Source organism: Chelon labrosus (genome assembly GCF_963514085.1).
Source record: "Chelon labrosus genome assembly, chromosome: 21".
In the NCBI taxonomy this organism is placed as follows: Eukaryota; Metazoa; Chordata; class Actinopteri; order Mugiliformes; family Mugilidae; genus Chelon; species Chelon labrosus.
This window is the reverse complement of record NC_140354.1, coordinates 8,378,318-8,450,406: the sequence shown is the minus strand read 5'-3', so window position 1 is coordinate 8,450,406 and position 72,089 is coordinate 8,378,318. Positions and strand designations below refer to the sequence as shown.

General features: G+C 41.7%; 3 protein-coding genes across 3 annotated transcripts in view; 1 reads left to right on the top strand and 2 right to left on the bottom strand.

Annotated features, from left to right (window-relative positions):
* Positions 1-143, top strand: part of nog1 (noggin 1) — a 1,401-nt gene extending 1,258 nt beyond the window's left edge. Inside the window, exon 1 of the mRNA XM_084569974.1 lies at positions 1-143. This exon is cut by the window's left edge and continues 1,258 nt beyond it. The gene's annotated coding sequence lies outside the window, so the exon portion shown is untranslated.
* A 15,828-nt stretch (positions 144-15,971) lies between these two features.
* On the bottom strand, positions 15,972-21,698 carry cbx2 (chromobox homolog 2 (Drosophila Pc class)). Its single transcript, XM_084571432.1, has 5 exons — positions 21,431-21,698; positions 21,292-21,335; positions 19,719-19,784; positions 19,327-19,396; positions 15,972-19,250 (listed from the first exon to the last, which is right to left on the bottom strand). The coding sequence occupies exons 1-5, from the start codon at positions 21,500-21,502 to the stop codon at positions 17,898-17,900; spliced, it is 1,605 nt and encodes a 534-aa protein (XP_084427558.1). The 5' UTR covers positions 21,503-21,698; the 3' UTR covers positions 15,972-17,897.
* A 1,302-nt stretch (positions 21,699-23,000) lies between these two features.
* Positions 23,001-28,459, bottom strand: LOC311506995 (ectonucleotide pyrophosphatase/phosphodiesterase family member 7-like). The gene is made up of 6 exons (XM_084571182.1): positions 27,161-28,459; positions 26,589-26,734; positions 25,602-26,231; positions 24,261-24,495; positions 23,346-23,469; positions 23,001-23,062 (listed from the first exon to the last, which is right to left on the bottom strand). The coding sequence occupies exons 1-6, from the start codon at positions 27,393-27,395 to the stop codon at positions 23,008-23,010; spliced, it is 1,425 nt and encodes a 474-aa protein (XP_084427308.1). The 5' UTR covers positions 27,396-28,459; the 3' UTR covers positions 23,001-23,007.
* Positions 28,460-72,089: the final 43,630 nt, after the last annotated feature.

The window sequence follows — 72,089 nt, the reverse complement described above, 5'->3', positions numbered from 1 at the left end:
TCCACATGTGGATGAAGCAGATCGACCTCAGTTCAACGTGGACTATTGATACAGCCCTGTATCAGTGACTTGTTTTATCCTGTAAATTAAGGAAATGTGCTATTTATTCTTTATATTCGTACAATAAACCGACACTGAAACGATTTGAAATGCTTTTCCTTTCCTTTTTCTGATCGCTTATTCTCAGTCTGAGCGTTGGATACCCTTAAAGTCACCTGCCACAGTGCACACAGAGTGTAGTTCTCACGCTAACACTATTTTTACACATCACATCCTTTTTTTTACAGTCCTGAGCTCATATATTGCATTATTTAAGATTTAATATTGTAATGCATGGTTAAGTACAGATGTCTGCATATAAGTATTTGGGTTTTTTTTTTTTTTCCCAACAGTGTCATTTTACAGAATATGCGTGGTCTCTGCTGGTCTCCAGTTAACCCGAATTTATCTTATCACCATGAGGCTGTCAGTCATACATCAGACCCATTACAAGCTGATAAAAGAAGGAGCAGAGATTCAGTGAGTGAAGGAATCAGCATCTGCTCACAGCTCTTCCTCTTTCATCTGCACAAACCCTCCTCCCCATTTGCGGCCCAGCAGGAGCTGAGCTGAGCATCAAAGTAAAGGGAGAAAGCGATGGTGATTATGTGAAACCATTCAAATCTGTTAGTTTTCTAATTAAAATGAATCATTCAACACATAGCCTGTTCATCAAAGGTAAAATCCTAGATGGCTGGCCTCTCCATGGTGAGATTATAAGCAAAAAAGAGACCATAACTGAAAGAAATTATTTAAAAATGAATTATAAGAATCATTGTTTTTAAGATTCTTTGAAAAGAAATCACAGCCCATGAGGTGATAATGGACAAATACGCATTTGTGGATTACAATATCATCGATTGAACACAACAAGCAAAAATATCATCTTAACGTGATAAACTTTAGTAATATTTTCATGCACTTCATGTACTTTACTTCTAATACTACTGTGTTCTTCTACTTGACTACATTTCACTTTCTAATATTGCATATTCAAGACAATATAAATGCCATCTGATAAAATATGTTAAATTATTATATATGATTGAAATCGGCACAGGAGAAATGATACTTAATGAAAAGTAGCAAAACCACAGGATAAAAACATTCCTTTACAAACAGAAGTCCACTACGTCAAATACATTATATCGTTGTCAAAATTAACTATATCAAATGATAAATCAAAGGGGTGAATGTCCACTGACGGTAATACTATTGAGTTATTATACTGTTACGTTAATATGTAAGTAACATTTTAATTAAGTGGTGAAGGTTGCAGCTAATTAAACTACAATATGGTGTTAGGGAGTATGTGGGTGTACATATAGTATGTAGCACAACTTGAGTATTCTTCTAAGATGTAGTGAAATGTAGACGTACATATGGAGAGGTTGCGCTTATCTGTAACCTGAACCTAAATATACGTTCCAATTAATATATTTACTTATTAATTCTGATACATAAAAGATTACTGTTAGTACTTCTATCGTTTAAGTACTCAAGAAGTGATCGTAGGTTGTCATTCTTAAACTCATGAACCCTTTCCGTCAACATCACATGGACTCTTAGTTAGAGTTCTTTATTAAGGCTACACGATACGGCATTTTCAATAGCATCACATCAAAAAAGAAATATTGTCAGTGTCTTTTCTTTTCCCCCAAAATTCCAACTGACATTTTTGTATTTTTGGAAACTTTTTGGATCCGTATCCGACGGAGCCACCTCCATAAGTTGTGAATTTTCAACTTAAATTTGTGCCCAGTTGCCTGTGTTTTGTGTAGTTGCTTTTCTCTCAACTGAGACAACCCCCCCTCAGTTGTTCTTGAGCCTCAGTTGGGTAGACTGTGGGGCACCAGAAAGCCTGTGTTTTGTTTTAGTTGTGTTTAGTCCGTAATGATGCTCCTTAGCCTCAGAGGCAGCTCTGCACGTATGCAAGCTGCAGACAAATCCCTGTACTTGTCACTGGATAGCAACGTAAGGCCGAAGAGCCGTACAATACCGCTAACAAAAACAGAGTGAGCAGCCTTTGATGTATGCGTGTGTTGAATCCTCAGTGTTTGACACTGATCTTCTCGTCTTTTCTTGTTTGTCCTGTTGCATGAAGCCTGCGATGGTCTGGATTCACTGTTGACAAGCTGTGTGGAGACCCACCTATTTCAGGTTTTGTGTGTCATAGTCAGGCGTTAAAGCTCTCAGAAGGATTAGAAGCTTCTTCTCAGTTAGCAAGTGCTCCAGAAATAAGATGATAGTTACTTATTGTATATTTCAGCCTGATTGTGTCTATTGTTTCAAAAATTAGGTGTCCTGAACTTTTATAATCTTATACTCAGAACTTTCTCTCATGTTTCTGTCTACCTTTCTTTTGCTGAGGTCTTTCTGCTGTAGCTCAGGGAAGGCGCTGACGCCGGTCAAATGATTTGTGTGCGCACTAATACGTGTTGACAGAGCGCTCGGTGCCTGCTAATACCAGCTGCAGACTGGAGGATGCAGGGCTGCTAACGCCCTTCGTCACTTCTGAGCTGGCCCTCAGCTCTCAGCGTCGTCGCTCAGCGTGGCGCTTCCCAGCCTCGCCTGTCCGCAGATCTCTGAAGTCTCAGATACCCAACAATGTAATGCTTTTAGCCACCAGCAATCCATTAACTTAATGATCTCTTTGGGTATGGGCTTGTTTTACTGCTTTTCTACTCCCTTCCCACCCCCTTTAACCTAATCAACCTTTTTTTTTTTTTTTTCTATGCAGATATTCTCAAGCCAAAACCTTGCTGCTGATTAAATTCTCCTACAGGGTTCAGATATTTTCCTGATCAAAGCAAACTTCTCCTTGTTACTTTTGCCAACAATATCAAACACGAGTCATTCATTTTTCCTTTCAAATGATAAAATTAGTTTGAATAACTTTGACTGGCTCATTAATAGGCCAAAGGTAGCCTTTGTGGCACCTTGATGACGAATACAAAAACAAGCAGAGTGTGCCAACTTAGTTGGTAGAAGTCAGACTGTTGAGAGATGTTTATTCAGGGGAAATGACAAATTTCAGATAATTCTGTTAAACAGTGCGGTACATGAAAGGATGGGCTGTAATGATCAGGTCGGAGAGCTCCAAGTACACTTGGACCAGAGCTCTATAATAAAATGATACTCACCATTTATGCAGTGATGAAAGGCAGAAAATAGCTTTTGATCTTAATAATGCTGGTAGCTCAGAGAAAGTTGGTACCGTCATGAGACACATTTAGTAAAAAAATTATCCTTTCAGCTTAAAGAGGCTTGACTCTGTGAAAACTCAACTGAGATGTGTTTTATTTTGAAAAGCCTAATATGGAAAACATGACGGTAAACTGCAGCTATCATTAATCTACTCGTAGCCCTGAGTCATATTGTGTACATACGGCACATTTTTGTAAAATGATTCATTATTATTAATTAAACTCTACCGTGTCTCAGTTTTTACAGTTATAGTTTAAACCTTATAGGTTTGTTCAAGCTTCTCAACATTTACAAGACATGGGAAAGGTTTCTTATTAAAAAAATAAATAAAAAAAAAGGTCCATTTATAGGTTTCCCCTAGAGGTTTTATCTGCATCGTACGATCTTCCTGAGCAGATGGGAGTTTGCTCAGTTGTCATGGAAGCAACTCTGTAGAGATACAGCTCTGTTGGACAAAAAAAATCAAAATACAAAACAGTAATTATATGGTGAAAAATGTCTAAATTTAAAACAGGAAAATGGGTGAAATAACCAGCCTGAAATGTTAAGTAATTTTAACGTGTAGTTTTATATTTATATTTATATTCTCTCTAAGGCAGTTCTATTAAAATGCCTTAGAAGCATAGTGTATTTAGACTTAATACTTTACTGTTTCCAATGAAGCATACCTTTGAAACTCAATTAATTGACATTGTTAAAGAAGTTTATAAAATGTAAACTAAGCATGAAGAGATTGAGAATAAATTTTGTACATAATTTTTTAGGTTTTAATCAGTGAATTCAAATCTGTCATAAACCACCTGATAGAATTCAGTAGTACTCTAGAGCGTGTCTGTGAAGACAAGCCCTGCTTTAAATGATGTTAGGGACAGTATGATCAAATCTAAGAAGTTTCTTTCATTCACTGTCCAGATGTCCAGCGGTGGTCTCTGTGAAATGTCCCTGAACGGAGGCAGGTGTTACCTCCCAGGGGAACAGCTGTGTCTGCTGAGTTTTACCTGTCATTCGGTGAAAGAGTCTTTTATTTAGGGTCAACTATTTTTTATGATTGTATTGTAATGTTTGTCAGGCTGCTAATACCACATTCTATATTTTTTCATATTTTATATCAAGTGCTTCCAGTGAAGTCCAAGTATGACTTTAACCTTTTCCAGAAGTGTGTTTGTCTGTACGTTTAACTTTGAAGTGGAAAAAGCAGTTAAAGGGCTCTGAAACGCAAAGTCTTGAGACTCTTAAAAAGGAATTGTCAATGGTTTGGATCATAAATAAATAGATGTAAACCGTGGGCCAGAAACAAAACATTTGAAGACGTCACCTTGGACATTTTTTCTCTCTTCTTTGGATAATAATATATGCCCTACTTATTTGTCATTTACCTTCACTTAAGCTACAGAATCCTTTTTATTATTACACAATTTAGCAGAGGGTCTGATCATGATAGTCACAGTGATCAAAAGCTGCAGTCATTTGAGTAATACATAAAAAGTTACCATGCTCTTTTGAAGAGCATCTAAAACCTTCTCCTCCTACACCCTTCTGATGTTTGAACTGGGCGTAGTGCATCAGAATTTCCATATCTCACGCCTAAATTCTTTTAATTTCAGGATCTGCAACGCAAACTAATGTCTTCCTTCGTGCCCAGACTTCGTTTTGATTTCTTTAGGCTAACGTTCATGATGTAGATTAAATGACGTTATATAAATCAGTGAGCAGTGAATATGAGAAGCGTCTGTCACTGCGCTGCATGAGCAGTTCGTTGGTGTGCAGTCCTCTAACAGGCGGACATGTCCTGTCAAAAGTTTTATTTGTTTGGTAAAGGATGCTGTTTGGCGAGCTGCCCTGTTCATTGTGCTCTCCCACACATCAGATAATTGGAGGCTTTTGAAATATCCTCTCTGCTGCTTACTGCTCCCTGTCCTGGTCACGATGTTCAAACCGAGATGCGTGGCAAGGTTGATGTTGATTTTTCCAGCATTTTTGTCCGCTGTAAATTTTGGGTTTGATGACTTGAGGGGGGCGATCCTGCTGTTTGATGTCCAGAGCTCGTTAATCCAAACCTCATCTGGTATGCAAGGTCAGACCTTACTTTGATGTGCGCGGGGCAGCTCTGCCAAGTCGAAAGAGTCGAGAGGGCACCGTTCGTTTGCGAAAAATCAGGAACCGTAGCAACCCTGACACTTTTTGGCTGATGTCCATCAACTACTGTGAAGATGAGGTCTGGTTTGTTAAAGGGGCCTCTTAGCCCTCCTGCAGCTGACACACATGAACATTTCCTGAGAAGCTGAATCGAATACAAATCATTTCCCAAACACGCAGGGTAATTGGAGGAATGTGTGAAGCTTTCATGTTTTCCTCAGGGAGCCACCAATGCAAGGCGAAAGCGCCATGATAATGCAGGATACATAAACAAAATATATGCATGTTTTGCCCACCGTATATTCCTTTGTGTTCAAAACTTAACACGTGGATAAAAACAAGCATTGATTTGGGGAGTTTTGATTTGCGAGGGCTCAAATGCTTTTTGCATTCTTGTTTCAAGCACCTTTGAAACATAGAAGGAGTGGAAACAGTATGTTTGTTATGTAAAATAACGCAACAACAGCCCCTACTTTGCACCCAGTGCAGGAATTCACTGCAATTAACTCTTAAGCGTCGCATGTAAATATGAAGGTTTGGGGCTCCGCAGGCAGGCCGGCGCTCACTCACACACTGGGATCCTGGGCCTTTGTTCTCCCGGGGCTTTGGCTTGCCGCCACACTGCCTCAGTTGGCAGCATCTAGCTATAATTTTCTCACAATGACTGGCGTGTGAGCCGTCCATCATTCCTCTCCTGTGTCTCCGTGTTTCTCCCAAAGCAACCCCCCGCCCTCACCTCACTGGCAGCTCTCAAGCCTCAAAGCATGCTCAGGTTTACCCGCTCCTGAGTTCCCGCCAAGCCTTTTCTATCATCCTGTCATCTTGCACAAATAAACAAGCTGCCTAGGGATATTTATTAATTCACTCTCGTCACACTTGGCTGTGCTTTGATCAGATGCTAAGTATCTAAAGAGATCATTCCTGGAGGTTTGTGAGGTTTGAGTCTCGCCTGTACTGCAGATCTCTACAAATTGTTTCCAGGTCCCCCTCTGTTTGATTTCAGCTCTCACCCACAATAACTTGAGAAAGTAATATCCATTTATATGTTTTCTCGCTCTTAAAATACCATTCGGTTTTCACTCAATACTCACAAGAAGACATGGCAACAAAAGTGCCCACAGGTTGGTTACACAGTGATAAGAAAAATCACAGATGCTATAGTTTGATTGCATTTGTTACTGCTTTTGTAGTTTTGTCATGTTATATAATTATATTCAACAAATTACTTTTAAAAATGCACATTCAGGTCCACTCTGTAACTACATGCGGCAAAATTCTGCCCTGTTGGCTTAGTTTTCTTACCAAAATGTGTTCATCTTTGGTAAAAGATTTTTTTCCTTCTCAGTTCTTTGTGCTCTCTGCAGCCATGTGAGGACAGCAAGCATGAATCTTCATTTGGGCAATAGAAGTGGAGAAATGCACAATGTCATCTGGACATTGTACATTTCTCGGTTTCCAAAGGGTGTTGCACGTGGCTTGGAACCAATAGGTTGCTCAACTCAGTTCTACAAGAATTTGAGCGGCACCACTACAGGAATACTGTGCATCTTTGCATCATGTGCAGATCTGCTGGGAGTGTTGCTGGCGTAGGATGGATGATGTGTGAAGGACTCAAGCGGTTTGTGAAAACTGAGGTGACAGAGCTTTGTTTGCTTGGCAGCATTAACATTTGCTACCTCGCATTTTATCTTGTAGTCCTAAGATCAAGGCCACGTCCACACGTATGAAAACGATCTTTTCCCTCTCCGTTTTCCCTGGCATCGTTTCAAGAATATCTGCGTCCACACAGATCCGTTTCAACACGACTGAAAACGCTACTTCATATTCCAGGCCTATAGGTGGCGCTGTTTCAGTTTCAGAAATTCACCAAAAACGGAGAGGAAGAGGCGGAGCATGCGCATAAAGCTTGAGCGCTGTTTACAAATCGGCTTTAGAAGAAACCAAACTCAAGGAGAAATGATATTTTGCCCTGGTAACCCTAATAGGCTCAATATCTTCTCCAGCAGGAACACGAGCATGTAGTCCGCCATTGTTGTTGATGTTGTTATGAGATGTCTCGCGGGATATAAGAGGTGGAAGGCTGCTCGAGGGGTGTGGCGATGACATCATCGAAACGCCCGTATGCATTTTTCTCCGTTTTCGCCGTTTTCGCCGTCCACACCAAAACGCAAGAGGTGCGTTTGCGATTTTTTCCACCCTGGCACCTGGTTTCAGAAAAGTGCGTTTTAGGGCAATGCGTTTACAGGATTCGTATGGACGATCGGCCAAAACGATGCAAAACATCTGCGTTTAGACCAAAAAGCGTTTCCGTGTGGACAGGCCCCAAGTCTGTCTCACTTTGTTGGCATAACTCAGTCATAATACTAGTCTAGACCCGGCCACACCAAAACACCACCAAAGATCTACCTGCAATGAAGGCGTTGCCTCAAGTCACTTGAGTTTGGATTAAAAATTTGAACTTGAGTAACTACTGAAGAGCTCCTATTAGCTAGGAACCTAGGAAGAGCTACAAACTCTTACTGAGCTGCCTTCCTCTCCTGAATCATGCATTTGATCTACAGTCTAACTATTCTAGATGATCATATGTTTGAGAAAGTATTTATGTAGTTGAATGATCTCATTCAAACTTCATCGGTTCTCCAAGATGATCGGCCAATTAAAATGATCTCTTTGACCAAGTTTTTCTGCCATCACTTCAACAAAATCTGAATTGACTGAAAAACCATCGGGAAGAGTCCAACTATTTGCAACAATGTTTCATGCACTGGAAAAGCTTGGACCAGAACCACCCACCGAACCCAACACTGGCATCTTGTGTCAACTATGTACTCCTTTCTCTAGGTGAGGAGGAACAGCTGCAACAAGTAGAGAGAAAAGTCAAAGCAGGACTGCTTTAAGTTGACCGTAAACTTACATAGGACCAAGACTGATGCTTCTGTTCAGATCATTACATAGTCAGTATTACCAGAAGTTCAGCATGAGAGGTTATCAGGAGCCAAAGCCCTCAAGCACTAGAGACAAAACCAGCACACCGTCTCCATCCTGATGAGCAGAGCACCGTCATTAACACGCCTGTGGGTTGCTCATATAATTGCATTCCGTCAAGGTGCTGTACAAACATGTCATATAAATATCATATGTTTCACAGGTAAGACTACTTAATCCCAGATATTTCAGCAGTGAGTTAAATTTCTTTATTTTGTCCGTCTCGCTTATGCAAACGAAAACCTGACTGACAAGTATCTCACATTAGGGTTTTTAACATACTGTAGATTTAAAGGTATTTCCAGTTATTGTTCGCTGAAACTGTTCCAGCACGCAACGCCTCCTAAAACCACAAATTACCGTTTTTACATTTGTGTTTGTGTTCGAATTAACAAACAAGATGCAGCATGTTAATTTGTGAGAATTAGGTGTTGGTAAGCTTTTTTTTTATTTTTTTTACTTACTGGGTACTTACTTTTTTACTCACTTACTGGAGAAAGCCAGCTTCCAGTCTTAATGATAAACCGTGGGGATCACACAACCTTTGATTAAGGCGGCTCTACCCCAAACAAAAGAAATGGACATGTAGATATGTCACCGGAACTGTAACTTGCATTTTCTTGACGCCTACCAGCCTACAAGCGTGTTCTCCTTTGTATTTTGTGAGCAAACTCCTGCTGACCACAGAGAGAGAGAAGAAGGCTTAAAAAAAAAAAAAAAAAAAACAGAGCAACAGGGGAAGCAGGCAGCAGAGACTGGAAGACTCAAGATTTATCACCCTGCCATGGAGTGGAAAGAAGTGCTGCAAGTCTGGAGAGTGGGTTTCCACTTCAGCTTAATTCAGTGTGAAGTGTTTAAGGCACACGAGTTTGGGTTTTGGGAGATAAATGGGAAACCCAGGCTTTTTCCACAGAGACTGACACCTCTCTGTATTCTGATCTGTAATTAACTCCTTCGCTAGTTATTTTCCACAGTTAACTGCAGCTTGTTGATTCAGTATTTGCAGTATGCCTTGTTTTGGGTTTGAACTCCAGATAACAGAATATTAATGACAGCTGCTGCTGCATCCTGAACAGCATAAAACTAGAGGGAAAAATATTTCAGGGGATATGTGCCATCTAGTGGTACAGATGTGTGCAGATGTTTCCCAATCCATTCTTGCTTTGCTTCTCTCAGATATGATGGACACTCGAGGCAAACTGCAGCTCTGCCGGCGTCCGTGGTTGAAAGCACTCAGCACATGAACTTAGGCAAATATTAGCGCCTGATGAGCTCAACAATATTAACACTGAGGAATCTGTATGTGGACTGTATTTGAGACTTCTTGCATTCTTGAAATACTATGCATGTCAGTGTGTGTGGAGAATTCCTTTGTGTTGGTTCTGTGCTAAATGTCTGAGAGCTGAATGACTTGGCCCTCATATTCTGAGGTCATTGGCACTTTAATGGCTGTTTTATTACCTTAGCGTGTTAACCTGAAACGCTGCTTGCCGTCTCAGAAGAAACCGAGGAGCTGCATGAAAATGATTACACCGCAATTATATCAGCCACTTTGTGCGACTCCTCACCGGCCAGCTGTCTGCCGCCTGCTGCCAAGAAATGGATTAGTTTCACTGCTCCTCTAATAAGACTGTTAGACCAACAGCATGAGCCCAAATAAATGAATGAAAGCTGCAGATAGGGGGACAGAAATAGATTAATATTGTCAGACTGCAGCATGTCTCTTCAGCCGGTCATAGCTGGAAAAGTGGCAGAAGCGTGTGGAGATTCTCATTATCTCCGAGGAGCAGCGAACACCCAGCTGACTTTTACTACGATCAAAACCTGTCAAATGTTCTCACACAGGACACGACAGCGTCAAACAGAGAGTGTTTTGTATACCCGCAGGGCAGAGGTACAATCCAGGCGGTAATAAAACTCAGGCAGACCATGTTGGTCCTGTAAACGTAATCTGCAAAGTGTTAATTACAACCTGGCGCCTCTGTGAAGCTGTGTGTGCTGGAAGTCAGCTGAGTCGTCAGCGGCGTCCTGATCTCCTTCCTAAACAACACAGCTCGAGCCATGGCGACAGCCTTGGAAACGAGATTTTCTCTCTGTTGGGGATCCTGTTTGAATGGGCTGCTTTAAACAAATTAAGAGCCAGTAGATGGTGTGTTTGTGTGACCCCTTTCTCCTCAGGGGAGGGGGCAGGGGGGCACAGCCAGAGATCCTGTGTTGTTTACTGTCATTCATGTGGAGGGCCGAGAGTTTGTGTGTTTACCACACACAAATTCTCACAGATGACACTCAATGAAAATGCTCCTCAGGCTGCATTATAGCCCACACAGAAATAAGCTGTAGAGCTGCAGTTACTAATTAATTGATCAATTCAATCAAGTCCGTCTGCTGAACATTTGTTGTAAACGTTTTTGCTCTGCTGTTCCATCATTTTTTTTCAATTAAAAAAAAACTAAAGTGCTGTGGTTTCAGCTTTTCCAGCATGACAATGTGCTGCTTTACTTGGTCATATATAACGTTAATACAGTTTTTGCATTTAGTGCATTAAAACAAGATCTCCCTGTGCATTTTAAATTCTAATGGGCATTTTATTGAGCAAAGGGTAAATGTATTAATCACAGGTTTTTGTGCTCACTCTGGTTCCAATGAAATTCAACCTTCCTCTTGTTAAGACTTAATTCAGAAACCTCTTCCTCAGTCTGCCTCTCTCTCAGTAGCCCCAGAGGACAGGGTTCAGTCAATGAGCCCCTCTCTCAGATTTTGTTATTTTGTTATTGTGTAATGGTTTCCAAAGGTTGATGGATGGCTCCTCTACAGGTCTCCCTGAGGAGCAAACCCTCTATCTAGACATTAATCTACTGCTGTGAGACAGACACGCTTGTTTAGCTAGCACAAAGCCCAGTAAGCTGTTGTCTCTGAGAAAAAGCTGGCCGTCTCCAGAGCCACTGGAGGCAGCAATGGCTGGAGCCAGAGTAATGACCTGTGAAATTCACCGATAGAGTTGTCCTGTTGCACACAGGTCCGCCGGCACCGGGCCTTGTTTGCAGCCCGCTGCTGATTTATCAGAGCGCCTCTCTTGGTGCCATTCGAGTTTTATGTGGGTTAACCAAACGACCCCAGATTGGAAAACAATAATGCAGCTTTTGTGAAAGTGAAAGCTCAGAGAGAGCAGCATGAGTATGAATTCCAAACTTTCTTTCTGAAATGCATTTAAAAAGCCACAAATGACTTGATTAAACTATCAGTGTTTGTGTCCCATTTCCACTGCTCCTCTGTGCTGGTTCATAGCAGTGGTTTCAAATATTTACACTGCTTTGTTCTGTGAAATAGTCAATATTTTCTCTCCTCCTCAATCAGATAAGGATGTGAGGCTGAAAGTTAAGGAGAGGAGCCTTTGACGGTGGTAAGGAAAGTAGCTGTGTCTTCCCCAGAGCAGATTATAAAAAGATCAGAAGGGCAAACTTCCCGCTGGCCCCTTATGTCTGGTAGATACAGTTTGACTTTGTTACCTCAGTTTCACAGCAGAGAGATATTCCTTCTTATTCCTGCCCTGTGGGTGTTAAAAGAAACTGCTCTCTGGGAGAGAAAACTGGTTTCATATACAATACCTCCTCAGACTCTTTTTCATAGTGCTTTCTTTCTTGGTGCTTTATGAGGTCTTGTTCTTATTTTGTAACAGTGGTTTTCCTGATTGTGTTAATACACAATTGTTGCTGTTGTTGTAAGTGAAATAAAAAACAACTTAAAGCTTCATACACAGAAATGTGTTCATAGAGCCTGCAGCTTTTCTGCTGGCTATCAAAAGAAAATGCTAATCACCACATGCTAACTTGCTGACGTTTAGTAGGTATACTAATGTTTAACATTTTCACCATCTTAGTTTATTGTCTTGGCATGATAACATTTGCAAATTTGTACTCAATACAAAGTACAGTTGAAATCTAGTCTAGTCCAGCCATCCACCTGATGCTTGGCATTTTACACATGGATTGATCAGTGTTATCATCAGAAGTTAGTCCGTAGTTGTGGGTTAGATATAAGTAAGAACCGCACAATCTATCTGTGTATGTCAGTATTTTTATTAAAATTTGCAATTTTCTGCTTTGTCACCAGATTTAAACACTGTTGCCGTCTGACATGTTTAATGTGACCTATGTTCCTCCCCAAATTCCTATTAATGATCCTAACTTAAGCTTCTTCCTGGCAGCGACATCATCAGTACAACAGTATTGAAATAGCTTCAGAGTTTTCATTTTTCACAGAGATTTTTTTGATTTTTTTGATTCATCTCAACTTGTCTAAGGAGCATGACATTACACTTGGTGTGCCTCAAGGTTCAGATTTGGGTCCTCTTTATCTTTACAAACTCCTGATGTCAGTCAGACATGCAGCTATACTACTGTCTATGTTAGAAACAGTATAGTTTCTAACATCAAATATGTCTAAGAAGATTTTGGACAATTAATGGAATATGTTCCGTTTTTCACTGCAGATCTTATTTTTAACTTGGATTAACATCAAAACTTTATTTGCAGAACTGACTTAGATTTAATAAATGTAACCTTTTGCATAATTTTATTTTTGTCCATACCTTGACATGTTATGTGTCCAAGTTTAAAACTTTTCAGCGCTGACATTCCTTTCTCACGTTTCTCCAGGTAGTGTCAATTGAAAACGTGTTTGTGGAGCCAGGATGGCATCAGATACCACGACTAATCAATAGGACTTCTCTCTGCCTGCTTGCCCTTCAGGTGTCCGTGAATTTGAAGTGAAGGAGGCGGAGTTCATCTTGTGTAATAAAAGTAAGCCGGGAGGAAAATGTGACAGATGTGGAGGCCTGTGCCAACGAGAAAAGCGAGAGTGGGACTGTCAGACATGTCGACTCCGGCGCAGTGATGGATGGAGAGTGAGGTAAGACAGATGACATCGTCTGTCTGAGGCCGTGTTGTCATAGTGGAGGATTGCCGCTTGTCTTAACCTCTCAATATCAGAGAGCAAACTGAAGTTTGTTTACACTGCTCCAGTGGAGTGATTTAGAATGAGGGGCAGAGGGAGACGTGGGTGTAGCTTTGCTCGCTAGAGGGTCGGATCAGGTTTCTAAACATTCCCTTTGAAATTGAATAGCAGCCATCCCAGGCGTTTTAAACTCAACAACCATTTGGTAACAATCCTCAAGGTAGAGAAACACAAATACAAACAGAAAAAATAAACATTGATATCAGCACTGGCCTTTAATTCCCCATATTAGTCAATATTCATCCTTAATTGTTATATGAAGACAATAATTTTTAGGTTTTGTACTTAACGATTGTTGGGAGCAGAATCTTTTCTGCAAATGAAAATGTGAGTAAGAAAAGTTCCCATAACTCCCTAAAAGCCTCCTTTGGAAAAAAACATATTTCTGTCCTTTAAACAGAGGCCAGAGTTGAGCAAAGACCCGGTTGATTTACAGCATCTTGTGTTGCTAAAACAATAAGAAGTCCTGGGGAAGAAAACAAAAGCATCCCCGGAGATGAACTTGCTGAACACTCTTCAAAACAACATGGTTTGGGGTGTGTGTTATTGTGATGGAAGATGGATTGGAGTCTGGCTTATTTTGCCAGGAGTCAGGTGTGGGGTAGGGAGGGGGGTGTCGGAGGATTGGTGCATCGGCGCTGGGGGTGAGGTGGGGGCTTTAGGCTCATTTCCAAACCGTGCCTGAAGTCAGCTCTGGGCCGAGCTGTCGGCTACACACGAGTGTGTGTTGGGTTGGGGGTGTGTGCGGGGGGCTGGGATTACACTGTCACACTGTTCATACTGTTTATGCATACCAGGCCACTGTGAGTGCCTCTTTGTCGCATAAGTGTTTACTTGAATTTATTTTGGGAGAATTCCACATGACTGGGACGGGGATCTCTATAAATTATGGAATAGAGCGCTTTGTGTAATGATAACTTCTGTCAGTTAGCCGGTCTGTGTGACAGTGTTTTTAAGAGTGTGTAAATACAGGGGTGGTGAAAGAGGGAGAGGGGCGTCTGTGTGTTTAAAGGTGCTGCACACTTTCCCGTTCATTTAGTCTCTTCAGCAGAACAATAACAATGCTTTAAAATAAGCTTCCACCACCTCTTTCTTGACTTTTACTGCGTATTTACTCACAGGCTGTACTTCTGCATGATGCCTTTTTATGCCACTTAACACTTCAGTTGAAAATATTGCACTTGTTGATCCATTACATTCAGTTTTTCCATGCAAAGATATTGTTAGACTAAAATACACCAACATAAATACCGATATTGTCGTACCTTGTGCTAGACACTTGTGTATATTAATTGTAAAGTGTAGACACATAACTGACAATTATTTAATCATTATTTCTCCATTAACTAAATACGTTTCCGTTTGGTTTGAACAGTTGAAACCCCAAACAGATTCAGTTAATTCAGAGACTGGTTTTGTGTTTTTTACATAATGATTTTAAACGGTTAATAGATTAAATAGTTAGGTTAGTTTCTCTGCTTATTTAATTCAACAGAATAGCCAGTTCTGGCAATGGTCTGCATATGAGAAAAGATGCAGACCGATAATTTGATCTGAACGACTGAGTGTCAAATCAAAAGCCGAGTTATTCCGAGGTCGCCTCTGGTCCAGGACTCCACTGTTCTAAGTGGATAAGACAAGTTTGTGGGTTTGACACACAAGGTATTTCACAGCCTTGCCACGTGCACACCCAACGGCTATAATGATATGGAAATGTGTAGCTGAAATGTAATCACTGGCCATAAAGCGGAGGCTTAAACGGGTTTCCAGTATTGTCCGGATGATTAGATGAGGCTGCAGTGGAAACGGAGGACAGCGACATTTCTCTTAGCGCAAAAACAGTGCAGTTTATAGGTATTGTTTTTTTAGTATGGAGGGAATGCTACTGTTCTTACATTTCAGGTAATCTTGTTTTTATTTTACATAATAAGATGCATTATCCTCACTGGTTTCAGTCAGTGTAGACACAGCAATAAACTCGTTCTAATCATAATTACAGCTAATTAAGAAGCCGATGGCCTGCGTCTTTACTGTCAAGTGCAACAGCACCATCTAGTGGTTTTTCCAGTAAAAGCATCCATGAGTTATAGTGGAGAGAAGACTCTTGTCGACTAGGTTTCTAGGACCTTGTTTGGGTCGGTTTCAGACTTCTGAGAGAATGAGTCAGATATATTTGTAAATTTAAGCCTGCAGCTATAATATCATTTGCTTTGCAAGAAGCTACATGAAATGCAGTGAATATAATAAATCTATTTACATACTGGCCTATCACAGGGACCCTTGGACACACCCGCTAACCTCAGATTAGTTGATGTAAATTTGGTGGTGAGAACAGATAGCACAATGACCAAGGAAATAAAAAAAGAAGCAAGGAAAATGTGTGCACATGCCCAAGTCAGATCATTATCACAATACTGAACATTATAATTTGTGCGTTTCCGTTATATTGTTTTTTCATAACGTTTTTGTCCAGCAAAATGCCCCAAAGAATTGTCACTTTTAAGTAGCTGGAACTCACAGATGGTTGGCATCCAGTACTTGTTTGGTAAATTAAAAAAAAAAAAAGAAGAAGAAAATAAACAAGTCAGGCATAAAGTTGTACCATTTATTAGTCAATCTGACAAGTGACGACAACACAAGGATTGGTGACACTGTCCTATCGTGGTAAGGCTTTTAATTTGAAATAAATAGTCTGAGAAAGAGAACATTCCACTGAGATGGTTAGTAGATCTAAAGACCACAACTGGAAACCTGTTTATGCCAAGTTCCTTCTTTTCTTAATAGAAAAGCAGATAGAAAAAAATAAAATCATATTAACACCTGCATTACCCCGTAGCCTATCACAAGACTAATCTTTAACTACTGCCTGGTGCATTTATTTATTGTACTTTGAAAGACATGTACAGTGTGCTGGAGCCCTACTGACAAGAAGACAATTGTAACACATGTAATATGAGTTGATGCTGAATAGAACCCGTGTCAATGACTTGGACCTAAACCACTCTTATTGTTTCAATAAGGCTTCCAACATTTATCTGTTCCATACATTTGTGATAAGGCTTTTTCCCCTCTGTTTCAAAACAATGCAGACAAGAAAATCAAAACGTCTCCATGCCAGGCTCCAGGGGTTTCTCCTTTATTGAGCAACCTGAAATTCTAGATATCTTTGGGGTAATGCCTCTGTGTTTAGTCTTTGAGGGAAAGAAAGGCACAGTCTGCAGAGCAGGATTAGACAGAAGAGTTCAGTCGAAGTGCTTTGTTGCTGAACTCCTCTCGAGGGAGCAGAAAGTAGCGCACATTGTTGCGGTTTCTTTTCTGTTACATCAGATAAACCTTTTGTTTTTTTCTCTGGGAGGCCGAGCCTGCAGCTCCTGCACCCATGCATGTGGGGAGAAATGACATGTCCTCAGCTGCTGGGTTTTCAGTACTAGACATTTTGAAACACCAGAACAAAGACATGATGAAATCTGGTGCTTTGTGGTCAGTGACAAACAATGCTTTGTCCACACCCAACCTTTCCCTTTCTCAAAGCAGCTGTCTAAAAAGGCTTAAGGGAAGGTGGGGCAGACTGAGTGAGAAGCCTCGTCAGGTGTCCATGATCCATGACAAGTCTGAGGAGACTAAAGTTGCTGCTGAATATCTTGTTGAAGGACAGAGCTGATGCAAAGGCAGAAGAGCAAACCTCAGCCAGGGCTGAGTCTTATCTACTGCAGATACTGTATCTGACTCCCACATGCTTCAGCCCGTTTGGAGAACCGCGCTGATAAAGTGGCTGCGCTGTGGAATGAAACTGAGGCAATAATGGTGGAAGAGTTCAGTACACAGAAATGAAGCTATTGTCTGCTGCTCCAGTTGCTGGCCGCTGGTACAAACATGTTTAAACAGCAGGAAAGTCCAATACATTTAGAGCTATAAAAAAACAAAAAAAAACAACGACACAATAATGGTTTATATACCCTGGAGAGAAAGGCTTTCCTATCCCGAAAGAAACAAAAAGAGGTAGCTAATTTATAAAACATTATAAAAATACTATGGACTCAACACTACTAAGAGTTTAAAACTGGTTCACGGTAGCTATTGATTGATATGGATTCCCAAAATAGATTATTATGAGCTAAACGTCTGCTATCCATGAAAGAAGCTAGCCCTCCTGCTCAGGCTATAATTTCTTCATTGAGACATTCCTTCCATCTGCTGTGTTCAGTGATAACAGATAATCTCAGCAGAGAAAGGTCGACATGAACCAATGTGGGAATGTTTATGTTTCGTACATATGTAGCAATTTACATAGGTTTTGGAGTTTTATCTTGATGCTTGAAAGATGGATATGAAGAATAAGTTATTTTTCTTGCCCAACAACAACAACGCACTTTTGGACTCACTGAAAGATTTGTATCGGGTGACAACAAAATGCCGCAAATAAATAATTAAAATCAGTAACTGACTTTCCATACGTCGTCTTTTTTTTTTTTTAATACCTAAAAATGAGTATTGCATTGCTGAGTTGTTGAATCCCGTCAGTAGTTGCGAATGCTGAAGAAGCCCACGCTGGTTGGAGACTCCTTGACTGTGACCGTCACTAGATTAGCAGTGACGTCCGTAACAAACACGTGTTCGATCAGACTCCGCGTCGGCTTCCAGTCCTGGTTCTGGGCTGTTATGGAGCGACCCTGTGCGGCATATGAAGAATCCTGGTCGGAGTCTGAGCTGCTCTCATCTTCACCGGTGCTCATGTCGTTCATTTTGGCTTTCTTGCCGTCTTTGGGGGCCGATCGCTCCTGCTGGCTCTGGACCTCTGTGGAGGATTTATGAATGCTGCTCTTCTCCAGCCTGCCCTGGACTCTGGAGGTCTGGATTTCATTCACCTCTCTGACCTTGTCAGCTCCAGGCTGGATCTTTCTGGCCTGTGGTCTTCCAGGGGTCACTGGACTCTTAGGAGGATTTGACTCCTGATTTTGTGTGACAGTAGTTTTCCTTGATGGGGTTGTTACATTTCTCTGGCCTGATCCCGGCGATGTGCCATTTCCAGGAGCATCATTGTTTTGTACCAGTTTGTTCTGAAGGTTTAAGGGTTGAAGGCTTTGATTGGAGGAGGTGTTCTTAGATGGTAGGGAAGCCACTGCTTTAGGATTGGCTATCCGCTGCACTGTTGACACAGGGGCCTGGGGCTTCTTTTGTCCATTGGGGGAGCTTAGTGTATGCTGAGTGGTTCCTTCAATGGGGTGTTTGGATGTATTCAAATTCAGCGCTGCTACTCCTTTTGATTTACTAGCAGCTGCTTTCAAATCCAGACTTGTCCCACTGCTCATGCTGGAGATGGAGAGTTTACCCTCGGTGACATTTCTGCTCTGGCTGGATTTGTTCAGTGAGGGGGAAGAAGGTGGGACTGACCTGCCTGTTCCCATGGAGCTCATAGAGTTTTTCACAGCACCACTCTGAGTGAGAGAGCTCCTGTTCTGACCGCCCGCTGTATCCCTGGGTGAGCCCCGATGGAAACCCATAAAGGTGAAGCTTGCTGGGTGAACAGGCTTCTTAATGGCTCCTGGAAGATCTGCATCTTTGGTCGTCTTCAGGATTTTACGAGGACCCTTGTTCTGTTGAAATTCCTTCACTTCAGGCGTCAGAGGTTTCCTGCTTCGTTTCTTTGGGGGCTCCTGTTTGGCCATGACGATCTGAGCCTTCTTCTGAGGGACAGGGTGTAGGTCTCTGGTCCTGGCGCTTGGGTTTGCCTGATTAATATTGCCGTCGGCGTCGTCATCATCGTCTTCTGATGAGGACGAAGAGGAAGAGCACGAGGACGAGGAATCTGAGGATGACGACGACGAGCCGGATGAAGAGCTGCTTGACTTTGGAGCTTCAGGCACATTTTCCTAAATTTAAAAGACCAAATATTAGACACTGTACTAGGTCCAGAAAGAACCTTTTACTGCCGTGAGTTGTACTTACTAGGATTTTCCGCGGTCGTCCTCTGGGCCTTTTCCCTCTCTTACGCAGCAGAAGCTCCTTTTCTTGCTCTCTGTAATGAAATAACCTTTGTTAACAAGACATTCATCATGTATACCTCCACATTTTAGCAGTCTTTTTTTTTTTTTTACGTTGACCCTTTTTAGACATAATTTAAAAAAAATAAGTTTGTGGAGAGGTCCAATAAAAGATCAAATATTATTATAATATTATATCAACGTAGATAATCTGATACATTAGTAGAATGAGACCTACATCTAATATGTAAGATTTGGTCTGATATATTCTTTTTAACATGAAGGTATCAAGACTATTGTGGAGACACACAGTTTTTGTAATTTAAAAAGGTGATCTGTGTGATAAAGCACACTTACTTCTTGTTGAATGCAGCCAACAATCTCGGGTCAAGGATGTTTTCCTGAGGCTCCCAACTGTTGTGTCTGAAATAAATTGACACCAAGGGGTTTAACACGTCTCAGTATTCATCAAAATAAAAGGAAGGAAGGTGGCACTGCACAATTAAATGTATCCTCCGGCCTCAGCAGCGACCCCAGACACAGATACAGGAACGGAGGAGTCTGTTTTTCCTGCAGCCGTACGTTACTGGAGACGAACGATTTAAAGGTTGGCTGAAACAAATCTAGTACTCAAAAAAAAATAATACAAATATGGCAGGACATAAAAAAAAAAAATTATCAGTTATAAGTAACACCTGAACATCTGTACTGTACAATAACAGTGATTTGGAAACGACTGGAGCTGAACAATTAATCATCTTTAGGCAATTAGTCAAAAATTGCAAAAGTTGGAAGATATTTTTTGTTGAACCACAGTATTATATTATTATTAAAATGATTGGAACAGGATCTAGACTGTATCTGAACTATATATTTTTTCCCCAGAAAGGGGAATAAAGGACACTTTTATCCATTTTCTGATGGTGTGATTGGTCTCACACAGCAACCAAATCAGATTCACTTACTGTGGAACGGTTGATTACAAAAAACAACAACAACACCACAGCATGAGGAACATTGTTAGGTCATGGAAGTTCAACCAGCAGTTATAGTAAGTCACATAAACAACAAGTCAGTTGTGCTTGCTGTCGTGTTTTTTTAGCATACAAAAACAACTTTGCTTTGCAACTTTGTTTGTTCATGGCGCTTAATGGAAATTACGGTCTGATTTTACTTTATCTATGAGCTGAAAGCTTCCATCCTAAGTGAGTAATAATTCAAAACTTGCATTTACAAACTGAAAACGTCTACTTTGCTCAGATCTACATGCATGTTCTCCTCATCACTAGTAGTTGAATAGCCTATTCTGATCAGCCAGGGAAATAATCAACCCCCACCCTCTCCCTACACACACACACACACACACACACACACACACAAAGGATGTGGTTCCAACAGAAGCCATGGAGCTGGCAGGCAACAGTGTGCATTGATGGTGGATTACAGCAACAATGTGAAGTGAACAGAAAGGCCAAGTGACAAGAAATGAAGGCCTTCACAACCAAACCAGCACATAGAAGTAAAAAAAAAAACAACCCACATTGAATTACAACTCAATGATCAATTAGCAAATGTGGCTTAATTATTGATCTGAGTTATAAACAACAACTTGATTTTTTTTTTAATCAGGCATAAATAATAATCATATTAAATGCATAAAAACAGAAGCTGTAGCCTGAAAAGTAGCTTTATGCTAACTTCTAATATATCCGTTATTATGAACAAAAGAAGGGCAAATGTAAAGGCTCAGTCTTTGTACAAACCGCCCACAGAAACTAAATGTACCAATATCCCGCTGTTGTTGTAGTGTGGACTCCGCTTTAAAAACCAAAACCAAAAATAAAAGTAACCGTTTTGCTAAAAGCAACAAGCGACACGTTGTTGTTGTTGTTTTCATTGTTTCGGGCTGAGCAGCACCACTTGTACTCACTTGGATGACCATCCCCTCCACTTCACAAGAAACTCCAACTTTCCCTGAAAGAAAACCACAAAGAGGAGGGACGTTTACAAGCGGCCGCCACGCGAAAGCACGTGTATAAAAGTTAGTCGGTCGCCTTCACAGCTCTGACCTTTCTCAGGCGTTTGTTCAAAATGCATTCCGCATCAAAAACCTGCTCTCCCACGGCGCTCAGTTCCTCCATGTCTGCCTTCGCCCCGAATAAGAATCCTTTATCAAAAGACAAGAGCTGCGTTCAGCCAATCGGAACGAAGCTGGGACAGGACCGGATGTTCGCACTCTTACCTTCAAAATAAACGTACTTTCATCTAGTAATGTTAAAATACAAAGAACTTCCTAAATCCACCAAAACAGTAAAAAAAAATAAACAATTATGCTTGTGCAGTTAATAGTTATGTACCAATTATTTGTGTATGAAATATATTATATAAGTTTGAGTACATACACATCAGTTTTTTGGCAACAAAATTGGAAATCAGCCAGTTAGATCTTTAGATGAATAATAAAAAAAAGAAACTTAGAACTTAAAGTTTCCCATCACACATTCATTAAACTATGTAGAAATAAAAATAATAACTGACAAAATAAAATACTCTTGAGACTCCTAAAGAACTGTGTAGCTGCACAGCTAAACTCAAATATTTTTATTTCCGCCCTTCTCAATGTTTGTGCACTACAAACTTTGTGTTTCCACATAAAACATGTATATGCTGAATATTGAGCAAGGATTGAATTCCAAACGATTTCTGATGCACAAATCATGCTTGTAAGCCTGCCTCTTACAATTTGATTTGCTCTTAACACTGAGTTTCGTTTAGGCTACACTTTCACTCTCACCAGTAAATATGAAAAGAGCTTTGTAAGATCAAAATCTAAAAGATACTTAAGATGAAGCTTAAAAGTGGGTCATGGAAATGATTTGAATGCTGTTGCTTATTAAGATAAATACACATTTTAATAGTTTGGCTATTGCTGGCTAAACATGTATAATCTGTTGATCAAAATATGAAATAAAACAACAAAACATGCCTTTGAGATAATACCATTACTTGAGACAGAATTGGCAATTGTAGTTAAGTGTGCTTTTTATTTAACAGGAATACATAGTATACATAGTCAAGCATAGTGTTAATTTGAAAATCCTAACCGGAAGTGTAGTGCTTCCGTGCGTAACTTGACACTGTTACGCGAAGAGAGGCGGGCAACTGAGAATGCGGGTGTGAAGAGTGTCCATTGGCAGCCACCATACTTTCACTGAAGCACGTTGTGGCTATTGTACAATAATAAAATTTGATGTGATCTATAAAATAACTAGTTTTATTGCATATATTTGTTCATATTTGGTACATGAAGTAAATATTAAGTAATTAAGGTCAATTTAAAGTAACTTATGACACTACATGAAACTTTATATTGATTCAAACATTTACTCATAGCATGCTTGGGTAAAAGATACACATAAGTCTCATTCATTCACACAGTCCAAACACTGAAAAACAGATGTTCCTCGGATAAGTTGCTTCATACATTTCATTCTGTTTTGCCTTTTGTCCATTTGTATGCTCTGTGTACAACAAAAAATTATTACTTTAACATGGAGTGCATTTCTTGACATGGAGTCTCCCCGAAGGGCTGTCCACAGGCATCTAGTTCTCCAACTCGGACGTTTTTTATTTTTTGGTCTGATGATCACAGAGCACTTTGATTCATTTCTTCAAGATATTTCGAATTTCTTGATCTGTAACTGAGAAACACAGAGAATAAGGCTAAGAAACAAATACAAACAAGTTAATAATACAAACTGGGTTGTATTATGAAATCATGTTGCAGCTGCTGATATTACTAACAAATTCTAATTAAATACACCATAGTTACTAGAGCTAGATTTACGGGAAATTTAATTAAAAGGTACCGTATTTAAAAAAAAAAATAAAAAATACAATTGCCATATTATAAATTAGGATGAATATCTAAAATATCTGTCACTGTTATTACACAGTTACATTTTAGAAATAACTTTTAATTACCTTTTCTTTGTGCGTCTGTCCATGAATATTTTGTGGGATATTGCTGCTATAAAAACTAGAACAAGAAACCCAGCTACTGCAGCCAGCCCGGTGAAGACATTACGCAGGTAATCGGTGTGATAACCTGAGACAAGACAAAACAGAACACATCAAAACTCTTTAACAACTATTTAAACCTTCTTGCCTTTCAGGGAAACCGACAGAGTATCTGCTAACTCAGACACAAAATCATATCAATAAACCTCATGATGGTATCATAACAGCCACGTCCATATTATCAGATGATTGCTGTGAAAAGAGGAAAATCAACATTGAATAGATTTTTAAAACCGTTCCCAAGTATGCAAAAGCTGATGAATCTTATTCCGCTGAGCCACTGAGTTCTGCTGTTGTCCTATTAAAAAGACATCAGTGAGGCACACTGCTGCGCTGGGTGGCACGTTCCTTCATTATCATGTCATTTCTTTAGACTCAGCCTCGCATTCACAGTCAGAAATACTCAGCAGAGCAGGGAATGTGTATTCATCCGCTGCTGTAAATAGTCCCAAACAAACTCACTACACCCAGCTGTTTTAGGAACAGAGTGCACCTGTTATGGATATATATATTTGTGACTAATGTTTATTGATTCATGTCTTCACTTGGGCCCAGTGCACTTTGGGCTGAGTTTGACAATAGGGTAGGAAAGTCAGAAATGTCTGAGAGGAAAACCATTACATTGTTGGTTTAAACACTGGATACATGGCTTAAGAGCTTAAGACATCTTTTTTTTTTTTAAACTTACCTTGAGTTTTAGTTTTTGAGTTTTAACCTACAGTGACCTAACATCTGATGAATGGCCCAGTAATGAAGGAGCAGGTGTTGGGGCACTTTAGGGGCCACAGGGACAGACTCATTAGTCCGTTATAAACTCACCCTGAGTGTTAGAGCTAGTAACCAGCATGTGTTCGGTGACGCTCAGGTGGCCGTCATTGACCTCCGGCTGGATGCCCAGGATGTGACACATCAAGGGGTAGACGTTCACCGTCTCAAAGGGGCCCACCTCGAGGTTCTTGCGAAATGCTGGACCCACTGCCCTGAAGAAAGGCTTCATGTCCATCTCTGCATTGTCATAGCCGTGCTCTCCTTTGTTGAACTGAACAGGGAAATACTGCAGAGACAGGATGGAGAACACAACTCGCATGACCCAGTTTGTTAGATTTAATTAGAACTTTCAAAGGCACTCATTTTAATAAGCTCAAATGTGTCGCACATCGTGGCCTACTCCCTTTTAGTCAGCAGAGGGAGGTGTTGGCCAACTGAAAGACAATGAATGCCTTTTCTGTCTTTGTGACCAAAATGAGACCATATTGAACATTTGCTTTGATACTCTAGGCGTATCCGTTATTATGTCCTAGAACTATGTAGGATACCCAGTTATCTAAGAAATTATGTAACAGTCTTGACATGGTTGCCCTTCTCAGGGATCAGTCCAAACATGAACAAAAAGAGAGAACAAAGAGTTAGATAATGCGGCTGTGTTCATGGCCGGTCATAACCTGTAGACTTCAGATAACCCTTTCCCTCAGCGAATTCACGGGGCAGATTATTTACCTTGTATTCAACATTTTAGGATCTTAGTAATTCACTCTTTAAATGAAGTTAGGATTGGTTCTCAGTACAGACTGACACATTCAGTTGTAAAGTTGCTGCACACTGGAGTGACTGAGTGAGTGGGGAGCCAAATGAAAATGCTAATTTAGAATTTTTAGGCACGAATAGCTTCATGAAGCATTTGAGAGCACTGCATGTCATCAGCCAGGCCTGGATTATCCCGAGGACGTGCAAATGCACTTGATTAAAATTGTAATGTACTAAGATTAGAGTTTTACTCCTTGTTTCTGGCTGGAAAGAGCCCGGTTTCACAGTTTTCCAATGAGCACATTTTAAGTAATTTAATCGTTTGTGCAGTCAAGATGTGGAGGCACTTCTAAAATAAACTCGACAGATTGTTTATCTGGCTGTTGGTAAATGCTTGTGGTTCCATTTCCTTATGACCACTTAAGTGGATCATAATCAATGACTGTCAATAAGTTACCAGTATTGTACAGCAGATTTAGCGTGTTTATGGGCGACAACTATTGATTTCAAGGGGTAAATGAGCAAGACATAAAGCAGCTGCTGCACGTGTCTCTATGTCAAAAAGACGTCGCTGATATCTTTGGAAACATGTGATTTGGCATGACTGATCACAAAATTCTGAATAGCTTTACGCACCCCATTGATTACATATCCAGTGTCGGCCCATAAAACGATGGGGAGAATGCGATCATTGTTGGCAAAGTGGAGGCGCCCTGGCATCTCCTCTTTCTTGTATACGTGGAGGTGCGGATGAGCCCCCTTCAGGGCGTTGTAAACTGTCTCCAGCTTGCCTTCTTTAGGCAACAGCATCCCAGAAGGTCCATAGTCCACCAGGTGGAAGGACAGGTCACTGAATTTGAAGCCTGGGATCTCGGACAGGGTGATTTCTTTCACCAGGCCATTCCGATACACCGTGGCCATGCCGTGGTCTGCTGTGATGATGATGTTCAGGCGGTCGGTCAGCCCGTACTGATTAGCCATGCTTCGAATGTAACCCACTGTTCTGTCCACTTGTTTGACCATCTCTCTGCGCTCAGGCGAGTCTGGGCCGTACCTGTGGCCTGTGCCGTCCGGCTCGCCAAAGTACATGGATACAAAGTCCAGGTCCTGGTCTCTGAACCAGCCCATCACCTTGTCTGTGTTCTCTATCCAAGATTTCTCGTCCTTGTAGTCGTAAAGCAGCGGTTCCACTTCTCGCGTCATAGCAGCCTCTCCCTGGTAACTGGAAGCTGTGCCAGGAAAGTGAAGAGAGCCAACTTTTAGGCCCTGGAAGGATGGGAAAAGAGGCCACATTAACATAAATCTGACACATGTACACATGTTGACCAGTGTGCAAGGTTCATCTGTTCATACTGTGGGTCATCATACAAGGAAACCAAGTGAGTAGCTGCTGGATTGATTCGTTTTCTCAAAGCTGAAACATTTCAGGCAGACTTACGGCTGCTCATTTGCATGCAGTTGACATCTATGCCTGCAAAATAATTTGCAATATAAGTGCGGTGATCCACCAGAAATCATTCAGCAAAGCTTCAGAGGTGTTTTGTCAAGAGAAATGGTTTTCTATTGCTGTAAACAGCCAAACAGTCTCTCACAGTGATAAGATGGAAATGGAGCTGCACAGACCTGTCTCTGTGCTGTGATCCAGATAGGCAGAGTGCCATTGTCCCACCACTCATTCACAAACTGAGTCTGATAGTAAGGCTTCTTCTCATTGGCGATTGTGTCGAACCACATGTTGTGGATCACTCCGTGATTCTCAATGTAGCGGCCTACAGGAGAGAATCACTGTCAGTCTGCATGCATTCATTATTCATAGCGTGACACATTCACATTAAAAATTCTATCAACTTAACGGGCTGAGTGGCATGACGCTTTTGGACAAGGTCTTACGACCAACTTCGGAGATTAGAGGAATTTAATTTCAAGGAAGTTAAATTTCTTTTAGCAGGCACTGATGATTTGAGAGTCAAAATAAGAAAGGGAGCAGAGAATTCTTCCCTCAGTCATCCAAGCATAATCATCTTACTCAGCTATAAAAGCTGTTGGACCCTGGGACATTCAATTACAACTAATTCCTTTTTCCTGTGGCTTTTTTCAATCCCTGCAAAGTAAACTCAGAGCAGTTTCCTATTCCGTCATGATATGCAGATCCCCTGCCAAGTGGAAGCACTGTTGGAGAAAATGAAACACTTTACCTGTCAAGAGGGTGAAGTGTGTCGGACTGGTGAGGGTGAGGTAAGGAGGTGTGACATACAGGGCTTTCACTCCATCCTCTGCCATTTTGTCAAGGTTCGGCGTGTCCACGTCGCGGTCATAATCCCACCGAAAACCGTCAAAGGAGATCAGCAGCAGCTTCTGTCTCTCTTTGTTCACTGGCGCTCCGAGGACGGACGAGGCCCACAGGATGCAAAGGCTTGCTGTCCACAGCATGGTGATTACTTCTCAACTGACTCTGGCCCTCAGCTAAACTCTCATTTACAAGAGGATCCACCTCTTGTCATTTTACCCGAAACGTCTGGAGCTAACAACTTCAGAGCAAAGTTTCACCAACTAATCTTATCTTACAGATTGGGTGCCCTTTATCTCAGCTGTTTTCTGCATGCAGCCCGATGCTGTTTATGGGCCCGTTTTATGGCGGCGAGTCGTGTTCACAGTGAATTTTCTCCCCTGCTTTGCTCTTGAGGACTGGCAGTAAAGCAGATTAATCTCTCCGGGCGTCGTAGTTGTTTGTTTCCCCTCTAACTCGCTTGTTGATGCTGTCTTTCTGTTTGTCTGCCTGCACGTCTGTGTGTCGGGAGTTTCCTCTGAATCACTGACAATGGGGGAATGACACTTTGATGGGTTTCACCTTGAGTTGGGATGGTGCATGATTGATCTGACACCAGGAAAATGAAGAGGAGAATGGGAGTATATATTTCCTCCTCAGCCAGCAGTGGTCTCTTGGGAAGAAAAGGCCCTAATAGACATATTCACTTTAATGACTCTAATGTGTATATTAGCCCCAGGATATTGTTAAAAGATCTTTAAAAATCTATATTGATCTTTTTAGCGATGGCCATGAAGATGGACAAACTATTAAAAATTAACTGCATCCTCCTCCCTGTTTAAGGTTGGGTCATGCTCAGGCTTCCCATCCAGACATTGTATATCACTGCATCGTGATGTAACCTTATCAACGTCCATCAAATTGCTAGGAGAGCTAACTCTTCAAATTTGCTCTTTATTGTGTGTGTCCTTGGCAGAGGTTCAAGGGAATAGTCTAATCTTTATGGAGATAAGGGATAACATTCATCAGCTTTCATTTACCTCATTCATATTCATTAGCTTTTTCTCATATTAACTCTATCCGCTTGTCGTCCACTGTCAGCAAGATTTGGAGGAGTGTTTTTGGACTGCTGAGACCGGTGGAAGGCTCAGATCTGTGCTAAGAGAACTTTATCAAACGCACACACTCTGAACTTGTGGGGCGTGCAAACTTTATCTGACCCTCTCAGTCCTGCACAGGATTTCCACAGGGATTCTCACATTTTCTTGAAGAAGAAAAGTGAGTTATTTATTTATTTTTTTGCCTTTAGCACTCCCTGCTGCCCGTACACAACCACTGCAGTGCACCTTCCCCACACAGGAGGCTTCGGCTAAAGAGAGTGTATGGGCGCAAAACACAAAATAAGAACTTCTCAGGATTGAATTTAGACTTTGAGTCAATAACGAATGAAATACTTCTGTCACCACAACCCCAAGTCACAAAATTACTTCTTCTTTCTGTAGTTTACTTTTTCGTTTTGATATTTTATGTTTAGGGCTCAACAAACCTGACAAGCTCCACGTGCTGCTTCTCTTCCTGCTGGTTTATTTCATTGGTTGTTTGGAACATCAAGCATCACAATGTACCCGGGGTCTATATCTCACATATAGATCAGCCAATTAGACGAACACAAAAAGGAGATCAATATGTAGAAACACACACCAAACACCACCGAGGTTACTGAGTACAGACGCAGATGTATGGAGTGCTTCTTCACACAGACGATGAAGGTTGAATGGGAAATAAAGCAGCAGTAATCAAGACAATCAAGAGTTTGTCACTTTTGTAGTCGCGCTGTCCTTGAATGCGACACGTTGAGGCGTGAAAAGGCATTTCAGTTATTTAATGACATATTGTTGACTCTTAATTAATCCCTTGAGATCAAGATAAAATACAAACACCAAAAGATTTTTTTCATGATCCTACCAGAGCCTGTTTAGTTTTACATAAAGAGGCTCAAACAAACACGTAGAGCTAAGCTGCTCAGTTGGTGCTGGGAAAAACAAAGTTGGTTATATTTGTTTCAGTGCTGCACGTCTGGATTCAAGGATTTATTTCTAATCTTTATAGAACAGGCCTAAATGTCACCTGAGATGTATAAAGTATGCTAAAAAAAAAGTTTTTTATTGTCTCTGGAGTCTGGAAGGTTTAAATAAATCATTGCATTTTCTGAGTGTAAGTATTGTCAAGTTATAAACCATTTACATCTCAGCAAACATTTGAATTTCCAGAAACGTTTACACTTCAGTCAGAATTGCAGATGAAAGAGAAGTGAGATCCAAATGTTTAACACATAAACACAACTGCCCCCTTTATAGGTGGAAATAAATGCTTAGCTACTTCTGTATTCTGCTCACCGCGGAGTTTGAATGGCAAGCTGTTTCTCTCCCTGCTGCGACTGGAAGTAGACCATCAAGTTCATGCCAGCGTGCCGAGATCGATGTGTTTTGAATTGTGAGCAAACAAACTTTTAATGCATGAGTGGCTTATTATCAGGTTACGTGTAAGTAAGTCCAAGCGTAAATCCTGAATCCACGGGGAAACTCCACTAGAGGTGCGCCGTGTTCTCGCATGTTGTAACAGCTTCAACAGCAAGACTTTAAGAACATGTCCAACATTGTTAATTACTGCCGGTGTAGCTGAACCGGCTCAAACAAGGCTGAATGTAAAATATCAATCATAACCTAAACCATCTGTGTATAACCTGGAAACACATCTTGTTCAAGTCTGGGCCAAAACACGAAGTGTGTCTTGTGTGGTGTGTGTTTTACATACACTTTCTACCATCTTTCAATTATATTTTCTCTGAATTAGTAAGTGTTTATTTAGCATGACACTTTGTCGATATCAAGAATCAACAGTTCTGAAACATGCTTTCATTATTGATTCAGGCCTGTATAATTTACAACTGGCTCTGAGCGCTTTCGCTGATTTTATGTTGTTCACTTGTTTTCCTAAAGAGTTTACTTTTAACAACGTGACAGAGTTTGATCATCAAAATCAGCTCTGTGAAGTTCAGTGAGTTTCACTTCATTGGCTACGTTCACACGGACAGTATTTCTTCAACCTGACTGAAATCATTGTGATGAGAGATTCCCACTTAACCGTTTTCATGGACGCTAAATAAAATGATCTGATCGGATATATATGTGTGTACATGCCCCAAAACATCAATCACAATAGAACTTTTTTTGACAGAGTGGTTCCGCCTACTGTGGAGAGCTGCCAGATATATTATAGAAAAATGAGATTTTCTTCTCTCCCAACTCTATTAAAAACTGTCAATTAGCAGAGTTGGAGCCACCTTTTCTACATAGCTGTCGCATGGGCATCTTTTCAAACACTTGTTTGAACAGCTGATTGTTTTACTACCTCCATGGAAACTCGTCATGGTAGGGCAAACATGTGCAGAAAGAATGGATTTATTCCAGCCAGAGAGAAAGAAATGGATTGAGTGTTTACTTGGTTATTAGGAGCTAATATTTTCCTATTGAATGGAAAGCTTTACACCACACCTTTCCATTTGAATTGAAAATTCTCTCTAGTGTCTAGTGGAATATAAGTGTACATGTACACCCATCAGCCACAGCATTAAAATCACTGACAGGAGAAGTGAATAACATTAACCATCTTGTGACAATCCAATGTTCTGCTGGGAAACTTCTGGACCTGGCATTCATGTGGATGTTACTTAGACATGTACCACCCACCTAGACCAGACCAGGCACCCCCACCCCATAGCAATGACACTCCTTAATGGCAGCAGCCATCCCCAGCAGGATGCAGCCTGACACAGGCAAACACACACAAATGCTTTAGGAACAACTCACAGTACATGAAAAACAGCTGGTGTTGACCCGGCTTTCAAATTCACTAGATCCCAAAGTGAGCAAGTATCTGTGGGATGATCCACAGAGGCCCCTCCCCTCAACCCATAGGACCTGAAGGCCCCCACTAACATCAATCTGTTGCCGGACACCACAGGACACCCTCAGAAGGCCCATGCCTATTTTCTGATGAGTCACAACTGTTTTGTAGGCTGAAGGGAGACCTACACAATATTTGGAAGGTGGCTTTAATGTTATACCTGATCAGTGTGAAAGCTGTTACTGTTCAGCTGTCTGTTTGGCTTTCTCTCAGCTGTAAAATAGCTCTAAGGCTTGTCAGAGAACATTGACATTTTACTCAAGAGCTGGCTGACCAAAAGTAGAGATTAAACTGATATTAGTAGATTAGCATATCAGCCTAAAAAGTGGCCATAACCCCAAGTGACCAGAAAATATCTAACTTTCACGTTAGACATACAGGGTTTGGATGTTAATGTAGTTTTACTGTTAATTTTACTGTTGCAGGGAACAGGTGAGATGACCATACATCATAGTTGGTAGCTAAGGGTAGCATTAACCATCTAATGTCCATGTCACTGCTTAATCAAACTAAATTCACACTCAGCTGGTGCCTGTCTGTATATGATAATACATTTTCTATTTCAAAGTATAAATGTGAATTCTGTTCCTGTTGTGCGTGTTGACACTGATTTGATAACAGTGGCATTAGCATTTAGAGAGGGTAGCAGAATAGCACAAGACACATACATTATTAAAACTGAACAGCAGGAATCTGACAACAAATACTCCTTTAATGTAGTTGCTATTATTATTATTATTATTATTATCTTCTGTTCTCTGTTTGTTATCCGTTGCTTGTGGAGGCTGTGTCACCAGGAGTTATTTAACAGGACATCAGAATGTAAAAATATGAAATCTAGTTAATGATCAATGAAAGACTTAATCACAGACGATGGTAATAAACATAAACCGTACTGTGTATTAAGAAAATAGTTGATTTGTACTTTTACCTTAGGACTTAGAACTTATCACCTACATGACTGTCTACACAACACTTTATGGTAACGTTTGCTATCGTGACTGATTTTTGTGCCTACAGGTGCGATTGAGTGGTAATTTCTGTATTTGCACTGAAGTAGTTTTTGTTAGATCACTTGATAATACAACTTCAATGAAATCCAGATGAATCTTTGTGGTCAGCAGGTTTATAAGGGCCTGATTCAGCTTTTCAATAGCAGGAAGAACTTTGGCTGTTGAGTCCTTTACATAGAGACCTTCACATATGGTACTTTTGTAGTTTAAGATAAGATAAGATAATAATCCTTTAATTTATCCCACAGTGGGGAAATTTGCAGTGTTACACCAGCATATGGTTAAGGACAGTGCACACGTCAAGAAAACGCCAACATTAAATAAATACAAAAGTAACGATTAAATACAACTGTAGTTTTACATATGTCATCTACTGGGAGCAGGCTTGGTTGTACAGCCTCACAGCAGCAGCAGGAAGGAAGGACCTGCTGCAGTAACGCCCTTCACACGGCACAGGTGAGGCAGTCACCTGCTGAAGGCGCTGCCCACTTCTGTTATAGCACCATGGAGCTGTCAATAGATTAAAGTCTTTAATCGTAAGCAGTTGTAGGATTTCCATAATTAGGGTTGCATTTCTGCTCATTTGTTTCAGTTTGCTTTCTTCTTCGTTTGTGGTTTTGTGGCAGTTTTGATGCAACAAGGCATGTTACTGCCCTCTGCATGTTAAAATGTTTTACTACATCCACATTTGGGTGACAGTAGATACAGCGGGTCGTCCACATACCAGAGGGTTTGTTGTTCGATCCCATGGACCAAGTGTTCTTGAGCAAGTCACTGATCCCAGAGTTGCTCCCGATGCGTGTCACTGGTGTGTGAGTGTGCGAGCACTTGTGTGAATGAATGGGTAGATTAGTCAGTGAGACTGTAAAGAGTACCAATACAAAAGCTCTACATATATTACTTCAGCTTCTACTTTGCTACTGCTTTGATCACTTGTAAGCAAACAAGTTCACCATATGCACTTAAAATCCTGTTACACGGTCAATGTGGTATTGTTTTCGCTCACAGTTTTAACGATTTACACGTCATCATCTTAGCTTCAGACACCTGAAAGTTACTTAAAAAACATTTCATTTAATTTCATTAACATTTCAAGGATAAGTCTTGCTGTATTGAGTTGTTTTCTTCTTGTCAAAGCCCACAAAATGACCAAAAGCAGTAATAAACTGACCCTAATAACAAGTGTTGTTTGTGTATCCAAAACCTGTTAACTCATTCCTCTGTGCCACAGAGCTCCATTGTTGTCCCAAAACTATTAAAAAACACATCAGTGAGTCACACTGCTGCACTGGGCAATGTGCTCCTTCATTACCATGAACTCACAAACCCACTGTTTATTTTGACTCAAACCCACGTGCACAGGCCTGCTGCTTCAAATTCCCCGCAAGGCAACAAATTTATATTCATCCGCAGCTGAATATAGTCCCAGTAAATGCACTACTTAACTCTGTTCGGGAAAAGCTTGATAACATTGGCAATTACAGATTTATGTCTTTGGAACAAACTAATGTGCTTGACTAGATAAGTTAGAACCAACACCTTTTGTTTAGGTCCTTTCAAGAGAACTGCTAGGACCATTAAGAGCCAGCGTCACTCACTCCCCACCTCTTTGACCATTGTTGAATTAGCTGGGAGTTAGGTGGAGTCCTGCAAAACCTTGGAACATTTTTCCATCCTTATACACCAATCAGCCACAACATTAGAACCACTGACAGGAGAAGTGAATACCATTGACCATCTTGAGACAATACAATATTGTGCTGGTAAACGTTTTGGACCTGGCATTCATGTGGGCGTTACTTACCACCCACTTAGACAAGATCAGGCACCCCCAACCCATAGCAATGACACTCCTTGATGGCAGCAGCCATCCCCTGCAGGATGCAGCCTGATACAGGAACACACACACAAAAACAGTTTAGGAACAACTAAAAAAAAAACATGAAAAACAGCACAAGGCGTTGACCTGGCCTCCAAATTCACTAGACCCCAAACGGATCAAGTATATGTGGGCACAGAGGCCCATCCTGTCAATCCATAGGACCCCACTAACAGCATTCTGTTGCCAGACACCACAGGACACCCTCAGAAGGCAAATGTCCATTCTCTGATGAGTCTCAACTGTTTTGGAGACACAAAGGAGACCTACACAATATTAGGAAGGTGGTCATAATGTTATGCCTGATCAGAATCCCCCTGAGCACACAAAAGAAATAAGGATAATCACATAAAATATATTTGTTTTCGATTGCATTGCAGTTTCAAATTTGACGAGTGTATCCAGGAACGGATGCTTTCATATTACTAACGGATACCGTTGATGAGCCAGCATGCAGTATGTAGTTAATGGTTGTCATTGCCCTGAAGTGTCTGTAACTCTAGCATGTGCCCCATATGTGTGTGCACTGTGCATGTGTGTGAGACTGAGAGAGGCAGAAAGAAGGTGAGAGAATGAGTAAGAGCTGGGAGCAGAGTGGAGGAGGCTCAGGCTTGTGGAGGCAGCTAGGCTGATTTGCGGCTTCATTCCAGCGCGTGGGCCCTTTCAGGCTCTGTTGCCTGTAACAGGTTGACGTGATAAACTCTGTAGCAGAGCCAGTCAGATGTGGCACATTGGAGGCGCGCTCCTCCTCGCTCCTCTCCCCTTGGCCTGGCGTCTCACTGTGGCGCTGTGGGGCCTCAGTGTGCTGGCATTACACTTTCACACAGTAGTAATTGATTTCTTTAATTTGCTTCAAGAGAAACTGTTGTCAGCCAACCAAGCAGCCATTTTTCAGGCCACTTTAATTAAATGCCAGGTCTTTAGGTGTGATATGAAATTCGTTTGGCTCCTCTGATCTTCTACACCTCAGACAATTCATTAACATTTTCGTTCCTGCCTTTATGTTTTACACAAAGCTTCAAAAAAGAGCTCATCAGTGACATTTCGGCTGCTGCGCCATACATTCAATCATTTATTTAAGTGCATTTAAACTAGAGATTAAGTGCAGTGTGGCTGTTTCACTTGAGATAATACAGAATTTGTAGAACCAAGTAATTCAAGAGAATAACACAGCAGGCTTCCTGCTGGATTCCTTTTAATTGAGGCTCTATTATACCTTATATTGTAACTTTTTCAGGTTACTAAAATGTACTTGGAGACATGGAGATAATGGAATTAACAGCAATGAATGTCAAATAAAGACATGTACTGTATGTACAAAATCTTACTCATTCTCATCCGTAGTGAACAGGTTTCAGCCTGATGCCCTTTGTGGCTTTCACGACAATCTAAAGTGTCAGGAATTATAGGTTTAATAGTATCAAATCTCTTTTACATCTCACATGTGATATCTGATGAAACAACACTGGGCAGGTGTATATTCAGCCTAAAGCAGCAGAGCCATTTATTTCAGCTATAATAGCAGGGCAGCAGGCACACCTCCCTAATAATATCCTGATGCCTCCCCACTCGCTCTGACTCAGAGATCCTCTGAAAGGCCCCTCTCCACTCATCCTCTCAGAGTGGCCTTCCTCTCATGGAGATGAACAGCAGCTGCCTCTTCTTACCTCCCACCATACCTCAACACATCAGCACCACTCTGCCTGGCTGCCTTCAAACACCAAAAAATACACGGGGCACACTACACCGGGAAGACCAGTTCATGTTTTATTAGTTTATGATAATGATACTTTTGGTTTAAACTCATGTCCAGGTGAACTAATCAACCCACTTTTTTAAACCAAGCAGACAAACCTAACGTGGCTTTACACTCTTTCTCTTGAGAAAGTTCCCTCAGCTGCCATAAATCCAAGGAGAAGATAGTCCTTGTCATTTGAGCCCTTTCTCTTGTGTAAGTGAATCATGAAATACAGCAATAATGTACGTTTGCGTATCGTGTTTATCAGTCACATACTGACACTCTCTCCTGTTAGGTCCTTGAAGCAGTGAGACTCATTTTCTCTGGACAGTTAGCATTTTTCAAACTGACTTTTTGAGCTCATCATCTGTGACTGCTCCTCATCTGTAACTGTGACAGCCGTAATTCTCGGCTGTTCGGCAGATTTTCCTCCCCGGTCTGTTCCTGCAGTAAAGACATTTCATCCATGCAAGCAAAGCCTTCAGACACTCCTCCAGGTTAAACTGGGCAAAGCAAACACTTCCAGGACTCTGAAAGACTCTGGCAAAACAGTCAACAATGCAACACTCTCTGTAGAAAACACAGGTACTCTGCCGCTTCAAAAACAATATCATGAACTGTGAACATGAAATAGTTTAATACTCAAGACAACTATCACATATCCATTCCTAATTTCCGGAAAAAAAAAAAGTTTGTAATTTGGTACATTGCAAAAAAATAAACAAAAAAGTTTTATAGCCCCACCAGTCATGTGCCATCAGTGGCAACCATTTTCATCTGCTCAGCTGTCGCCCGTTTAAGATCAAACCCAGATCTCTAAACACAGATATGAACCATAATCCATGGAGGACTGTTTTCTTCCTTTTTGCCTAGGTGACAAAACCCTAAATGTTTTTGGCGGTACAACTTCAGGAATGTGGATTACAGTACAAACAGTATTACAGTGTGTGAAATTAGTGTTTAGTTTTTTTTGCAGACAGGTGATTGGGTCCAAAAGTTGCAACTCCGGCTGTTACACATAAAGTTCAGAGTGTTTTCTTGCTTTTTTTGTGTTTTACAAGCATGTTGAATACAAGTTCATGTGGGAGCACATACTTTGTTCATGGACTTTACTCATTTTAATTACAGAAGAAAGCGCTCTATAGATTTTTTTTTTTTTTTCCTGTACGGTATATTGCGGAAAGGAAAGCCTTATCTGTTTTAGTCAAAGCCATATAACCTGTAAAATGAGTGTGCATGCACAGAACTTAAAGACAAAGACGATTGAAACACACAATTATATATATTAGCTTTAAATAAATTAATATTGCAACTTCTATACATTTACAAGTGAATTTCACACTACAGCCACGTAAGTACACTGACCTAAACAAATAGACAGAAATAAAGTTGTCCACATAAACATGTTGAGTTTGCAGAAAAAAACAGGGTTCATGCAGTGTCAGGGCTTCATCCCAAATGCATTTAAAGCAAGGTTTTCATCTGAAAATGGAGCGGGAGGCATTGTAAATGGGACATTAAAAGGAATCCCACATCAATTTCCCATACCAAATGCTGCATAACAGGAGTCATTTTGACAAAGTAGCCGTGTGATTATTTTTTATTTCCATTTGAAAGCAATTAGCTGAAAGGTCCTTCCCTTGAGTTTCTGTGGCAGAATGTGTGGAATGACTCAGGATAATTGCTGTGAAATGAACAGAGTGCCAAGTTGAGAGAAGCACGAAAACCGCAAGGGTTCCCTCTCCATGGAAACGCCCTCTGCCTTTGTCAGTGCACCAGGAAATTAGGCAGCAAGTGATAACGGGGCTTGAATGAGTAACAAATGCAGGGGGGCGAGTGATATTTACTCCATTTCAAGCCATTACAGAAATTGAGTGTTTCCCCACGTCTCACGCTGTGCCTACTGAGTGCTGGATACAGGAGGAGGAGGGTCATTAAACATGGAAGCCGCCAGCGACGCGCCGGAGAAAGTCGGTTGAACAACACAGTGTTCGCACTACCGATGGGCAGGACAGATATAATGAAGCCCGGCGCTGTCATAGCATGGCACCAACTGATGATACTGATGCATGAAAGGAGGACAAGGTGTTTGACGAAAGACAAGGCTGAGACAGTGTTTGCAGCAGCTCATCTCATGCCTTTGCCACAAGCTGCCTCCTCAGCTTCTGCCCTAATTGCTGCCTTGCTTGGAGGCAGCTCTCCCTCGGTGTGCCTTTTATGCCCGCCTTAATTACGTCAGCCGGAAAGGAATGTGATTGTTATTGTCATTACTCTCGTTAGTAATTAAGCAGCTATTGACTCCTTCCCTACATTCGGTCTGTTTGATTAGGCCTGAGGTCTGGAGATATGGATTAAGCCCTCGCGATGTTGCAGCTGTACGGCTCTGCAGTATATTGTTGGCTGGGAGCCAACAGACTGAGGAAGAGGAGCGAGCTACTTGAGTACTTTCTGTGTCAGTTTTGGCTTTTCGTTTAATGCCACGTCCTTGTTGCTAACGTTGTAGTGCACACATCTCTTGGCCTGGAGGACACAGAAGTTACCAAAGCAGAGATGCCAAGAACCTGTGTAGCAGGGGAAAGAAAGTAATTTCACATACGGTATATTCAAAGTTTTTGAAGTCTTTCCTAGGTTTTCTTGAAATAAATAGTAGTTGAGTGGTAAGCAATCAGGGAAATAAAAGTCAACAGTGCGAAAAATGATAGCTCTGTCTTGACCTCGGAAAAAAAGTGCCTTAACAGAAAATCCTTTCTTGAGGTTTACTTAACAGCTTTTTCAGTTGCATGCTTTGTAAGAAGCTACGAAGAAGACCTTGAGGATTTTTTTTAAAGCTTCTAGAGCGGTCCTGTCCACAGCAGCTGTGTTTCTGCGGGGTCTTTTATTGATGCAGGATGAGCACTCAGTCAGAATAATAAAAAATGAAAAATCTCAAAATGAACGCATTTATAAGAGGAAAAAGAAAAGAATTAATTTTCTAAGCAAATTTCATTCCATTTTAACGTAGTCTAACCTTTGACACTGTTACAGAAAGAGTTTTTATCTGCTGAATTCTTTTTGAGCTTGTTTGTGTACATGACATTGTAACTTTGAAAAGATCGCTTTTTGAGGTGGCGCACGTTGAACTGCCAGAGAAATAAAAACGTTTCTCCGGTAAACAATATATAAATAAGGAGAGGTCTTTGCTTCCATGTATGTGTTTTTTTTTTTTTTTAATATTGCATTATCCTACTGATTGCACAGGAAGAATGTGAAGTGTAAAATTCTCCTTGACTGTTGCTGCTCATTAATTTCTGGAGCATCAGGCGGCTGCTGCTAGTGTTGCTGTTCCTTCTTTGCCTGGGCCCATTTATTTCCTAGATATATATAACATGCCTCTGTTGGATCTGTTCTAATGTCGGCGTGCTGAACTTGTTCGTCCATTTGAATCATATCAAACCCGACGCATGTGGACTTAAAGACCTTAGAGTGAACATTTCATTTTGCAACCTCACAGAAATTTAAGTGGCTCATGCAAAAGCAGAAATCACTGCAGAGGCAACATATCACCAAAGGTGACACCAAAATCAAAGAAACTCCGATCCTGCAGGTTGCCATTTTAAAACCCCAGGGATTCCCTCGCTTTGGGAAAGTGGAAGAGCAAGATGAGAATAATAGTCTGAGTGCAGAAGAGGGAGTTCAGTAATCGTGCAGGAGTGACAAGGACCCAAAAGCAATTCCTGACTGAGCACTAATCCCCACTTTTTTTTTTTTTTTTTTTTTTGTGGAACGCACAGAGAGTGAGATAAGCCTGGAGGTTAATGCAGAGGCGTCTCTCCTCTGTCCTCGGCGGTGACAGCCCCTGACAGGCGGACCCCAGCAGCACGCCTTGTTTATGTTAATGTAGGTGGCCTGGGCCAGCTCCCACACTGAGCAGCGCAGATAGAGACGTCAGAGGCTCATCAGTGTGGCACTTGCAACCTCTTGCTAGGCTACCCAGGATCTCTGCGTTTGCATTTAGGGGGTTGGCAGTGGGGGAGTACCGCTGATGAGTGGGGAGGACTTGCTGTGACTCCCACCCACCTAATCATGTGGATGGTTCATGAATTTTCTTCGCTCTTTCTTTTTTTTTCTTGAACCAACATCTCATAGAGAAGGAGAGAGGGAAGGGGTTCTGCTTTAATGTATGCTTGTTTTGAAAATGTGCATTTTTATACTATTTCTCGATTCAGTTTTATTTTGATAGGGTCAGGCCCTGACAGTTGCAATCAAAACTAGCCATGCACCACCAGTTTTGCCTTTATTCTCTATGCACTTGTTGTGTTATTCATAAAACTGGCATAACTGATGTCCCAAACCACATATAGTGGGGGGAAAAAAAGCTTTTCTATTCTATGGTGGAATCAAGGGGTCAGAATAAAACAATTTTTCTTGCGTTTAATATATTTTTTTTCCATATCATACAATAAATCATGAATACAAGTAGAAGACACTTTTGTTGAAGAATACACAATCTGTTTTCAATGATTTTCACTATCCAGACTGAACCTTTTGCCTCGTATCTTCACTGCACCAGACCTACTGTACTGTCCTATTGTGAGCTGCCTCCTTTGTTTATCAGTTTCCTACTCTAAGGTATCATTCTCATCATATGCCTTGTCTCTCACTGATGAATGGTTGTGCTTTGGTGACCCGCCACCCCCCCTTGTTTGTGTCAGTGTGATGTAGGGCTGACCCGTAGAGGTGGGAGCAAGGTGGGGACATTGAGACAGATGAAGGGTCAGAAATGTGTGCTGAGAAGCTTCTCCTCTGGTTCTCCTTCACCCCCGTGCGTTCGACCCTCGCCAGCCTTTCATTCTAATCTGATGATAATGATATTTGCTCAGGACGACCTCTGCTTGCACAGTGTAATTACCCCCCCAGCTTTTCTATGATCTCAGCTATTGGAAATCGATGGGCCATAAGAGGGCCCCATCAGAGCTTATTATTATCACTGCTCGCTTTTCGTTACAGCGCGATCAGATTTAATATGTTGTCGAGTTTTTTACTCCGTGTTTTTCCCCCTTTTTACGTCAGCTGCTGGCAGGGTGGTTAAGTCAGCGTCGCGCTGTTCCCAGAAAGTGCACCCGCTAAAATTCTTCCAGAAATTGTGATACATTGATTGTTTCACTGGGCTGAGATGAAATTCCATTGACAAAAAGTTCAATGTCCTACTTTGAAATGATGACAAATTAAGAAATGTTTGTTTTTTTATGTCACGCTCCCTAAGTCATCCACTCACTGAACACCAAATCGGCTTCTGTTGATATTGCGTAGTGTTATTTTGTCCCCTTAATAGCACCTTTGGCTTAGCAGCACTCAGCAGTTCCACATTCATCCATGCATTTGTGAGTGGATGCCTATTTAAATCAGTTAGGTGAATCTGCTGTGGATGACTCCCTCCATTAGCTACTCATCCAGGGTTAAGTACCCTCTGGAACAGACGGCAGTGGCCATCAGGTGACCCTGTCGCTGCACTGCTCTGATTGAGGCACTTCAGCTGAGGCCTTGTTGCCGTGACCTTCCGAAAGCCTCCCGTAAATAGACCTTTCTTGTATTGCCAAGGGTATGCGTGTGGTCCGCTGATCTGAACATTATTGCTGCTACTTCAGCCTCATGAAACCCAAACTTGTTATTTCAAAAGTAAAGCAGTGTCTTTGGAGTGACCTTCGCGCTTGTTATTGTCACTCTTGTCAAAGAGATAAGAGGATCACAGGTGAGATTTCATCAATGAGGGTAAACGAGGGCAGAGTTAAGACACACTTTTTTGGACAGAAGACCGAGCCTTCCCGTACGACTAAACAATAACGATTTGCTTTCTTTGTGGTACATTCCAGGGCTGGGGAAGCGTGTGCTGTTTATTTGTTGTTTAGATCAGGTTATAGTTGGAGTTGTATGCCTTAAGTCACACTCCCAGAGCTTCTTTGAGCAGCAATTTCCTTTTATTGACCCCTGTAAAGTGCCTGGCTCTGTAAACATCTAGGGGCTGTCATGATTTTATGAGCTAAAGGAACCTTATAACATAGCAATCAGCATTTATTTTACAACAGCAGATGTGTAGGTTTTCAAAAAGGAATCCACACAGAGATGCACGGCACATCTTCTGAACAATCGCATCTAAAGAGGTTTGAGGGTCGCAGGATGGATTCTGGTGAAACAAACATTTTAAACAGAGGGAGAGGGGTCAAAGGATGAAGGACACAGGATCGGAGGTGGTCGCTGGCAACACGAATTGGTTGTGAAAATGTATTTTTAGCCCAGGACAGAAAAGGTGACAAAGGAGGAGCGGTGGAAGTGATCGATATGTTTGTGCAAAGGGCAGAGGACTGCCGAGACACAACAGTGGAAGTCATGAGTGAAGCAGTCCCTCAAGGGGACGGCAGGCTCGGCCAATGTGGAGACACAACAAATGAGGGAATGGAAACAGAGACATGGCTGATGAGCAGGAGGTGCGCTGGGAGTGTGGGGGTGCTACAAAGTGACAGGAAATATTTGTTATGAACAAACTGTAGGCCATTTGAACACCAGAGAAGGCTTCCAGTAACCACACTGAGAACAGACAAAAATGCAAAGAAATATGTTGGCAGGGATTTTGCTGAAGTTGGTCCAGTTCTATTCTAAGAGAAGAAGTGAACATGGAATTGGTCTCTAATGGCTGCTTTTCTGAAAGTTCAGTTCATTGGAGGAAAAGCAGTGGAAGTAATATCTGAGTCTACAATCATGGTGCTATTATTTTTCTAAAAGGCAACTGTTCTGGCTTTGACAGCTCATTCTACTTTATGAACAGACTTTGCAGCGACTGAATTACAGGGCTCTGAGATGCACAAAAGCAGTTAATATAGGTGGATGCCAGACTTCCTTTTGGCAATACAAGCGCTTCGAGTAAATGTATTATTTACCCTGGTGGATAAAATATATGTAAGGGAAAGGACATAAAACATATTGGTTTTAAATTTCTGACTTTTTTGACTGCAATGTCAGATGTTTTCACAGCGGCCCTAATCCCCTTCCATAAAATCCGGTTACCTTCTTTCTGAGGAGGAGAAAATGAAACAATACATAGCACTGTGAACTAAGTGAGACAGTTTTGTTCAGTTCTGAATGGACATGGACTTTTCAAGTATTTTCCAAGTGTTTACACATTTCAGCCTCCTATCCAATATAAACCAATCTGACATAACATTATGACCACCTTCCTAATACTGTGTAGGTCTCCCTTGTGCCTCCAAAACAGGCCTCTGTGGATCATCCCACAGTTACTTGATCACTTTGGGATCTAGTGAATTTGGAGGCCAGGTCAACACCTTGCGCTGTTTTTCATATTTTTTTAGTTGTTCCTAAACCGTTTTTGTGTGTGTGCCTGTGTCGGGCTGCATCCTGCTGGGGATGGCTGCTGCCATCAAGGAGTGTCATTGCTATGGGGTGGGGGTGCCTGGTCTGGTCTAGGTGGGTGGTACATGTCTAAGTAACATCCACATAAATGCGAGATCCAAACATTTCCCAGCAGAACATGATATTGTTACAAGATGTTATTTAATTCTCCTGTCAGTGGTTTTAATGTTGTGGCTGATTGCTGTACTTGGACAGGGCACTGATTTCCTGGCACTTACAATTGAGCAGGTTCACAGTGGACAAAGAAAGACACAGCCAAACATCAAAACCAAAGAAGTGGCTTTGAGCTGCTACAGTAGGTCTTGTTGTAATAATACTGGGTTACTAGTGTACACTAGTAACCCAGTATTATTTCTCTTGGTTCCATGTCTGCACCATATCCCGAATGTGATCGAAACCAAGATAAGCATCAAAACCAGGATGCTGGTGAAACAGTCAATAATCCTCACTGAGTGTAAAAGAATTGCTTTCGGTTGCTGCCTCAGAGACAACATGGCAAACTCCATTGCTGATGAAAACTGTGGGATAGGGTCAAAAGCTAATGGGCCTTGATTTTAAATCATTTTGTCAAATTGTTTACCATCTTAGACTAACTTACCTACTTACAATAATATGGCATACAGTGTTTGTATGTTATGAAAAGACTGAAATAGACGGTTTGAAAATCCCTTCAGTGGACCAAATTAACCGGATCTGAGATGCTGAGCATATACTTGAAACATTTCACAATAAACTACACAAGGTCACAGTCACATCTCACAGCCAGTGTAGTAAATCATAGCTGTGACATTTTATTTAGCTGATAAGACACATTGTGTGTTTTTGCACCATCTTGTGTGGTTCGCATTGACCCGACTATTCAGAGCAGATTTCCAACATACTTCCAATTTCAAAGCACGGCCGATGTATGCTAGCAACCTTTGGTATTTACTTTACAATGTGTGAATGTGTATTTGGCCGACTTTTTTGACTGCGAGTGTGTCCATGCATGCGTGTATTTCGCTCAGCTGTGACTGGTTAAATGATTTCTTGAAGGGCTATAGAGCGGCCATTTCATTTTGGCACCTAATAACAGTCAGGTCACACTGTGCCCCAGCTGATCCTCTTTGATATGGTCCGTGCACTTGCCCAAGCCCTCTTTCACAAGTGCCAATCATTATAATCAAGCCTCCAGCCCCAACACCATCTCCACCCCAGCCCCTGAGGGTGCTTTGTGGCTTCACAGCAGTGGTGTTGAGGAAAAGGAGAGTTTAATCTGACCCTGTTTTGGCAGATAGGCCATATTCTTTGACCCTTGCTAACACCAGTTGGTTTTCTTACGTATTCCCTATCTGTTTCTTTAAAATACACTAAAGCAGCGCTCGAGGGCACCATGACAGTAAGAAGTAATGCTTTTAGAAGACAGAGCTTTCCCCACTTATATACTCCAGACACATTTGAGCTGGTATGGGGATTCAAACGGGTCACCTGGCAAAGGTTACTCATTTCAAAAAGGCCAAAGGTGAAAGGTGAGCCTGGTTTCCAGATCCCATGAATTGATAGCCGCACATTATATTTAGCGAATGGCTGGGTCTGACACTGCCCTTTTCTGAGATGAATTACTAACTTCATTGCTCTCCCCAACGGACTGGTCAGTGTTAAACCAATGACAGAAAGACAGAAATCAAATTGAACCCAAGATCAAATCAGGGCAACAGGCGCCAAAGGCAGCCTCACCTTTAATGAAAGCTTGTCCACCAACCGTGTGCTGCCTTTTTTTTGTCACATTTGTTTGATGCCGTTATATTTCTATGGAAATGTGAAATTGGCAAATTAAGCTCAGTGTTCGTAGTCTTTCATTTTGTTGTCAGCCTGTCACTGTATCTTGTTATTGTGTCATCGGGACTGTCCACGGTATCATCAGTGAGCTTTGATTTGTCCGTTCTGATTCCCATGCCAAGGGAAGCAATTGTCTAATTTGCAGATGCAAATAACGTTTCGAAATAAGAAATTAAATGAATGAATCAGCACCGGTTAGATTACTTTTTCTACTGATTTTGCTTTTGGCAGCTAATTAATTTTTCCATTGTGATGTTTACTAATCAGAGCAAGAGTTCAAGTTTGGAAAATCATCATAGTCTTGACTCAGAGCTGAAAGTCGACAGTATTTCAATTTTTCATATTTAAGCAAAAGTTGGGTCCTTCACTAAACTTAACCAAAATCTTTGGAGTCAAAAGTAGTTTTTTTTCTTTGGATTTTGGCCTTTTCACTACAGGCAAATGCAATTTTAGACCTCTGAGAACTGACATCTTAAAACTATTTCCTTTTTTTTCCCAAAAATGAAAAATAGTGCTGCTGCTGACCTTGCTAACAAGACTTTTTATTTTTTATTTATTTATTTATTTTTTATATACATGTTTACAGATGAATTCACATTTCATAATCCATTATATTGAGGAACAGAAGCTTGGCCTACCAGTACTTTTTTGTGTTTACCCAGAGTGCATTCAGGGTCACTGTTATAATGCCGGCTATTGGTTTGAAAAGCCCTTGACTGAGTGTTATGTTAACTTAGATGATGTTTTTGTAAAATACCCATTTTAGATCGATATAACTGTGGACTACGCATAAAACTAACTTCACAAAAGTCTCAGGATTCAAATCACACTTTCCTAAATGCCCTGTATGGTCATCCTCATAACAATGAATTCAGTCCTTTGTCATGAAAGCATTTAGGAAACCAGAGCATTGTTTTGAAATCTTCATGGAAAGCTCCTTGTAGTGTCATTTTCCAAACCTCCTCAAATGAAAGGTCACTAAACTGGTGACAGATAAATTGTGAACATGGTTTAACTTCATCAAGTAAAACCAAAATTATTCTACATAAAAATACATAAATGCAAGAGCCCTGCCATAAATCCTTCTGACAGGCGAAATAAATAAAAGACTTCACGGTAAAATACAATACACTCCGAAATAAAATTAGAGGGAAATCATATCCTCTCTAAAAAGTTTAATCAAAAACGGAACGTTATATCCTTCAAGGAGACGGCATACGTTGCAGGCCTGTTCCAGTTGTGTTTGTTTTAGCTGTGTATGTGACTGTATGTACCAGTTAAGGAAGCTACTCTACTACTCAAATATTAATCACCCACAACACAAAAAGAACAAACACATTCTCTGTTCTACACCTGCGGATCCTGTGCAAACAAACCCACACTCGGTTTCTATAGCTGTATTAAAAACAGAATTTACAATGTACCACGTTACCACAGCGGACTGCTTATTCACTTATTTATTCATGGATTCATTCCCTCCCAGGGCCGACCATCATATGGTTTATGTTTATATTCTCCGTGCAAAGGAACCCATGCACTGTAAGAGTGTTTTATTTCATTGTAATCTTTTCTACTGGGAAATGTGGAAATAATTCAGTGGTATAAAAATATGTATTAAGAATAGCTGGACACGATGCTCAAAACTATTTGAGTCTAGAAGTAAAGAAGAACACGTAATATAAACTATTAAATGATTCTCCATCAGAGGTTGTAAGAGTTTAAAGTTTGCCTCGTCAGTGCTTTAGTCCTCCCTTCCAAGATTATGTCAAACCCCAGATTGATACATTAGTTTAATTACTGGAAATCACCTCTCTCTCACACCACAGCAAGTCTTTCCCCAAACACTGATTTATGCATGCGCACTGTTTCCTGTCACATAGAGGACTGTTCTCCTTGGCCTCCTCCCTCGGGACAGCCATTCTCTTCGATTTAACTGAGGAAAATAAACATGTTGGAAGTGTTGTTTTTTTTTTCTTTTCCCCTCCCCATTCCTTCTTCCATCTGCTCTGACCAGAAACTCTAAAAGCTTTAGCAGTTTTTCTGCCACAGGAACAGCATCCCCTCGTATTTTGAGCTGGAAAACATGTTTGCCAAAATAGGATCCAGCAACTTTCAAGCCAAATCTCCGTCCGTGTGTTAGTTATAGTGATCGAGATGCAGTTGGTGGCTCTGAGTCTTCTTGGCCATGATCTAGTTAATTTATGCTGATTATACTAAAAGTTAGAAAATATGTTGTGTACACATCTCTTATATTGCCTTTTTTATTTACTACAGTGACCAGAACTTCGGATTGTATAGCTTAAAGGCTTTGTACAGTGTTCAAATGTAGCTTAAAGGTGGAAAGTGCATGAAGCAAAGTTTCCTAAGAGATGAAAGTCTCAAATTTTACTTTATATTTCTTTGTCCAGTCTTTCATTGGTAATTCTGAAGTTAAACTCTGTGTTTTCATCAACATATTTATATATTTTTTTCTCTTCTCAACTTGCCAAGTAACAGCTATGACTGCAGTGCTGTTGTTTTCCTCTCTCTCTACCATAGTTGGTTTTGGAGCAGTAGCTTTAGAGGCACAGCCTCAAGCAGATGGGACGTATATATATGAGCTGGGTTCTGCTCAAGGTTTTTCTCTGTTTAAAGGGAATTCTTCCTCGCCAAGGTCACCATAATGCTGGCTGTGGGGGTTTTGGACTTAGGATGCCGTGAGGCTGTCTCAATGCTATTTATTATATAGATGTTTTTTGTTTTTTTATTAAATTGAAATTTCAAGAAATCACAATAGAAAACATTTTGTGTGACGTAGCAAACTTTTAATTAAGCTTGATGTTCTTGAGACGTTGTTTGTGTATGGCAGCAAACAGCATGAAACGTGGACAGTACTAGCTGACATGAAAGAATACTTACAACATCACCATTTGGAAAACAATTCCTGAACCTCTTCCTGTCTGGTTTCGTTTCTTCTTTCCATTCTTCTTCCTCAAGGTTTTTGTTTTGTTTCCAGTTCCCAACCTCTACTTCCTTCTCTTTATTCCATCCATGCGTGGCACAGTCTGTGTCACCACCTTCTGAGAAACTACTCAGTTTATTTGCTTTATTCTATTTTTTTTTTCCATCTCAAAAGTGTGCTTCAAATTCACTTGAGAATTTCGTGGAAAGATGGCTTGTGTAAGACCCGCGTGCATTTTGTCTGCTAGTGTTTGTAGTCAGCAGTGATACAAGCATATTTTCCTTTGTACGACAAAAGAAGACGACACGCTTGTTCTGTTTCTAAGATTAAATGACCTTTAAAAAGTTCGGAATCTGCAGTGCTGCTAGGATTTGTTTTTCTGCCTTTCTCTACATGTTTTGAGCTATGAGTCAGTCATTCATAAACATTGTTAGAACGCACCGTGTCTTAAATGCGACGTCTATAGTTTTAAGTCTGTGTGTTGGTTATCTATAACGCTATTGTATTTCTGTAGTTATTACGAGGTATTGTTTTTGGTTCTCCTCACACTGCCATGTATTCAGTGGAGGCTAGAGGGGCTGGAGATGTGGTAGCAGCATGGCCTCAACCTGTGTTTTAGCTCTAATCTGTAATTGCATCCAGTGAAGGAGGAACAGCCGCTCTAACGTGACCGGCCATGGAGCACAAGGCCAGAGCTGCAAAGCCAGACAGAGATGGAGAGATTGAGCAGGAACAGCAAACACAGATAAAAATGAATAAAAAAGAGAAAAGCAAACGGATTGACTTTGGTAAGAGGTCACTTTTGAAAGTCCTCCCAAGTGATTGTTCGAAAGTACCATTTTTTCTCAGTTCAGGACACCCCAGAGATGTGAAGTGTAAGGTTATAGTATGGCCCAGTGCTCTATATTAATGGTGACTTTGGCTCACCTAATACGGATTCTCAGGGTTATAGCCCCCGGGTGCCTGCTGAGCAGAATGTGAATGCAAAAAGAGCCAATCCCTCTCCCCATCCCCTCCCTGGTCACCAGGGCCCCACCAGCCCTCGCTCAAGGTTACAGCCCATACAGCCTTGCAGCGATGAAGCCATCAGCGCTGATTTTAAATGATACCCTGGACTAGCCACCACTTAATGTGTTCCCTCTCCCTTTACTTTTTCTTTAAACTCTTGATTATCCTCTTTTCAAATTGATAGTGTAAAGCATGATCAGAGGAGAAGCTGAATGGGATAGACGCCTTTCTCCTTGAGTCGGTCGCTGGAGTTCCTGCTGGGAACAAAAAAGGTGAGGTTATGATCAAGGGCCTGCCTTTTAAGCCCTGAGCTATGCACAGGATGTTTTGTATCTCTGTTTATTTCAACGTGAACCAGACCTGGGCATAAATAATTTGCTAGGCTAAACTGCTGCACAAGCCTCTGGATGTCTTACACGTTATTTGTACATTTTCCAGGGGAACCACATGAGCTCCCATTCTGTAATTACACCTTTAGATATACTGCTTCAGAAAGCTCTCTGCTACGGCTGTCAAATGATACCTCCAGCGGACGCTGACACTCTTTTTGTGTCACTCCCATCTCATTGCTCATGTAGATTCCGCTAATGCCTATTTGACGAGTAAAAATGTTATTCTAATGATGGTCTGGGGAGCTGGGTTTTTGCAGGTAGTTGTTATGGAAACTGCAGCTGCAGCTTAACAGTACGATAAGCCTCCTCTCTTACCACCTCTCCCCCATCTTCTCTTTTCGATCTAGTGAACACGGTATGTTGAAGTCATTACCTGAGTACAAATGGTTAAGGACAGAGCAGAGACATGGGGGACAACATTCACTCAGATGCTCAGAGAGTGTGTGCGAACTGTTAAGTGTGCAACTGCTAAGTTGCTTTCTCCGGGCCAACAGTCTGGCCCAGACGGTGGAAGATTGTGATGTGTTTCTGTTCCATTTTATTTAATGCATTCCCGGACTCATAGAGCATGTGCATTAGCGTCCTTCTCAGCCAAGCACGTAGGGAGCATGCACAACTGAGATTCCCGCTGGCCAAGCTATCTGACTTCCTGCGGGCTCCCCGCTCACGTGAATTGGATGAAATAAAATGACCGTACAACTCTTGTGGATTTTCCAAATGTTATTGCGGCAACTGGATTCAATTTTGATCATAGAAAGAATCATTTTGTGGCATTTGTAACACTGAAAAACGCACTCACCGTTGTAGTTGCTCATTTTCTGATGATTCTGTTTGTGTGGGGAGGTGCTGCTTTTGTGTTCTTGTGTTCATCACATGATGATTGTAGCAGGTGTAGTTAACAGTTTGGCTTCTCTGTTAAAATCGCTGCACTCACCTGTAATGGAGTCTTGGTGAAATCTATTGCAGTGACACAGTTTTTGGAAACACTCGTCTTACTGTCACGTTGAAACATGTTAATTTAAATGTTGATTTCATAATGCCAATTTTAAACACAACATTTCAAACCATAAAAACTTACGTACAATGACTTTTCCTCACTTAAGTGTTAGTTAACAGCTCATTTTAAGCTGCTTTATCAGCAGTATTTTGTAAGTGCTGCTTGTTTTTCAAACGTACTCTAATACACTAAGTAGACTGTAAACTGTAGTGAAGTCATTGATCAACTGCTTCTACATACAGTTTTGTATTGAATATTTAGAGTAAATCATGGTGTAGTACTTCTGATAATGATTTACATTACATGTCTCATTTAAGTTGCACACTGATATCAAAGCCCACACTTCTATATTTCTAGTGTAATACCTTGATACATTTTAAAAATGTCTTATTGGCTTATAATTAAAATAGACAAAAGGTTTTCTGCATGATGAAGACAATGATCTAAGTAGTTAAAATTAACTGAGAGGAGCTGAATGAGGGTTTTTTTTTTAACAAAAGGTCAAGCGATAATTTTGGGGGTGGGATACAAATAAGCTGTTGGTCATTTTCCATAGCCCCCCAAAGTAATTAAAATAAACAATAAGTCCTGGAACGCCTGATGAGGTTTCCATTAACAGGAGTTAATGGATGATGCACAGAACAATTATTACCACCCCACAAATTTCTAATGCAATGGAACCCTTGTTCACTATGGCAGTAATTGATTTTTTTTCAAGTCACAGAACCCTTTGATTTAGCCTTGTGCCACAAAGCTAATGTCATGCTAGCAGTGTGACTATGTCACACTACGTCAAAGATTTCCGAAATGACAGAGCATGTGTGCTGTAGCAGGAAGTACAATAGTGAATGGGGCACTGTATATGCGATAAAATGCATTTCAATAGGTTGCAGTTGGTTGTAATTGGAAGTTTTGACTGCATCCCCGTTGCTATGGGTACGCAATTTTGACGCGGCTTGGTTAACACCTTCCGAAATGGGTTTTTGTTCTGTCAAAGCTATAGCTGTTTGTGCAGGTTCAGGCACCAGGCTACCTGGTAAACGGGACGTGCAGAGCTTTACCGCGATGACAAATGATAAGGTCATGCAGCCGTTCACCCTCATGTCCTTCCGTCTGTGTCACATTACTTCTGCTTTTGCTTCTGACTGACATCTGTGATAATCTACATATCCACAAGAGGTCCTTCTCAGATGAACTTAAATATAGGGTAATTTTATGCATTTGAAAACTGACAGATCCTGTCGTTTTTCCAGTTCTCTGTCACCAAATGATCTATCATTTTTAAAGACTGTAGCTTTAAGTTAAAAATCTGACAAATGGAAAGAGAACATTAACTTCGTACTGTGGAATTACACTTGCGTATTTCGTATTGAATAATCGTGGCCTTCTCTATTCTCTCCTGAAGTACGAGGACATGTTATTTCAGACTGAAACCTTCATCCCTCTTGTGTTTGACGCACAAGCAAACCATTCATTGTCTCTTCTTCACTTTACACATTTCAGTGTTTGCTCAGAAGTCTACGGCAAAGAATGAAAGATTAACCATTTTTTTGGAGTTCAACTTGAAACATAAAACACAATATGGTGATCTCTGCTCAGTCTGTCACTTTAATTAAAATCATATATATGTTTATACATTCATATATGTCTCAACATATACAGTAAATGCCAGTATTTGGCCCAATATTCACAAATGATTTTTGTGTGTCTTATTGTATTTTAGAGTTTATTGTTCCTGAAATAGAATTGAAAGTTTTGATGACTCATCCTGCACACAGGGGCGTGCTCTGCTTTTGCATCCAGTTGAAGGATTTACTTGAAATTGCATGCGACCTTCTTCATCAGTCACACTGCTGGCTTTGGATCTCGTGATCAAATACACACGGGCAGTGCCTCCTTATGCCATTGGAGCTGGCCAATCGAAGCAGATCAGGCGTTTTGGGCAGTTGGCTGGTCTCCCCAGCTCTGCTTTAACAGGGAACATGTAAATATGAAGGAACAAATGGCTTTCTGCTTGCCATTAAATGGGGACTTTTAGTTACTGACTGAATGAGCATGTTTTAATTGATGGAGACATTGTCATAGGCTGCTCAAATGATGCTCATTCTCCCTCTGTGAATGCAATAACCCATCAGGAATTTATACCAATTTAGACTTCTTAGTCCCAACACAAGCAGTTCAATTAATCAGTAATGGGAACCTTTTATTAAAAAATGTCTTCAGATATGTTGTCTGAACCAGACCTCTCTCATTCTCGGAACAGCTTGTCTTTCCTCAAACAAATGTTTAATTCAGAAAAGAATTCAGATTGAAGAATTCGTCTGCAGACTGAAGGCCAAACAAAATGTAATTACGGCGAATAAAAAAAAAATAAAGCTGATATTTTGACTTTTTTTCTGATTTTGACATGGTTGGTAATAGGATTGAACTGTTTACAGTGACTAATGAGCTCCATGTGAGATCACTCAAGGTTATAGCCGGCAGCTTCACAGCTTAATGTGACTTGGTGTGTGACAAGTTCCCTCAGTTTCGAGACTCTGTTTTACTGAACTTCCACAAACTTCAGCTGAAAGTGTGGTAATGTCAGTAATGATCTCCAAGTAAACCCAGCTAAAATAGCACAGTGACCTCATTATTGTTTCCATAGTTACAGAATGGCAGGGTTACAGTTCCTATCTATAGCGGTATTCACTTCACACAAAATACTGCATTTTCACAGATTATAGTGGTTAACGGCTAAATTGAACAAAAACAGCTCATGATAATCTGATTTATAGGCGTCCTTGTGTAAGTGATGCTTATTTTGCAGCTGGACATTGCTGCATTGGAGCTCAAATTCCCAAACCATGATCAAATCTTCCAACAATTGCTTTGACAAATTGAATATTTGCGTGATAAATGACGGTGTAGTGCCGCTGATAATGGCTTGCATCAGTGTTTTGTGTCTTGTTTATCGAACATTACCATCAATATTATCATTTAAATTGCACAATGATATCAATTCCAGACCCTGAAACTGCTTCACAGCCACCCACCCACCTATTTCACTTTCTGTGCCAGGGAAAGCATCACACACTTAACGGAACCAGCTGGCTTTGTCAGGCGGGCTTCCAAAACATGGATCTATATTTACTTGGTTATATCACTGTACATGAGTCAACTAAAATAAAATTAAACCCGTGTAATGATAGAGAATCTCTGTGTCTCTTTGGCCCGTTGCATTGAGAAAAGGGAGCCCTTTTTTCCGTTTGGTTAAAAGGTAAAGTTTATTTTTGTGTGGGAGAGAAAAAGGTTTGATATCCTGAATTATAGTTTGGCTTTCACCAGCGAGGTGGCTTTCTTGTTATCCAGCTGCAGCCTTGCCTGTTCCCGTTTTGGCATTAGGTGACTCATTCTAAACTCAACGGCTCCACAGGTAGACGAGCGACACAGTAGGGGGGCGTGGCAGCAGAACGTGGACAGATTGGTGTCAAGAATAACATATTTTGGCTTTCTCGTCTGCTGCTGATATTTTCTGTAGTTGTACAATATCTCATTCCAAAGCCATTAACATGCTGCTATAACAGCCTTCCCTCTGCTGTGAAGCAGAAACCAGCCTGCAGAGATTTGCAACCATTCACCCTCGAGAGCATTAGTGTGACCCAGTGGTGAATGGCGATGGCAGTAGGGCATGGCTCGCAGGCCAGTCAAATTTTTCCACACCAAACCTGGGAAATTATTTTTTTATAGATGTGGCTTTGTGCATGTTGGCATTGTTACAGAAAAAAAAATGCTTCCAAGCTGTAGCCAGAAAGAAGTTGTAAGCATACTAAAATATCATCGTGAGCTGAATCTTTACTCCCTTTGTCAACATATTGAATGTATTTTTGTGTCTATAACTGCAGCAGCTCTGAAAATGAAATTCAGGAAACTCCGAAAAGCCTGAAAAATGCAAATGTTTCACCTCATTGCTTTCTCTGTTGTCTGGGCAACGAAACCACACTGATGAAATTCCAAATGAGACGGTATAAATGAATTTCATTTAATACTAATAATTTGATCGATTACTTTATTAGCTAGTAAGTGTTCAGTCTGATCAGCGTGCTCTAGTGTGTAACTCGACACATGCTTATGGTTTCTCATTTAGTAGACTGTAGCAGGACTCCATCTTCAGATTCCAATTGAACGCTCCAACCACGCGTTGTTGAGCCGCGGGTTCAGCAGCAGACAGGTGCTCGTGAATATTCATTGGCAGCGAGCCCTCATGGATTCTAATCACTGTCAATATGTGTGCACTTTGCGACTGTCAACTATTCAGAAAACAAAATATGCCCCTGCATCAACTGCTTATGAAAATTTATGATGCAGGTTGAAAATGCAGAGTTCCCAGTAAATTGGAGCGATATTTGCACCAAGCTCAAACAGTGGAATTGTTTTCAAATAATGTGGAGTTATGAGAAATCTTAGGAAGGGTTACAGATATTGTTCCAAATGTATCATTCTCCTGCTAAATCACTGTAAAATGAAGTATACAAATCTAATGTACATTTGTAGTAATAATAAAACACTTTATACCCCAGTATTTAGCATATGTAAACTCCATATTAACATTAAAAACTCAGATTATAACGCACTTCAATGTCGTTGTTAGCAAAAACAAGAACATTTTAAGTCTGATCAGGGATCAGGGTCTACAGTGCATCCGGAAAGTATTCACACCGCTTCACTTTTTCCACATTTTGTCTTGTTACTGCCTTGAAAAAAGTTTTTTTTTTGTTTTTTTTTTAAGATTTTTGCAAATTTTTGCCATGAAGCTCAAATGAGCTCAGATGCATTCTGTTTCCACTGATCATCCTTGAGATGTTTCTACAGCTTAATTGTATTCCATCTGTGGTAAATTCAGTTGATTGGACATGATTTGGAACGGCACAAACCTGTCTATATAAGGTCCCACAGTTGACAGTACATGTCAGAGCACAGACCAACCTTGAAGTCAAAGGAATTGTCTGTAGACCTCTGAGACAGGATTGTCTTGAGGCACAAAACTGGGGAAGGGTACAGAAAGATTTCTGCTGCTGTAAAGGTCCCAACGAGCACAGTGGCCTGCATCATCCGTAAATGGAAGAAGTTTGGAACCACCAAGACTCTTCCTAGAGCTGGCCGGCCGTCTAAACTGAGCGATCAGTTGAGAAGGGCCCTAGTCAGGGAGGTGACCAAGAACCCGATGGTCACTCTGTCAGAGCTCCATCATTCCTCTGTGAGAGAGGAGAACCTTCCAGAAGGACAACCAGCTCTGCAGCAATCCACCTATCAGGCCTGTATGGTAGAGTGGCCAGACGGAAGCCACTCCTTAGTAAAAGGCAGATGGCAGCCTGTCTGGAGTTTGCCAAAATCGGGTGAAAAGTCATGTTTGGAGGAAACAAGGCACCACTCATCACCAGGCCAATACTATCCCTACAGCGAAGCATGGTGGTGGCAGCATCATGCTGTGGGAATGTTTGTCAGCGACCGGAACTGGGAGACTAGTCAGGATAGAGGGAAAGATGAATGCAGCAATGTACAGAGACATCCCGGATGAAAACCTGCTCCAGAGCCCTCTTGATCTCAGACTGGGGAGACGGTTCATCTTCCAGCAGGACAACGACCCTAAGCACACAGCCAAGATATCAAAGCAGTGGCTTCAGGACAACTCTGTGAATGTCCTTGAGTGGCCAAGCCAGAGCACAGTCTTGAGTCTGATTGAACATCTCTGGAAAGATCTGAAAATGGGTTAGGGTTGAAGCGCTGTGAATACTGGAGACATTATTTTAACTCTCTTAACTTAAAGTTCATGCTCAAGCTGTAGATCTTTTCAAATGTGCAGGACCTTTGGGGGTGTGGACTGAATCCCTTAACATTGAAATCAGTTTGGAGAAGTATTGACAGTATCAGTATGGATTTTTTTTTAATCAATTTGATTGTGATTCACAAGGTCCCCATTCAGTACAATACGATTATATTTGTTTCAACATCAGTTCATTTTGCGATATTTCAGTTTCAAAACAATTTTACTTAAGTATGACCTCAGGGTAGTAGTATCTGTCATTTTTTGGAACACCTTCCCATGAGAACTAATCTCATGGACAGCAACGAGATTTGTCTTTCGTATCCAGTCTCGTATGACAAGAGCTTACAGGAAATGGCAATTTAAAAAAGTTAGTCAGAGGATTTTATGAATCAATGTTGGATCTTTCTAATCAAGATCAATTTGAAAGGGAAAATTGGATTTTTAAACTCAGACCCATTTAAAAGCATTTTATTTCGCAGGCAATCTTAGAAATCGCTCGCAAAATCTTTTCGCCTACCTTAAATTTATCATTTCTAGCCTTTTGAATCTGCTTTGCTATTACTGCTCGTGGTTTTTCCTGCTTTCAGTCAGTAACCCCAATTTGTAAGCAATAAATCACGATCAGCCTGTTCACAGCTTGAATCTCCTCCATGCTTACTATTGTAGCAGTGTTGGACAAATGACGATGCCTGTCTGTTGCTTTATTGGCAATTATCTGCTTTATTGCTACCCCTTGGACTGGGGCGATGCAGGTTGTTGTACTGTCGCATGCAAAAACGAGGCGTTTAGAAAAGCCTTTTGTTGGAGGATTCTCAGATGTTTTTGTCTGCAGGATCAAACGGTGTCCTACAACCAGCTGGCACAGTCTCAAACCTCAGTACTCCACTGAACAGGGATGAGGAATGCGAGGTCAGAGCCAATGCCAATGCCAGGGCTGACTGAGTCATTTTACACTCTGTCATCACTCTTATCACAATTTTACCCTCTCTTTCACTCTATCTTGATTGGTCACTCCTCTCTGGAACACGTCTGCACCCTAGAGGCTTTATCTGTGATTCCTTATCATCCCTAACTCTTCCTATCTCTCACAGCTCCCCCTCCCTGCTGTTGCTTCTCTTCTTCTCACTGCACCTCTCTCCCTCTTCCTTCCCATTTGTCTGCTGGTCTACCATGTTTGTCCTTCTCTATCTCCTGTAATAGAGTTGGAATTATATGTTGAAAGTAAATAGCGTTAAGGTAAAATAGATGTAGGTCCCAGACAGGCCCCTCCAGGAATACACACTCATAGCTTCTGATTTAATTATTGTCCTTTCTTGGGTACATTTTGTGTCATGTTCCTGGGTTTTACCCTGTAATCGCAGCAATGAACTTATCAGTGCAGTACATCAGTGAATATAACTGGACTTTACACTTTACACAATGTCAGCTAGGCTTGAAGCTAATTATGATATTTTCAAAGTCAGCCATGTTCACAGCAGAAGCACAATTATGCTGGACTCATTTAAATTCTTAATTGTGCCTTACTGTTAAAAGTAGAGAGTGTGGGTATTTGGTGTATAGCCTTGGGAGCTGTTTGCCCTTGGTGATTCTTTCATCTTCAGATTTAATAGCATGAGTCAAACAGTGTTTGGTAAATTTGACTGGGGTACATCAAGTAGCTGGAGCTCCTTGTGCTAATATTGACCTGAAGGAGTGGGTGAAAGAGGACGTGTAGGATATGAGGATCCCTCCGAGATGGAGCAGGGACCGAATGCAGCGAACGTTGTTAGAGGACAAGTGTGTTTGATGTGTGTCCTTTTGTCTTTGTCACCTTGAAAGTCACTCATATGCAAGACTTTTGTTTGGCACATGATTTCCATAATGGAAACAATGGGAGCTAGTTTAAGGTCTTACAGCACTGCTTTAACGTTGTTTTAAATGAAGTTACAGGCTTCATTTAAAACTACTTTGCAAAGCGGTGTCCCATGCACATTACGATGCATTTTAAAGAGAGCAGTACTTCAAATTAGATGGAGAGAAGTATCAATTTATTGACATTTTTGTTCCATCAGAAGTTGAACAACCATACATTTCTCATAATGCATGAAGCTAAAATGAATAAAACCATATCAACGTCAGTACATTCAGTCTTCCTGTGAGGTTACATTACAAGAAAAAAAGTTTATGTTCATGATTTCAGACCGACTCGTTTCGTTGTGTATTCAACGCGTTGAATCATCTGAAAAGCCGTTGACGAAGTCCAACTATTGTGGAACACACAGGCTAATCTAGGGCTACAGACGCTCACTGTCGGCCCGACACAAGCTGGTTGGTGTGTCACGGCCTTAAGACAGAGCCTGGGAAGTTCTTTCTCCTGCTAAGTCCGGGCTAAAATAACTAGTTGTCAGTTTTACCCTCATATTTAGGGTATGCAAGTGGTATTATGTCTCCCTCCTAACTCCGGGAGAAAGTAAATAAACACATCTTCCAAAATGACAAACTGCTTTAATTATAAGTAGATAGCTATCTCAATCATTGTAGTAAGTATGATGGATGTCCAGTTTATACAGCGTCCCAGATGTACATGGATCATGAGATGTGCCTGAAAATATCATCAGACCTGTGCCAGATGTATTGTTGTCGTTTTGCGGAGAATAAGTCAGTGATAAACACGTTAATTACAATTACTTTGGACTGAAAAATATGTTTAAATCAGTGTGTCTTAATTACTGGTGCACTGCTTTGTGTTTCATTCCCTCTCTTGTCTCTGAATGTGTGCACTTGACTTTTAATAGCACATTAGTTGGAGAATATGTGTGTGTGTATGTGTGTGTGTGACTCCCCCCAACACCTGGCTTTCCCATTTTTTTCCACTCCAGTTCGTTCAGAAGCACATTTTGCTGGCACAAAACGTACTTTTGATGATTATTCTGGCACCAAACCTATTTGTATACTCTTTGAAGTGAATATATTTTAGAAACAGCTTAAAGTCCAAGTTTAGTAGAGCTGTGGTTATCGTGGGTTACAGATCTGGAGACTTCCCTCATTCCTCTGTTTATCATTTAATTCTGTCGAAAATGAATTATTGTTATTTTCGCCACTTGTCTAATGGAACAGCATTATCAAGGCCCTGTTTTTATGAGATAATGCCTGGGAAGACACTGTTCAAGGTCTGGCTTGGTCTAGCAGATGTCAGATTACCACAAGAAAAGACACTGTAAATAAAAGCACAGGCTGTCTGCGTACCACCGCATACAAAACAGTGAGATATCAAAATTATCAACCTATTACAGTCTTGACTGTGTTAAAATCCAATACATGGCCTACTTATGCGCCGCGAAAATCACCATCACCTCGCCCATAAATAAAGCAAGTGAAGGCATTGTGCAAAAAATAAAAAAAAGACTTGTCCAGTCTCCAGCGATCTCCATTCCATTTTTTTTCCTAGAGGCGAGTCACAGCTTACATCGTCTTATGTTTGCTCCATGTTGTCATTCTCAGCACATTTCATAATGGATGAACATATTTCCTTCGTATACAGGAAAGCGCTGATAATGAGAGTTATCGTTCTTTAGAATTTGCACCACTGATGATAATGGACTTCATTATGTCCCTCTTCCAGTAAGCTGTCACCCTGAACAAATTTAAATTAGCTAGCCCAGAACAGATCTTATACCAAGATTATTTCCATTCAAGGCACCATTTGGAGCTGTTTTGATTCCCTTTAATACAGGACTTTTCACTCCAGCGAGCAGCGGCCCTGTTTATTTGACTGTCACAACATTATAAATTACTGGCAGCTTTCTAAGCAATGACAAGAGGGGAGGAAAGTCACCTAGAACCAGCCTCGGCTAAGGGAACGGGCTGATGTGAAGGATGCTGGCTCACTGGCTTCGAACAGGGCAAGGTTGGGTCTTGGGCAAGGGACCCTGAGGGAACCATGTGGTGGAAACCATACTGTGACTCATTCAATAAAGTTAATTAATGATATTTTATACATAATGAGGGTCGGTCTCCCATGTGGTCCTCTCAGGTTGAGTTCATGGAAAGACAGCAGTTTTGCTGCGGCTGCAGGGACAATTCTGGAAGCAAAACAAGGGATTTACCAAGTCAGACTGTGTTGAGGTCATTTTGTTATGACTTTGTCTTTTTGAAACACACAGTTTCCATATCATTATGTTACAGGTTGGTTGAAACCCCTCTTGTTGCAGGAAGTGAGCTTTTGCTGTTTCATGAGATGTAGTCAAGGTGTACTTTAAAGGTTTTGCAGTCGTGTTGATGGACATTGCCATGTAACGATGTGTTAAAGGTGTCTGGCAATGGTCCATTTTAGACAACTATGTGAGGCTTGCGGTAATGTTAAATTTGGAATTTCACAGGTGGGGCATTGAGTATCAGACTGCAGAGATCAAAGTACAAAGATTAAATTCATGGCAGGTGTTGGATTTCATGGGAAACGTAGTCCTGATTGTGATAAACATAAACCTTAACAACACGCTAGTGAGAGTTGAAAGCTAAGCAGATGTCTCTTGTCATGTTTTCAGTATGAGCACGTTTAATTAACAGCAATAATGCATTCAAAACTTTAACTTCTTCTTCCTATGTAAAACATGTTTGCCATGTGCACACTAAAATCAGACCTAACAAACCTGGGCATGGGAGTCATTTTGCTGCTGGTTCTGGCTTCTGATTAGCATGTTCTCAGCTCTATCGACTGATGGTGAAACTCTAGACCGGCTTCCCTTGAAAAGGTGTAATAAACAGAACTTAGGAAGCTGCAGCATCTGCATTAACACCTTGCCGGGGCTGTCTCCTAGGGCCCAGGAGCCGAGGACAGTGCCTTCCCTTCACACCTCGTTACTCCTGTTCCCTCCCGTGACCTTTCCCTGCAGGCAAACACGCACCCCATGAGACGGCAAGCCAATCAGTACCCCTCTTCCATCCACTCAACCCCTCATAACCCTTCCTCTTTGTCTCTTTCCCTTTTTCCTCTGCTCAAATACTCTGCCGCTGCAACTGTCACAGAGTCTCGTGCTGAGTGGTATCGTTGTCATGAGCCCCTTCATTGTCCTACACTCTATCAGTCAGCGCTGTTTACATTCAGGTGGTTTTTGCTTTGAATCACTCCAGTGGAAACTGATGTGACCTTGAAGAGAATACCGGTGTCTTTCAAACCTGAAGTGGAAGGGAAACACTATTTGAAAGTCTTGTCTTTCATGCCACTAATAGACAGGAGGTTGTCTGAACGTGTTTTCTTTTTCTTCTTTTCCTTTTTTTTTTTTTTGACCAGTCATTACAAAGATCAGGATCGGCTTGAATGCATCAAGCCTTGGACAGCCTCTCCAGGTGAACGGAAAACGGGCCCCCTGGCAAGGTTGCGTGTTTTGTCTTTGATGCTCCTGGCTTGACACGGGGAGCTCACCTTGACTGGGTCATTTATTCAGACACACACTAAGTTACCTGGCACTCGGAGGCTGAGAGACAATTACATTCAGCCTTCATGGAGCAATGATGCCAGGGCACCAGAAAACATCTATATTTTCTGTCACAGTTTGAGTGGCGATCCAGAATTAATCAACAACAGTTGTTTTGTCCTTAATAGAAAATGAAAATTGGCTTAGCTCCCAACTTTAATTAATTCTCACTTAATTCTCTGGTTCCACTTTTTGTTAAGTTCAAGTACATTTGGGTACTCACCAATTTTGAGTACTTAATACAAACACTGCTCACTGCACCTGAATGTCTTGTTTGTGGGAACAGGCTGCGGCGAAATGTTTAAGATCCTTGTAGACTGCCAGCTAACATGCCTACTTTCGCTGGAGTTTATCTTCTTCTTTCTTTGTGTTTATTGGCAGTTGACAAATCAGCTTGGATGTGCATTAGTGCCACCTACTGCAGCCATCTACCTATGCAGAAAAGGTTGGTTACATATAGTAACCTCAGATTCTATGAGTGTAGCCTAAGTACTTTGTTGTAAAGTTGTATTGGATGCAGTTGTCTCTGAAGTTTTATGAGTACATGAGCGCAGGACTTCCCTACTTGTGCAGTCATTGATGTTCCTGTTTTTCTAAAAGAAAAAAAAAATGAAAAAAGGCACAGAGAAACATGTAAATAGCATGGACAAGAACGACCTCGATGGCATTGCCCTTATCCCTTTGCCCTTCTACGTTCTGAACAAACCATCCCAACCTGACCTCGGACGTCTGCAAGTCTCATCGATGAGTTGCAAACTGCAGTGTGGCGAGTCAGAGCACAGAAAAACCCTGTTAATTGGTCCAGTCTGGCTAGCCCCTGTCAGACGAGGCCTTTCATGGCCTTTTCATGGGTTTCTCTAGGGAAAACTGAGGAGGCTGCCTGTAATGAGGCACTGTACCTGGTTGCAGTGGGGAGAATCAGGAGGGTCGCTCGTGGGCAATTAGGGAGAAATAATGAGAGCTTTCTCTTTCTCTCTGTGTCTGTTTCCACCCCCCACAACCCTCCTGGTTTCCTGTGAGAACGATGGCTCATCAGGTAACTTTTTTTTGGGGGGGGGGTATCCCGTGAGAGGCAACTTAAAGATAAAAGTAGCACTGCAAGAAAAAGAGATAGCATTGTAGATCTCAAATAAATATGCACAAAACATTACGGACTACGCATTCTTACTTACCTCTGTTGATTAACACTGAAAGCAAGCTGCACTGCAGACTTGAAAGGATGATGTTGAAATAAGTGTGTGTGACACTTATCCTGCAAGATCTTAAACCGACACCTGATATGTTATCAAGTGTACCTGCGTGCAATCTACTATCGTAACTGACATGTGGTGAGTGTAAAATGAGATAGTGTAGCTTATCTGGTATACATTTTAATATATGTCGCCAAGATGAGGTGCTTTATGTAAGCCTGTATACGGTTTATTATACAAAAATAAGTTTTCCCAACACATGTGGGATTTTAGTTTTTATACGTCTCTGTAAACTACCGCAGCTCCTTCCTGGCTTCTCCTGTCTGGAGACGGATTATCACTTCTGTGACAGAGATTGATGTTCTGCGTGTCCCTGGCTGTAATAGCACTCGGCATGCACTGCACTTAATATCCAAATGGCACCAAATCAAACTCACCGGCAGACTGACACAGGGAAGCACCTCTGCTAGCGCCCTATTTACATGCACTGGGTCGATTCCCCCCCCCTTTTTTTTTTTTTTTTTTTTTTAAGGGGTTAAAAGGTGATCAATAATTCACATGCAGGTAAGTGCCTGATATGTGTGAAATTGTCTAAGAATAATCGAGAAGTATTTGAATTGCAGTACAGATGGTTAGAGTTGTTATTAGCTGCAAAGATCCATAAATATTGATTATAATCTAATTGGAACTGTACAGGGTAGTGAGTCATTTTGTTGTGCATTTGCGGCTAAAAGGAGCATAATAGAAAATATATTGTTAAAATAATTGTCTGTTTAGCCAGAGAATACAGAACTAACGAATTCTACCTTTTGTGCAGTTGTAAGGTTTCTGCGTTTCCACAAACCGTGAGATGTTAAACATACTAAAACCACTGTGAAGCTGATCCTCCCACTTCCTTCTACTCTAATGATAATCACATATTCCCTCTCTTGTTTTTTTTGTTTTTTTTCTTGCTCTAGCCTTTAATTTAGCTCTAGCACAGTAGTGAAAAACTCATTGGAATTCATTTGTTTGTGAGGAAAATCAAGCCACACTTGGTTGACATGTAGCTGCTGCCCTTTCTGTGGACATATCAGACACTGAGAACAAGAATAGGTGCAGTCTGGTACTGAGGGAGTGTCTGCATTCAGTTTTTATTTTTTATTTTTTTATGAGTATGACAGCACTGATGGCGTGACAGATTTGGGTTAGACTCCAGACCTTGTTTTGGATCTTGCTGTTTTCGCCTTGGAGAAAGGGCCATAAATGTTACAGCAGTTGTGGAAATCCCTCTCCGGTAAATGCTCCATCTGTGCAGCAGAGGATGTGTGTGAGGCAGTAAAAAATGAATGTGAGGATTGCGAGATGGCCCAAGGAGTCTGTTACGCTGATAGAAAATGTAAAGTGCTATAGTCATGGATGTAATGTAGAATGATTGTCTGTCTCCCCTGTTTATTTGCCAGGGTAAGGGCTGTAATGGAGACAAATGCTCGTCTGAGTCTGTGAACCCACTGGCTTGATATCTGTGGCTGTTGTCTGCACTCGGAGGTGCGTGTGAAGGCAGGTGAAAGGTCCTCAGGTGACTAACCTGGGTTTTATGCCTTAATGACTCCTTGTTATTCTCATAGCTATTTCCCAATTGCCACCAGCAATTCCATCCTCTGTGTCTATTAGATGCAGGGAGCACAGATCAATATGTGATACAATTTCCCCGGGGAACGAACGAAACGTCTTTAGGGTGGCTGGACACCGTCTCCCCGTCTTTTTCTCATTCTTACCCTGCCTCTCTTTCGCTCGCTTCCTCCTCCTCTTCTACATGCCGCGCTGAGTAAACCTCAGGTAGGTGTTGCAAAGACAAAAAAAGAGATCTCCTTCAGTCATTTATCTGAGTGAAGTGAAATTCACCGACAACAGGAAACACCGTTACAGTGGCTAAAACAGAAGCCTGTCACCCGGGTCTTTTCTAAAGCAGTTGGAAGAATGAGTCATCACCAGTCCAACACCCACCAGAATAGCGAGGCTGGCACTCAGCATGCCAGCAACATCATCTGCCTTACAAGGGATGATGCCCAGCTATTATCTTTGAACAATGAGACACAGTTTGCTAGTATTCGATTTTGCAAAGGTCAACATCATTTTGCCACTGGAGTAAAGTGTTGTTTTCATAATGAATATGCCCTAGATTGTGTTCAGACACCACACCACTGCCTATGCAGCCTCAGTGCATGAGGGCATAGAGACACAGCTTAACTACATCTAAAAGTTTCCCTTTTTGTCTAGACAGTGGGCTTCATTTAGCTGCTATAAAACCTGCTGATAATTAAAGTGATACAGAGTTGCCAAGGCTGTTGAAAGATGCTTTACATGTACCTAGACTTCCTCACTTGGTGATATGTCAAGGCTCCACGTGTATTGCTGACTTGTGTTTCCATGACAACGTTACCCTGGTTCTAATTTTGAATATCAGAGTCTCCTGACTTGGTTTCCACCGTGATGAAAATAAGATAATCCAAGAAAATGTTACTGACTTTTCATTCATCTCTGTTTTCTTTACTACTTTGGAACAATGTCAGCCCTCAGTGCAATCTTCAGGGTAAAGACGTTCTCTTCAACCTAAAACAGGCGTACAGATATGATTGGCCAAAATAGCTGTGATGTTTGCTAAAGACTTAAAAAATGAAAATTTATGCGTGGTTGATCACCCTCAACTGTGAATGAAGAGCTTGAAGCAGCCCTCTCCCCTTTATGAAGAAAGATATATGCTGGCAAGTGAAAGCATACAAAATAGGCCCAGAGTCCCGGTGGCTTTCCGGCAGAATTGCTCATCTCTGTAGTACAGCAACCGTTGTATCTGCGCCAAAGACATCCTGCCCTACAGAACTCGGCCACAACAGAATAATGAAGAAAATGCCAGGAGTGGATGTTGTTGAACATCATAGATTGTGTATTAAGGCTGGAAATCGCCAATGTGAATGTACCATAAAGTGCAATACCACTAATGGTGCCAAGGTGCTTCTTTCTTGAAATACTCTTGTCAGCATGAACTCACTACTTCTGATAAGTGTGCTTATGGTCAAGGCTTCCATAGTGTATAGATATCAGGCCTGAAAGAGAGGCATATTTGAAGGCATGTGTAGAGGTATATTTGGAGGCATGTCCAGCTTGATCTTCTACACACTGCTCTCGAGTTCCTCCTTCTTGTCCAAATATGGATATTTCTGGCTTCAATAAAAGTAAGATGGCAATGCCAAAGTGATGGTAGTCTCCAAACCAGTGTGTGACATCAGTAACCAAGCCCATCTTTTATACATAGAGTCTATGAGGCTCCAACAAAACGTCTTCTTCCTTCTCAGCTTCTCCTGAAAGCTAAGATGGCAGCACCTAATTCCAAAATGGTAGTCCTAAACAGTGAGTGATGATGTTGGGACTACACCCCACTGCAAACCATCTACATCTTCTATTATCACATGAGGGAAAACCTCCACATTCTTCCAGTCCTCATCCGGTTGTTTGCTATTTCTCACCTGAAGAAAGAATGGTAAAGTGTGTGCCAGTGCAGAAGGCTCTAGCAAAAACATGCAGGTTGCTTGGCAAACAAAACGTTGTACCTGTCCCCACTCTTCTCCTGCTGCAGCACAGCATGTCATCATCTGGCAATGCACTGTGTTCGTTAATCAAAGTGTGCATTCTTGCTATACTACTGTGAAAATTGAATAGCACCAGCTCTACTGTTTGCAACTTTGGCTGCAGCGGATGAACCAGTTGATAACTTTTAATTGAACCAAAGTTTTTAGCAAATAATAAGCCATGAAAATCATACATGTATGTAACCTTCCTGTGTTACGATGCATCATTTCAACGCCTATAAAGCGCTGTTTTGTAAAAACCTCTGCAACGTTTGCACAGTCTCTCACTGAGTCCTGATGTCCCTTTTGAGTTACAGTTGCTCTGATGTTGTATCAACTAATTGATTCACTTAATTTGTTTGATAGACCCCTTGTAATGATGGGGAGTGCTGCATTTAGATGCTCCCTCGCTGTGGTAGTTTGCATCTTTTCTCAAGGTTAATTGTTTCGTGACAACAGATTGTAAATGCATAATTTAATGTTTACAAGGCAGCGGACCAATTTTTTTTTTCCGGTGGTCCACACTGTCACGGGTCAGTGATTTTTCTGTGGGCTTTAGTTTTTGCAGTTAGCACCCTGTAGCCGTTGAAAGATGTGCACGGTGCAGTGGGTGATCAGAAAGTCTGAAATTGGCCCAGAGAGAGCACTGCTGTCAGAAAAAAGACCACAACACTGAAGAAAAGAAATGGAAAATGCCATCCCCTGCTGAGTGAATGAATACATGAGTTTCTCTGTGAACTTTCGGTCATACTGCTTGAATCACAGCATCAGCAAAAAGCACTCGTAACAGTCTACAGGTTTCTAAAGGGTGTAATAAAACAGGAAGGGTTATTTATTTCAGAATGCATAGGTTAGAGGGAGGTAGGAGTAGGACGAGGGGTGAACATCATAAAAAATATTCGTGTGAAAGCAGAAGGATTCAAAAGTTAACATTTTCACTTGTGCCATTGTTAAATTTGTCCACACGGGGGTATTTCTGTCACCCATTCTATGCTGATTTGAAAGGATGCTGTCGGTGCCTCCCACCTTGTCTTTAATCAGCGCACAATGTTATCTTACGCCAGCCGCGGCCCTGCGTTTATTCCTGTGACTGTTTCATGACGGGGCGATGGCTTCTGAATGGCACCATTTAAGAGATGAAAGAGCGATGGAGCCAGTGTTGTAAAACAGCAGGAAAGAGACTGAAAGAGAGGAGACAAAAGCAACAAAAAGAAAAGAAGTCTCTGAGCCAGGATCTGAAGAGGAGGAGCCATCAGTGTGTGTGTGGGCAGTATTAAATAATTTACTCCTCCTGATCAGACCCCATTTAATTATCCCTTGTTCCTCTGATTTAATCAGGCCCTCTTGGTTAGGGTGTTGGGCTATGAAATGTGAGGGGCAAAGAAGTATCATATTCTCGCCTGCTGTGTGATCACAGCGGGGCCTCAGGTAGAGGACACGGGGACACGTCCTGTTGGCTGACTACAGTTATTGCTAACAACACTAACAGGGCACGGCAGCAGACCCCAGTGACTCCGATAGGGCTGCTAACAGGCTGCTGCATAACACTTTTCATGGCTTCTAATTACACTCCACTAAACATGTCATACAATTATCTCTTGATTGTGGCTCCATGTTTGTTGGTGAGGATGCTAGCGAGAGTCACACCCAGAGCCATCCCTCCACCCCCTCTCTTAGGATTAGTGCCAGCATCTTTAGAACTCCCATCTTTCTGGAAATGATAGCAGAGAAAAGGGTGCATCTAAGTATTGTGTTGCCCAAGGCTAGTTTAGAGGAACTGCATGCTGCCAGAGGATCCAATTTCAGGCCATTTCCCCTCCTAAAAAAATTGTCTGAAGTGGAAAATCACACTTGATGGCCCACTAGCATGGCTTTCAAGCCACTAGATGGTAGTATGGAAGTCTTTGTACAAATCAATTTTCTGAAAAAAAATAAAGGTTATGATAAAAAAAGAAAGGTTGGACAAAAGTTCAGATGGCCATCTGTGTCCTTTGGTAAAAGACCATGTTCCCTTTTTTTCCCCACATGGTGGAACAGTTTTTTTTCTCACGGCGTAGGATAGACAGGAATCTGCCAGTGGAGGATACTGAATTCATTTTAAGCTGCACTCCCACGACGTGCAGCCGGCGCTGAGGTACACACTTTGATTTGTGACATGTAGAGAAGGGGGAAAATAGAAGACGATGAGGAAGAGGAAGAGGAAGCCAGGGGAACAGAAGTGTAGCGTCCCGCTGAGGTAATTTGCCTTGGGTCTTATAGAGCTTACTCGCACTGCTGGCAGAGTCATATGCAGGCTGATACGGGAAAAGGAGAAGATGTGGGAACAGCATGAGAAGCCAGCAGAATCACAAGTGTTGTGGCTTTACCTTGTAGCTTCAGAGGAAATAAGAAAGAGCGAGACCGAGGGAAGGTTGGGAGTGGAGTAGGGTTTAACTAATACTCAAACAAAGGTAACTGAGCATGTGCACTCACCGGCACATGCACACACACACGCTCCCCATCCAGTGCATCTGGGAAAGCCAAGGCCAATTTTCATGGGAGTGTAGCAGTTTTGAGCACACATAAGCGCCTGTGACACCTTTGGCAGTGCCAAGAGCCCACACATCAGCCGGCGTTGACAGCATGGCTGGCACATGCCTGAGGGGCTGGGAAACTTCCCTTCTATAATTGCATCCCATGTCAACCTGTGACAAGTCAGGCCCAACCAGCACAGGAGCTCACTAATCACCGGCCAGACCTCCTCCATCTCCTTTACCCTCTCGTTCTCCACCTATCTGCACTTTCGCTCGAGCTATCCGCTTCCCATTTTTTGTTTTTACATCTGTTGGGGTATCACCTCTGAGCAAGCCATTACATCTTCATCTCAACACCTGATTCCACCAGCATGACTCAGCAGTCAAAGCAGGTCCGTCTCATTAGTGCTCCGCTTTAACAGTATCCATTAATGCTGCCGATTCCCATTCATTCCATTTGGTATCCTCACTGGCTCTCCGTGGCTGACGCATTTTACTCATTTTCATGTTAATTGCATAAAAGTTGTTAAAATTAGTGCTGGGATGATGAAGACGATAATATTCCGTCGGCTCTTACAGGATTACTAGCTGGGGATTCGTGAGCTTCTTCACACCTCACGTGAAAAGTGTGACGCCGATACAATAAGTTATCAGACTCATTTTAACAGCGTTCTTTAAGACAAGGACGGGATTTGTAACAAGTTAAGGTGCGTGATGGTCAGTTTGTAGAAGTCCATATAGTAGAAAGTAGTAGAAACTCCTGATCTTCGATAAGAGAGACCTGTGTGTGTGACCGCATCTTTGATCTTTGGTGAGTGATGTGTGCGAGAAAGAGAGCGACGCGGTGCTAGTGCCTCCTGCCTCCTACAGATTGAGGTGAGAGCCGGCAGGTGGGGCTCGGTCGTGTCTGTGTGCCACGGTAACTGGATGTGATGGGTGGCCTCTGGGGATCTCTGCCTTAGAAGTGCTAAACGAGCGAAGCAGAGCAATCACACTCTTCCTGTGTGCGTACGCCTGTGTGTGTTGCAAGCTCACACACTCCTATATGATAGTCCGTCCGCTTTCCTGTTGCCACTGGCCCTGTGTCTGCGTAGGCGTGCGTGTCTGGTATAAAGGACACTGCATTTATCCCTGGACTAAACATAAATGAGACGAGATAAATGATAAGATAAAGCAGCCTTAAATGTAATAAATGTTGCCAGGTAACGAGCCCTTTAAATAACAAACACATAAACATGTCTGCTGTTTCAGGTCAGAGTGCTGATGCTAAGTGCTGCAGACAGTGCACATGTGGTGGAGCTGTAGCGCTGCTCCAGTAGCATGACTCTAGTTACAAAGGTGGTGACAAGACACTGGTTCCAGTCTACATATAGTGACCCCGCCCTCCTCTAACCGCCTCCGCCCCTCACGTCTCAGTGTGATTGTTAGCCTGAAGCTGCAGAAAGGGCAAACGACCCCCCCTCCCCTTCATTAACCAAATGGAATTGACTTAATTCAATTAAGGAGTAAAAATTCTCCTCCCACGAGAGGAGCCACCGTTTATGTACATTTGTGCCTTTTGCACATCAGCATTGACTCTGTGTTTGTCCCCGTGCATATATATTACACATGCGACCTGCAAAACGAGCTCTCATGCATATGGGAACAAAACAAACGAGCGCGTGTCGCAGGTTGTGTTCTTGCCGCGGGCCAGCCGAGGCCCCAGTGGTGACACGATAGAGGCCTCCGGTAGCAGCAGGGTCCCACGGCTCCGCCCGCGCCCTTGTGCGGCGCCCGAGCTGAGGTGAATGCCAAAGAGTCTCGGAGCCACTCCATCAAACACCCCCCCTACGCCCCCACCCCAAGGGAACCCCAGCCAATGAATTACAGATTAGATCATTGTTACAGGATCATAACAGTGATCTAATTGCCAATTTCTCTTTTTAATTGAATTTGGTGGAGTGAAGAGGACGGAGATAGGATTCATGGGACTTTGTGTGGAGCCGATTGGAGTCGGTCCTCTGTTGACCCGGCGCAACGGTTAATGAGGGAAAAAATACCGTCGCTTGACATTCGGCTGCAAACTGGGCGTCAGCTGCAGAAACGTCAGGCTTAATATCCTCAGCAGAGCTTCCTGTTCGTACTGAATCTAGTTTTTAGGGTGTTGCCTCATTCAAATTAGTCAAATTGTATTGGCAGTCGTGAGCCACAGTTAAAGTGGGTTGCAGCCTGTTGCGTGTTGATAATCTTGAACTTTGAAAAAAATTAAATGTTGTGTTTCTTCTTCAGTCTGAACACTCTTTGACCCGAGACAAGCTAATTACAGTCTGTCTGTGCCCCCACCCCCATCGTCACTCTTCCTCCTCCAAAATCCTCCGTCCAGTCCGAGCATAAATGAGCTCCACGGTGTTGTCTGATTATAGCCTGGTTAAATTAGATGGGATAAGTTAGCCCACATCTCCTCCACAGCCTTGCTTGAGAGCTGACAAGCCCAATACATCTGCGGCGGCTATGGTAATTGAGATGGGGAGAGGGAGGAGGGGCGGTCGGTGGTTGGATGTGGAGGAGTGATTTGTGCGTGCACACAAATGTGCGCTCGTGTGTGTGTGTGTGTAGAGGCGTGTGAATGGGAGGGAGAGCCTCCCTCTGCCTCTTGTTCCTCAGTACCTGTCATTGATGAGGAGCCAAGGAGAAGCTTCAGCTTGAAGCTGTCATCGGCCCTCTGAATCTGTCTGCCTCACTCTATCAACCCTCCCTCCTCCTTCCTCACTCTTTCTCTCTCTCTCTCTTCCTTTCTCCCTCTCCGTGTGTGTGATGTGGATGCAGAGTGTGTGAGTCGCCAGCCAGCCAGCCAGCCAGCCAACCAGCCAGCGTGTGTGTTGTGTGCCGTAGGAATCCGTGAAACCGGCTCTTTCCTGAGGTGTTTAAATCGGAGACTCCGGCAGACCGACTGGGGCGCAGGCAGCCCGCCGCCCTGACACCACTGAGACCGACGCTCCCTCTCCCGGACTGACAGGCCAATCGCAAGCCACCGCTCGCCCTCCCTCCATCCACCGTGGTCTCTCGCTCTCTCACTCACTCGCACTCCCTCCTCCTCTTTTTCCTCTCTCTCTCTCTGGCTTTCATTCCTTTGCGCTCAATCCGTGCATCCCCTCC

Coding starts and splice junctions, on each gene's coding strand:
- cbx2 (XM_084571432.1), bottom strand. CDS start 21,502: ATGGAGGAACTGAGCGCCGTGGGAGAGCAGGTTTTTGATGCGGAATGC. Junction 21,336..21,430: donor TGAACAAACGCCTGAGAAAG/GTCAGAGCTGTG, acceptor GTTTTCTTTCAG/GGAAAGTTGGAGTTTCTTGT. Junction 19,251..19,326: donor GACGACCGCGGAAAATCCTA/GTAAGTACAACT, acceptor TTTTAAATTTAG/GAAAATGTGCCTGAAGCTCC.
- LOC311506995 (XM_084571182.1), bottom strand. CDS start 27,395: ATGCTGTGGACAGCAAGCCTTTGCATCCTGTGGGCCTCGTCCGTCCTC. Junction 26,735..27,160: donor ACACTTCACCCTCTTGACAG/GTAAAGTGTTTC, acceptor TCTCTCCTGTAG/GCCGCTACATTGAGAATCAC. Junction 23,063..23,345: donor GACAGACGCACAAAGAAAAG/GTAATTAAAAGT, acceptor TGTGTTTCTCAG/TTACAGATCAAGAAATTCGA.